Here is a 60,948-nt window from a genome sequence, read left to right on the forward strand (position 1 = left end):
GGTAGCCTAGTGGTTAGAGTGTAGAGGAGGCAGGTAGCCTAGTGGTTAGAGTGTAGGGGGGCAGGTAGCCTAGTGGTTAGAGTGTAGAGGAGGCAGGTAGCCTAGTGGTTAGAGTGTAGGGGCGGCAGGTAGCCTAGTGGTTAGAGTGTAGAGGAGGCAGGTAGACTAGTGGTTAGAGTGTAGAGGAGGCAGGTAGCCTAGTGGTTAGAGTGTAGGGGAGCAGGTAGCCTAGTGGTTAGAGTGTAGAGGCGGCAGGTAGCCTAGTGGTTAGAGTGTAGAGGAGGCAGGTAGACTAGTGGTTAGAGTGTAGAGGAGGCAGGTAGCCTAGTGGTTAGAGTGTAGAGGAGGCAGGTAGCCTAGTGGTTAGAGTGTAGGGGCGGCAGGTAGCCTAGTGGTTAGAGTGTAGAGGAGGCAGGTAGACTAGTGGTTAGAGTGTAGAGGAGGCAGGTAGCCTAGTGGTTAGAGTGTAGGGGCGGCAGGTAGCCTAGTGGTTAGAGTGTAGAGGTGGCAGGTAGCCTAGTGGTTAGAGTGTAGAGGAGGCAGGTAGCCTAGTGGTTAGAGTGTAGGGGGGCAGGTAGCCTAGTGGTTAGAGTGTAGAGGAGGCAGGTAGCCTAGTGGTTAGAGTGTAGGGGCGGCAGGTAGCCTAGTGGTTAGAGTGTAGAGGAGGCAGGTAGACTAGTGGTTAGAGTGTAGAGGAGGCAGGTAGCCTAGTGGTTAGAGTGTAGGGGCGGCAGGTAGCCTAGTGGTTAGAGTGTAGAGGAGGCAGGTAGACTAGTGGTTAGAGTGTAGAGGAGGCAGGTAGCCTAGTGGTTAGAGTGTAGGGGCGGCAGGTAGCCTAGTGGTTAGAGTGTAGAGGAGGCAGGTAGCCTAGTGGTTAGAGTGTAGGGGCAGTAGGTAGCCTAGTGGTTAGAGTGCTGAACTAGTAACCTGAAAGGTTGCAAGTTCAAACCCCCGAGCTGACAAGGTAAAAATCTGTCATTCTGCCCCTGAACAAGGCAACTGTTCCCTGGTAGGAAGTTATTGTTAATAAGAATGTGTTCTTAACTGACTAGCCTTGTTTAAATAAAGTTTAAATACAAAAAAAGATCCACGTGGTTGTTTATTCTGTGTGTCATCAGTATGCCAACTGGGATACGTTTGAAAAACAGGAAAGAAGAGTGTTTTGCTGGTGTAGCTTCGTGATCAATGAACTTCGTGATGAAATATTTGGTATGGGCATAAAGATAGATAGAGGACTCTAGTGCCCCACAAAAACTGTGTTCGCATGGGCAGCACAATTGAGGACTTTCACCATGTTGAAGTAGTCAACTGGGTGGGACTTCCTATGGTTTAAGGGAAGGGATCACATAATTCCATGCAGGTCATCAGGAGGGATCAGCCAATGAATTATGGTCGTGAGCAAACATTCCATAACTACAGATGGCAGAAAATCAACAACCTTGTCTTCATAGCTGTTCAAACAACACCCTCCAGGGGGCAGTATGCACCCTTTCAGTTTTGTTTACTAATTCATAGAAGTAGTAGAAGAAGAAGAATGACTACTTCAAAATGGAGATGGCCTCGATAGCCCTGCACCAGGCATCACAATGGGACAGACACAAAGACGAGTCCTCTATCATTTGTGTTTGTCTATTGTTGTGATTTAGATGAAGATCAGATCAAATTTGATCACCAATTTATGCAGAAATCCGGGTAATTCCGAAGGGGTTCACATACTTTTTCTTGCCACTGTACACATGAATCACGGCCAATTGGTTCACGTTTCAGTCGTGACTTTGATCACGTTCCCTTTGCGTCAAACAAATTACACCCTGATGCTTAGTTGACAATAGAAACGTCCCACAATGCAGGCGAAGGATACAGGATTAAATTGGTGAAGATCGACTACAGAAACTTGCAGTCAAAACTCTATGACCTTTTGATCACATGACCATTATCTATATATATATATTTTTTTTAAGTTCATGCAGTCACAAGTCGGACAATTTTTACAGCCAAAACCGTAACACACTTTGAAAAGTGGTGACCAATGATGGTCAACGATTTGACAAAAGTAACCCGTCGGGAACACGCCCAATGCTTAGTAGAATGATTTGCTCTCTTTTTGTTTTACAGTCTATGCACTGAAAACCCTCCTATTTGACTCTTCTGTGACTCACTGAAAACCCTCTAATTTGACTCTTCTGTGACTCACTGAAAACCCTCTAATTTGACTGGTCTGTGACTCACTGAAAACCCTCCAATTTGATTGGTCTGTGACTCACTGAAAACCCTCCTAATTGACTGGCCTGTGACTCACTGAAAACCCTCCAATTTGACTGGTCTTACTCACTGAAAACCCTCTAATTTGATTGGTCTGTGACTCACTGAAAACCCTCCAATTTGACTGGTCTGTGACTCACTGAAAACCCTCCAATTTGACTGGTCTTACTCACTGAAAACCCTCCAATTTGACTGGTCTGTGACTCACTGAAAACCCTCCAATTTGACTGGTCTTACTCACTGAAAACCCTCCAATTTGACTGGTCTTACTCACTGAAAACCCTCCAATTTGACTGGTCTGTGACTCACTGAAAACCCTCTAATTTGACTGGTCTGTGACTCACTGAAAACCCTCCAATTTGACTGGTCTTACTCACTGAAAACCCTCCAATTTGACTGGCCTGTGACTCACTGAAAACTCTCCTATTTGACTGGTCTGTGACTCACTGAAAACCCTCCAATTTGACTGGTCTGTGACTCACTGAAAACCCTCCAATTTGACTGGTCTGTGACTCACTGAAAACTCTCCTATTTGACTGGTCTGTGACTCACTGAAAACCCTCCAATTTGACTGGTCTTACTCACTGAAAACTCTCCCATTTGACTGGCCTGTGACTCACTGAAAACTCTCCCATTTGACTGGCCTGTGACTCACTGAAAACTCTCCAATTTGACTGGTCTTACTCACTGAAAACCCTCCAATTTGACTGGTCTTACTCACTGAAAACTCTCCAATTTGACTGGTCTGTGACTCACTGAAAACCCTCCAATTTGACTGGTCTGTGACTCACTGAAAACCCTCCAATTTGACTGGTCTTACTCACTGAAAACTCTCCAATTTGACTGGTCTTACTCACTGAAAACCCTCCAATTTGACTGGTCTTACTCACTGAAAACCCTCCAATTTGACTGGTCTGTGACTCACTGAAAACCCTCTAATTTGACTGGTCTGTGACTCACTGAAAACCCTCCAATTTGACTGGTCTGTGACTCACTGAAAACCCTCTAATTTGACTGGTCTGTGACTCACTGAAAACCCTCTAATTTGACTGGTCTGTGACTCACTGAAAACTCTCCTATTTGACTGGTCTGTGACTCACTGAAAACTCTCCTATTTGACTGGTCTGTGACTCACTGAAAACTCTCCTATTTGACTGGTCTGTGACTCACTGAAAACCCTCCAATTTGACTGGTCTGTGACTCCTTGAGAGTTTTATTGCCATGCAGGGGTAGGGACATGGAGTTGGTTTGTACCCATGTACATACTGCCATACATCCACCTCTGAGCTGCACTGGAACACAACCGTCATCAGCAATATATTGTATTTATAAGGATGCAAAAAGCATGCGTTGGGCCTGGCTAGCCAGTGCAGGACCAACTTGATGTCCTTAGCCAATCAGAGGGTGCATGATCAGCTCGTGTACAGAGTGTGGGGCAAGTGGGCACCAGTTAATGGTCTGAGATCACAGGCTAAACTGATCTCTATCTCCTCATGTGAGGAGAGGTAGATTCAGCACAGCCAGACAAACATTAACAGATGTGAAAATGTGAAAGTGCCCTGCACATGCCACGCCATTCGTAGGAGAAATTCTCTACACCCATATTTTCAAAATAGAGTTTCATCTGGTTTTGGTCACGGAGAAAAAAAGCACATGACTAGCTAGTTGGCTACAGTAGGTTCTACCATTTCACAATAGCCTGTAATCACTAGTTATTACTTCTAAAGCAACAACAAACAAAAAGGTGATTGTTTGGTTTAATGTTTGAACAGTTTGCTGAGATTATATTTGGTTATGAATGCAAAATATGCTACATTGGATGAAAAGTCTATTAGGATCATCAACTAGATTCAGCCAATTTTTTTATTGAGCGGATGGTCTGTCGGGTAAGCCGGAACATGATTACAAATCATTTGTAGACTGCAAAATAACTGCAAGAAGCCCAAACAGATATAATTTTTGACTACAAGCATTCCCACCATAGTCCCTGTGCCCAAGATAGCGAATGTAACCTGCCTAAATGACAACCTCTCCGTAGCACTCAAGTTGGTAGCCATGAAGTGCTTTGAAAGGCTGGTCATAGCTCATGCCAAAAACCCTATACCCACTCCAATTCGCATGCCGCCCCAACAGATCCACAGACGACACAATCTCAATCGCACTCCACACTGCCCTATCCCACCTGGACAATGCTGTTCATTGACTACAGCTCAGCGATCAACACCATAGTGCCCTCAAAGCTCATCACTAAGCTAAGGTTGCTGGGACTACACACCTCCCTCTGCAACTGGATTCTGGACTTCCTGACGGGCCGATCCCCAGGTGGTAAGGGTAGGCAACCACACAACTGTGACGCTGATCCTCAACACTGGGGCCCCTCAGGGGTGCATGCTTAATCCTGTACTTCCTGTTCACCCATGACTGCGTGGCCAGGCACGACTCCAGCCCCATCATTAAGTTTGCAAACGACACAACAGTGGTAGGCCTGATCACCGACAACGATGAGACAGTGCCAGGACAACAACCTCTCCCTCAATGTGTGCAAGACAAAGGAGCTGATCGTGGACTTTGTTTTAGACCGCTGCTACTCGCTGTTTATTATCTATGCATAGCCACTTTACAAATTACCTCGATTAACCTGTACACCCACATTGACTCTGTGCTGGTACCCCCTGTATATAGCCTCCACATTGACTCTGTACCGGTACCCCCTGTATATAGTCTCCACATTGACTCTGTACTGGTACCCCCTGTATATAGCCTCCGCATTGACTCAGTACCGGTACCCCCTGTATATAACCTCCACATTGACTCTGTACAGGTACCCCCTGTATATAGCCTCCACATTGACTCTGTACCAGTACCCTGTATATAGCCTCCACATTGACTCTGTACCGGTACCCCCTGTATATAGCCTCCACATTGACTCTGTTCCAGGTACACCCTGTATATAGCCTCCACATTGACTCTGTACCGTAATACCCTGTATATAGCCTCCACATTGACTCTGTACCGTAATACCCTGTATATAGCCTCCACATTGACTCTGTTCCAGGTACACCCTGTATATAGCCTCCACATTGACTCAGTACCGGTACCCCTGTATATAGCCTCCACATTGACTCTGTACCAGTACCCTGTATATAGCCTCCACATTGACTCTGTACCGTAATACCCTGTATATAGCCTCCACATTGACTCTGTACCGTAATACCCAGTATATAGCCTCCATAATTAACTCAGTACCGGTACCCCTGTATATAGCCTCCACATTGACTCTGTACCGGTACACCCTGTATATAGCCTCCACATTGACTCAGTACCGGTACCCCCTGTATATAGCCTCCACATTGACTCTGTACCGGTACCCCCTGTATATAGCCTCCACATTGACTCTGTACCGGTACCCCCTGTATATAGCCTCCACATTGACTCTGTACCGGTACCCCCTGTATATAGCCTCCACATTGACTCTGTACCGGTACCCCCTGTATATAGCCTCCACATTGACTCTGTACCGGTACCCCCTGTATATAGCCTCCACATTGACTCTGTACCAGTACCTCCTGTATATAGCCTCCACATTGACTCTGTACCGGTACCCCCTGTATATAGTCTCCACATTGACTCTGTACCGGTACCCCCTGTATATAGCCTCCACATTGACTCTGTACCGGTACCCCCTGTATATAGCCTCCACATTGACTCTGTACCAGTACCCTGTATATAGCCTCCACATTGACTCTGTACCGGTACCCCCTGTATATAGCCTCCACATTGACTCTGTACCGGTAGCCCCTGTATATAGCCTCCACATTGACTCTGTACCGGTACCCCCTGTATATAGCCTCCACATTGACTCTGTACCGGTACCCCCTGTATATAGCCTCCACATTGACTCTGTACCGGTACCCCCTGTATATAGCCTCCACATTGACTCTGTACCAGTACCCTGTATATAGCCTCCACATTGACTCTGTACCGGTACCCCCTGTATATAGCCTCCACATTGACTCTGTACCGGTAGCCCCTGTATATAGCCTCCACATTGACTCTGTACCGGTAGCCCCTGTATATAGCCTCCACATTGACTCTGTACCGGTACCCCATGTATATAGCCTCCACATTGACTCTGTACCGGTAGCCCCTGTATATAGCCTCCACATTGACTCTGTACCGGTACCCCCTGTATATAGCCTCCACATTGACTCTGTACCGGTACCCCCTGTATATAGCCTCCACATTGACTCTGTTCCAGGTTCCCCCTGTATATATCCCTGTTATTGTTATGTACATGTATTGTGTTAATTTTTAGATTGATTAGAATTATTTTATTTAGTAAATATTGTTTTAACTCTTATTTCTTGAAATGCATTGTTGGTTAAGGGCTTGTAAGTAAGCATGTGACAAATCAAATTTGATCTACTTTACTGAGCTATAACATTGGGTGTAATTGACCAGTTAAATTGTAACACTTCTTGAAGGTAAACCAAACTGTATTTTATGGTTTAAATGGGTTTTAAATCCCCGGTCGGTTGTTATACTTTTAGTCTCCACAGCTGCTGTCCCCACTCTCACCTCCTGGTTGTGTCTGTGTGTGTGTGTGTGTGTGTGTGTTGCTTGCATGCCTGCCATGCATGTGGACCTTGTATCTGAGTGGAAATGATTTAACAGAATTCTCCCCTTCAGCTACTTTTTTTTTTAATGGCCGTGGCTTCCTGTAAACTAAGCGACGTCCCAAATGTTACCCTGTTCGTTTTATAGTGCACTTATTTTGCCCAGGACCCATGACGTTGTTATTAAGCACATATTCCCATATTAGAGGATGTTGGACTATTCCGACATTATTCGATCCCCTCTGGAATGTTGACCGCGGACTACAAGCACTAGCAGCTGGTTTTAAAAACGTTGTTTTCTCCTTCTCTTAATGCCGTCGTAGGCCTGTAGTTTTTGTGGTATCGTTTTATATAATGGTACGGATTACAGACATAGCTCAATTATCTGAGGTGTATCCTACAAAACAAGCTAGATCTACTCTGGGTTTTATGAAGCTAGCCAGTTTAAGTTAGCTTCACGTTCCTGCTCAGGCTTCATCCGTAGCCGACTACGACGGTAGATATTTCTCATCCCCCTGCAGGCTGGGTAACCGCGTGTGAATGTTCCACATCAGCCTGGTATCACAGACTAGACGTAGCATAGTAAATGTAAATGCAAGGACATTCAAATTAGTATGATATGTTACGTTTGGTATGGTTAGATAAGACAGAAGGTAACTTAAGGCAAAAACGAAAGGAGGGTGGTATAACGCGAACGTCTAGCAACCCAAAGATTGCGTGTTCGACTCTCATCACTGACAAATTTAGCTAATTAGTAACTTTGGTAGGATACCCCTCAGGTAATTTAGCATATGTCTATAATCCGTACCGTTATATATTTAACTACTTACTACATTTTTAGCTACTTTGTAACTACTTAGCATGTTAGCTAACCCTTCCCCTAACCCAGTGTTTCCCAAACTCGGTCCTGGGGACCCCTTGCGTACACGTTTTGGTATTTGTCCTAGCAGTTCACAGCTGATTCAAATATATAACTAAATCATCACGCTTTGATTATTTGAATAAGTTGTGTAGTGCTAGGGCAAAAACCAAACTGTGCCCCCCCTTGGGGACCGAGTTTGGGAAACACTGCCTTAAACTTAACCTTTTAACCTAATTCCTAACCCTAAAAAAAAAAAAAATGACCCCTAGCCTAGCTAACGTTAGCCACAACAAATTGGAATTGGTAACATATCATACTAAATGGATGATGGACGGCCATAAATTAACACATACCATACGAAACGTAACATATCGTACGAAATGGATGATGGACAGCCATAAATTAACACATACCATACGAAACGTAACATATCGTACGAAATGGATGATGGACGGCCATAAATTAACACATACCATACGAAACGTAACATATCGTACGAAATGGATGATGGACAGCCATAAATTAACACATGCCATACGAAATGTAACATATCGTACGAAATGGATCATGGACAGCCATAAATTAACACATACCATACGAAACGTAACATATCATACTAAATGGAGTGTGTAGGGTTTACGTTTAGAATAATTCAAAATGTAAGTAAGCATTTCACTGTAAGGTTGTATTCAACGTATGTGACTAATAACATTTGATTTGATTTGATTCTAAAATGCTCTGAGACCAGGTTGCGCACATGGCTAGTCAAATGCAGAATTCTTTATTGTGAAGAATTTTTATTTATTTTTAATTTCACCTTTATTTAACCAGGGAGGCTAGTTGAGAACAAGTTCTCATTTACAACTGCGACCTGGGACAAGTTAAAGCATAGAGTTACACATGGAATAAACAAAACATACAGTCAATAATACAGTAGAAAAAAAGAAAACAACTTCTATATACAGTGAGTGCAAATGAGGTAGGATAAGGGAGTTAAAGGCAATAAATAGGCCATGGTGGCGAAGTAATTACAATATAGCAATTAAACACTGGAACGGTAGATGTGCAGAAGATGAATGTGCAAGTAGAGATATTGGGATGCAAAGGAGCAAGATAAATAAATACAGTATGGGGATGAGGTAGTTGGATGGGCAGTTTACAGATGGGCTATGTACAGGTGCAGTGATCTGTGAGCTGCTCTGACAGCTGGTGGTTAAAGCTAGTGAGAGAGATATGAGTCTCCAGCTTCAGTGATTTTTGCAGTTCGTTCCAGTCATTGGCAGCAGAGAACTGGAAGGAAAGGCGACCAAAGGAGGAATTGGCTTTGGGAGTGACCAGTGAGATATACCTGCTGGAGCGTGTGCTACGAGTGGGTGCTGCTATGGTGACCAGTGAGCTGAGATAAGGCGGGGCTTTACCTAGCAGAGACTTGTAGATGACCTGTAGCCAGTGGATTTGGCGACATGTATGAAGCAAGGACCAGCCAGCGAGAGCGTACAGGTCGCAGTGGTGGGTAGTATAAATGGCTTTGGTGACAAAACAGATGGCACTGTGATAGACTGCATCCAATTTGCTGAGTAGTGTTGGGGGCTATTTTGTAAATGACATCGCCGAAGTCAAGGATCGGTAGGATAGTCAGTTTAACAAGGGTATGTTTGGCAGCATGAGTGAAGGAGGCTTTGTTGCGAAATAGGAAGCCGATTCTAGATTTAACTTTGGATTGGAAATGCTTAATGTGAGTCTGGAAGGAGAGTTTACAGTCTAACCAGACACCTAAGTATTTGTAGTTGTCCACGTATTCTAAGTCAGAGCCGTCCAGAGTAGTAATGTTGGACAGGCGGGTAGGTACAGGTAGCGATCGGTTGAAGAGCATGCATTTAGTTTTACTTGTATTTAAGAGCAATTGGAGGCCACGGAAGGAGAGTTGTATGGCATTGAAGCTTGCCTGGAGGGTTGTTAACACAGTGTCCAAAGAAGGGCCAGAAGTATACAGAATGGTGTCGTCTGCGTAGAGGTGGATCAGAGACTCACCAGCAGCAAGAGCGACATCATTGATGTATACAGAGAAGAGAGTCGGCCCGAGAATTTAACCCTGTGGCACCCCCATAGAGACTGCCAGAGGTCCGGACAACAGACCTTCCGATTGGACACACTGAACTCTATCAGAGAAGTAGTTGGTGAACCAGGCGAGGCAATCATTTGAGAAACCAAGGCTGTTGAGTTTGCCGATAAGAATGCGGTGATTGACAGAGTCGAAAGCCTTGGCCAGATCAATGAATTACGGCTGCACAGTAATGTCTCTTATAAGAATACTGAAACATCAATCCACGGGTGGTTATCTTTTAAATTCGGCAGGCTAAGGTGTAAAATAGTATTTTAGAAGTGGCGTCTTTATTTGATTACTTATTAATGCCGTCTTTGTTGTGCTTATCAATGCATAACCATACATACAAAAGTGTTACATTGCAAGAAGTTTAAAATGCATTTTGCCATTACTAAATGTGTAATGTGATATATTTTAATATGACCATTTTTTAACACACAAAAAAAAACAAAAAATTAAGTCAGTCTTCTTCCTCTAATGAAGGGGATGATGATGCAATCATTGCAAGAGGGGGGAAATCTGATTTCATTGGTCCTCAACTCACAGCTGTCATTTCATTGGTCCTCAACTCACAGCTGTCATTTCATTGGTCCTCAACTCATGGATTCGTTGCCATAGAAATGTACCTGGCTAAAAGGTGAGCCACTTTTGTATGACCAGTTATCTTGAGTTGAACTCAAAGTTGACCAAAGCTACCACGCTAACTCCCCGACCCTACTTCTATAGCCCTCAGGTTTATACCTAAAATAATTCATGAATTAATTGTTTTGTTTCTTTGGAATCAATTCAAACAAGACTATAAGCTCCATTTGGTAATATTTTGCATACTTGATGAGTGAACATTGGTACAATGTCTCCCCTGCCTACTGTCCTGTTATATATTGTTACAATCTTTCCACTACAATGCTCTCCACACTACTGTTACAGTGGTCTTGTCCCAATACCCATACTTGCATCCTAATAGTAGGCCATTGGAGTATGCAAAAACAACAAAAATAATTTAATAGTATAGGACATTTTGAAAATCGAGTAGGCCTATACTTAGCGGTCTAAGGCACTGCATCACAGTGCTAGAGGCATCACTACAGACCCTGGTTTGATCCCGGGCTGTATCGGGAGTCCCATAGGACAGCGTACAATTGGCCCAGCGTTGCCCTGGTTAGGTTTTAACTGATGTAGACCGTCATTGTAAATAAGAATTTGTTCTTAAACTGACTTGCCTCGTTAAATTTAAAAAATATATATATATATATACTTTAAATGCCCGGGTGTCATACTCATTTTGGTTTTGACAGCAGCTGATCAGTTAGATATGGGAACGTGCTGCCGAAATTAACGAATGGAAGTAAAACAAAGAAATCGCACATGATACATTCTCACTATGCGAAAATAGAATGTTTCATAGTATGCGACTTTTTTTTCGAAAAAAACAAGTATGTGTCACGTTCTGACCATAGTTCTTGTGTGTTTTCCTTGTTTTAGTGTTGGTCAGGACGTGAGCCGGGTGGGCATTCTATGTTGTGTGTCTGGGTTTGTCTATTTCTATGTTTGGGCCTGATATGGTTTCTCAATCAGAGGCAGGTGTTAGTCGTTGTCTCTGATTGGGAACCATGTTTAGGTAGCCTGTTTTGTGGGTGGTTGTTTCTGTGTCTGTTTCACCACACAGGACTGTTTTGGTTTTCACATTTATTGTTTTGTATATTTGTAGTGTTTTTCCTGGTATTCGTCTTGATTAAAGATGTTTAACCCTAACCACGCTGCGTTTTGGTCCGCTTCTCCTTCCCAGGAGGAAAACCGTTACAGTATGACTTGAATACCAAGCTGTTATATAGATTCCACCTCTTCATCTAGTAGAATTCGGATGCATATTTTTCCACAATGCATTTTGGAAGAGGTGGGCTGCAAGTGATAGGCCCTAGTTCTCTTCAACAAGCCAAACAACATAACTAGGCTACTTGCAGTAATTGGGAAGATGCCCGTAGCTTCTGCGGTCGTGTTCAAATGTAGGCTAAGTACATAGCCGCTGAAAAATCCGATTTTATTTGATTAATAATAAAAAAATAAATAACTAATTATCTTTTCACAAAAGTAGTGCACCGGGCCTTTAATAGTCCTGTATTAGAGGACCGATATAGCCATCTGCAGAGACAACACTGGCAAAAAGATTCTCGGACCGATATAGCCGTGTGCAAAACCAGCACCGGCAAAAAAAGATTAAGACGCGGATGGTCGGGGGCTCGTTGTTGTTGTGCCGAACCCCCCCCCCCCCCCCCCCCCCCCCCCGCACTCAATTCTTCATTGCTGCGACTTGCTTGCTTGTTGAGTTTTCTGCTCTTCACTCCGTTGTCAGTTTAGCCTACATTTCACTGAGTTTCGTAACATAAATCATTTTTTATTTGTGTCCTTTAATCGCGGGGGGGGGGCACTAGTAATGTCTGCACTTTTCGGTTTGGCTATTTGTTTCAAGTGTATTAAGTCTATAAATAAATCTCTTTGCCAAAATTCGTTTATCTTTCCCATGTCTTATTCGACTAGTAGTTCTGAAATGTTTATTGCTTTCCTACATTTTACTCCCTCCTCTATATTTAATATAACACACATACATTAATTATTAATTTCGGTTGCCTATTCTGACCTGAAGTTTGTTCTAGAGAAAGTATTTGACTCTGATGTGTGCCACAGAAAGTATTTGACTCTAGCCACAAAATTAAGGAACTTTGAAGGGGGCCTGAGTAGTTCTATAACTCCATTCCTGTTCTATTCAGAGTCGAGAGGAATTAATCACAATGGAAATGAGCTATTGTCAGGCTGGTTGTCAGGCTGATTGTCAAGCTATTGTCAGGCTGGTTGTCAGGTTGGTTGCTAGGCTGGTTGCCAGGCTGGGTGCCAGGCTGGTTAATGTGAAGCATGTCTGTTAACCCACCCCACCTACCCAGCCAATCAGGAGCCGCTACTGCGTTGAGGCGGTTGCATACTGCATATGTTTAACTAAATCGTACCTGCTAAATAGTACGCGGTGATTAGCAAATAGTATGCAGTTTAAGTATGTAGTACGCTAGAATGGGTATTCGGACACCGCCAATGGTACAAAGTTTCATTTGACAGAAAGGTGCGTGACTACTCCCTCGTGTGGCGATAATAATGGCTTTAGTTTACAAGCGTCCTATTTTTTTGTAACTCTTCGGATGTCTCTCTCTCGGGGCTGTAGCCTACGCAGCTAAAACGATTTAACAAGGTTTCTAGTGTATGATCGTCATTCTTTGATTTCGTTTATAATTATCGTTTGATCGCTGAGGCTTGATTTTTTTTGATATTTTTTATTTCAACGGGAAATAGTTGAATGTTGATGACGTTCCATTTATTTTCTCGGTTGAACCGGTGAGCGGGGCAGGAGCCTCCTCTTTTGAGCTGTCAACCTGGCTTCCTGTTCTACAACATTATAAAACGAGGACATTTATTGTTTTTGACAAAGTAATTGTTGTTCGTCATATTGATTTCTGCGTAAACTGCAACGTTTTTTTGGATCGAATTCTGAGGATATTGGCTTTTTTCCCCACCAAGGACCGACATGGATTCCCATCGCTCGGTTCCAGGCTAACACGGGATATCAGTTGTCTTTCTCCTAAAAGCTAAAGCTATTCTTTGATTTATTTATCGGTGAGTAGGACATTATTATTTCCATATCATAACGGCTATAAAGACTATGAGTTGGTGTGTGGTTTCTGTCGTTGCGTTTCATTCGTCTGGTAATTGGAGAACCATGGCAACTTGGTGAGGCTTCACTGTTTACATTCTGTAGCTGTCTGGTGTGCTGATCCCGGCTGAGTTTCTGGATCCAGATACCGAAGGACCACCTGCTCTATTCATATGTTCTAGCTACGGTAGTTGTATTCCATTAGTAACCATGCAAATTGGTACATGTTACAATATACTGTCTTCAGAATACAGTATATTGTATTATCATGTGAGGCATGTTGTACATGTAACAGTAACATCTACTACTAGCCCATTTAACAGCTAAATGGGTTTTTCTCACGAAACTTCCTCTTGAGTAACTGAGAATAGGATCTGTACTTATCTATTTCACAATTATTCTTATGCTTTTCATCAGATATTATGCATTTTACCAACATTTTCACCAAAATCTTTTTACCATAACCGTTTTCAAAGTCCCCCAAAAGTTATAAACAAATCAATATTTCTTATATTTTTTTAAACATTGCTCCCCGAATCAAAAGGCCTGAGTTAAACACAACACTGAAAATAACAATATTTCAAATGAAATGATGCAATTATTATCAAATTAAATCAGACTTTTTCCCAATTTGAGCTGTTTACCCGTTTCTGTAAGGAGAAGGCCAAGTGGGGTAAAGGGGGGTGTTAGAGAATAAGAACCTAATTCTGAAGGCATCTAAATTAATTAACTTAACTTGTGCTCATCTAAGAACTACTCCTCTAGACTCATCATGGTTGACTAAAACTTTATTTAAAAAACACATCTAATATACAGGGGTAATCTACTATCATCTAATATACAGGGGTACTATACTATCATCTAATATACAGGGGTAATCTACTATCATCTAATATACAGGGGTAATCTACTATCATCTAATATACAGGGGTACTATACTATCATCTAATATACAGGGGTAATCTACTATCATCTAATATACAGGGGTAATATACTATCATCTAATATACAGGGGTAATCTACTATCATCTAATATACAGGGGTAATCTACTATCATCTAATATACAGGGGTACTATACTATCATCTAATATACAGGGGTACTATACTATCATCTAATATACAGGGGTAATCTACTATCATCTAATATACAGGGGTACTCTACTATCATCTAATATACAGGGGTAATATACTATCATCTAATATACAGGGGTACTACACTATCTATTATAGAGGGGTACTATACTATCATCTATTATACAGGGGTACTATACTATCATCTAATATACAGGGGTAATCTACTATCATCTAATATACAGGGGTACTCTACTATCATCTAATATACAGGGGTAATATACTATCATCTAATATACAGGGGTACTACACTATCTATTATAGAGGGGTACTATACTATCATCTATTATACAGGGGTACTATACTATCATCTATTATACAGGGGTATTATACTATCATCTAATATACAGGGGTACTATACTATCGTCTATTATACTGTGTGTACTCTACTATCATCTATTATACAGGGGTACTATACTATCTATTATACAGGGGTACTATACTATCATCTACTATACAGGGGTACTCTGCTACTATTTTAGAGGGTCCGGTCACACAAGGGTCCTGTTGGATATTGTCATTTAAAGGCAACAGTAACAAATCCCCACATGGCGAACCCAAACTGTTAACACACCTCTTGTCTGCGGAGAGAACGTTTGGCAATTTTAAAGCTAATTTCCTGTGTGTTCATCTGATACCTGAGTGACTCAACAAAATCAATGAGGGCCCCCTGGGGGGGGGGGGGGGGGGGGGGTCGAGTCGAGGCCCCTGGGCATGTAATCTGGCCATGGTATCTAAGATGTAGAAAGCTGGTAAGCCTAATTTACCCAGCTAGCTAATATGGCCAGTCGTTAATCAACTGGACATTCCTGACTGGTTATAAATAGCTCTCTAAGGTCTGTCAGCGAATGACATAATGGGACAAATGCCCGTTCAATACCCAATTAATTGCACTTTGTGCCGCCATTCTACTATTACAACTCATAACACAAGTAAGTTGAACTCTGAGCTGAGTTTAAGGGTGGATGGTATACCATATTTTATGATATACCGGTGTTGATGCAGGGACCGGTTTGGGTTTTAACTTTACCTTCTATAGCGCTTTCTCTCGGTGCCACTTTCCACACAGACCTAACCACGCCCCCTGTCAGCCAAGGAGCGCGCGCATTTGATGTTCCTCAACCACACACTTGCGTTCAGTCTCTGCCTGGTCAATGCAGCACATGCAACGATGCTGATGACAACAATGTTGATGACAACGATGCTGTTTTCACTTTGCTTCTTAGTATAAATCCTCCAGCGTTCTATAATGACACTATTAGTTTGTGTCATACATTAGCAAACAGCTAGTCTTGTCTTTTCTTAGCAAGTTGCCCTAAATCTTATGAGATGCTAATTGTTAGCCGCTAATAGCTAGCTAGCTAGCTAATAACTGTACTGAGTAAGAGCAAACATGCAATGTAGCCAAAGCTTATAGGGTCCCCTAGGAAACACTTATCAACACTTTAGTTCCTACCATCACAATAAATCCTCCCTGGCATTTTCCTTCGTGTTCATCTCAAACAACACTGTATTCAAAATGCCCACTATTATATTCTAACTATATAATTAGAATAGTAATTATATTTCCATGATTCCAACAGTTTTGCGCTAATTGGCAAAAATGTTACTGACCTGTAGTTGTGTGTTACTGACCTGTAGTTGTATGTTACTGACCTGACCTGTAGTTGTATATTACTGACCTGTAGTTGTGTGTTACTGACCTGTAGTTGTATATTACTGACCTGTAGTTGTATGTTACTGACCTGTAGTTGTATGTTACTGACCTGTAGTTGTATGTTACTGACTTGACCTGTAGTTGTATGTTACTGACCTGACCTGTAGTTGTATGTTACTGACCTGTAGTTGTGTGTTACTGACCTGTAGTTGTATATTACTGACCTGTAGTTGTATGTTACTGACCTGTAGTTGTGTGTTACTGACCTGACCTGTAGTTGTATGTTACTGACCTGTAGTTGTATGTTACTGACCTGACCTGTAGTTGTATGTTAGTGATCTGTAATGTTAGTGATCTGTAATTGTATGTTACTGACCTGTAGTTGTATATTACTGACCTGTATGTTACTGACCTGTAGTTGTATGTTACTGACCTGACCTGTAGTTGTATGTTAGTGATCTGTAATGTTAGTGATCTGTAATTGTATGTTACTGATCTGTAGTTGTATATTACTGACCTGTATGTTACTGACCTGACCTGTAGTTGTATGTTACTGACCGGTAGTTGTATGTTACTGATCTGTAGTTGTATGTTACTGATCTGTAGTTGTATGTTACTGACCTGTAGTTGTATATTACTGACCTGTAGTTGTATGTTACTGACCTGTAGTTGTATGTTACTGATCTGTAGTTGTATGTTACTGACCTGTAGTTGTATGTTACTGATCTGTAGTTGTATGTTACTGACCTGTAGTTGTATGTTACTGACCTGTAGTTGTATGTTACTGATCTGTAGTTGTATGTTACTGACCTGTAGTTGTATATTGCTGACCTGTAGTTGTATGTTACTGATCTGTAGTTGTATGTTACTGACCTGTAGTTGTATGTTACTAATCTGTAGTTGTATGTTACTGACCTGTAGTTGTATGTTACTGACTTGACCTGTAGTTGTATGTTACTGACCTGTAGTTGTATGTTACTGACCTGACCTGTAGTTGTATGTTACTGACCTGTAGTTGTGTGTTACTGACCTGTAGTTGTATATTACTGACCTGTAGTTGTATGTTACTGACCTGTAGTTGTGTGTTACTGACCTGACCTGTAGTTGAATGTTACTGACCTGTAGTTGTATGTTACTTACCTGACCTGTAGTTGTATGTTAGTGATCTGTAATGTTAGTGATCTGTAATTGTATGTTACTGACCTGTAGTTGTATATTACTGACCTGTATGTTACTGACCTGTAGTTGTATGTTACTGACCTGACCTGTAGTTGTATGTTAGTGATCTGTAATGTTAGTGATCTGTAATTGTATGTTACTGATCTGTAGTTGTATGTTACTGACCTGTAGTTGTATGTTACTGACCTGACCTGTAGTTGTATGTTACTGACCGGTAGTTGTATGTTACTGACCTGTAGTTGTATGTTACTGACCTGACCTGTAGTTGTATGTTAGTGATCTGTAATGTTAGTGATCTGTAATTGTATGTTACTGACCTGTAGTTGTATATTACTGACCTGACCTGTAGTTGTATGTTAGTGATCTGTAATGTTAGTGATCTGTAATTGTATGTTACTGATCTGTAGTTGTATGTTACTGACCTGTAGTTGTATGTTACTGACCTGACCTGTAGTTGTATGTTACTGACCTGTAGTTGTATATTACTGACCTGTAGTTGTATGTTACTGACCTGTAGTTGTATGTTACTGATCTGTAGTTGTATGTTACTGACCTTTAGTTGTATGTTACTGATCTGTAGTTGAATGTTACTGACCTGTAGTTGTATATTACTGACCTGTAGTTGTATGTTACTGACCTGTAGTTGTATGTTACTGATCTGTAGTTGTATGTTACTGACCTGTAGTTGTATGTTACTGATCTGTAGTTGTATGTTACTGACCTGTAGTTGTATATTACTGACCTGTAGTTGTATGTTACTGATCTGTAGTTGTATGTTACTGACCTGTAGTTGTATGTTACTGACCTGTAGTTGTATGTTACTGACCTGTAGTTGTATATTACTGACCTGTAGTTGTATGTTACTGACCTGTAGTTGTATGTTACTGACCTGACCTGTAGTTGTATGTTACTGACCTGTAGTTGTATGTTACTGATCTGTAGTTGTATGTTACTGACCTGTTGTTGTATATTACTGACCTGTAGTTGTATGTTACTGACCTGTAGTTGTATATTACTGACCTGTAGTTGTATGTTACTGACCTGTAGTTGTATGTTACTGACCTGTAGTTGTGTGTTACTGACCTGTAGTTGTGTGTTACTGACCTGTAGTTGTGTGTTACTGACCTGACCTGTAGTTGTATATTACTGACCTGTAGTTGTATATTACTGATCTGTAGTTGTATGTTACTGATCTGTAGTTGTATTTTACTGACCTGTAGTTGTATATTACTGATCTGTAGTTGTGTTTTACTGACCTGTAGTTGTATGTTACTGACCTGTAGTTGTGTGTTACTGACCTGACCTGTAGTTGTATGTTACTGACCTGTAGTTGTATGTTACTGACCTGTAGTTGTATGTTACTGACCTGACCTGTAGTTGTATGTTACTGATCTGTAGTTGTATGTTACTGACATGTAGTTGTATATTACTGACCTGTAGTTGTATGTTACTGACCTGTAGTTGTGTGTTACTGACCTGACCTGTAGTTGTATGTTAGTGATCTGTAATGTTAGTGATCTGTAATTGTATGTTACTGACCTGTAGTTGTATATTACTGACCTGTATGTTACTGACCTGTAGTTGTATGTTACTGACCTGACCTGTAGTTGTATGTTAGTGATCTGTAATGTTAGTGATCTGTAATTGTATGTTACTGATCTGTAGTTGTATATTACTGACCTGTATGTTACTGACCTGACCTGTAGTTGTATGTTACTGACCGGTAGTTGTATGTTACTGATCTGTAGTTGTATGTTACTGATCTGTAGTTGTATGTTACTGACCTGTAGTTGTATATTACTGACCTGTAGTTGTATGTTACTGACCTGTAGTTGTATGTTACTGATCTGTAGTTGTATGTTACTGACCTGTAGTTGTATGTTACTGATCTGTAGTTGTATGTTACTGACCTGTAGTTGTATGTTACTGACCTGTAGTTGTATGTTACTGATCTGTAGTTGTATGTTACTGACCTGTAGTTGTATATTGCTGACCTGTAGTTGTATGTTACTGATCTGTAGTTGTATGTTACTGACCTGTAGTTGTATGTTACTAATCTGTAGTTGTATGTTACTGACCTGTAGTTGTATGTTACTGACTTGACCTGTAGTTGTATGTTACTGACCTGTAGTTGTATGTTACTGACCTGACCTGTAGTTGTATGTTACTGACCTGTAGTTGTGTGTTACTGACCTGTAGTTGTATATTACTGACCTGTAGTTGTATGTTACTGACCTGTAGTTGTGTGTTACTGACCTGACCTGTAGTTGAATGTTACTGACCTGTAGTTGTATGTTACTTACCTGACCTGTAGTTGTATGTTAGTGATCTGTAATGTTAGTGATCTGTAATTGTATGTTACTGACCTGTAGTTGTATATTACTGACCTGTATGTTACTGACCTGTAGTTGTATGTTACTGACCTGACCTGTAGTTGTATGTTAGTGATCTGTAATGTTAGTGATCTGTAATTGTATGTTACTGATCTGTAGTTGTATGTTACTGACCTGTAGTTGTATGTTACTGACCTGACCTGTAGTTGTATGTTACTGACCGGTAGTTGTATGTTACTGACCTGTAGTTGTATGTTACTGACCTGACCTGTAGTTGTATGTTAGTGATCTGTAATGTTAGTGATCTGTAATTGTATGTTACTGACCTGTAGTTGTATATTACTGACCTGACCTGTAGTTGTATGTTAGTGATCTGTAATGTTAGTGATCTGTAATTGTATGTTACTGATCTGTAGTTGTATGTTACTGACCTGTAGTTGTATGTTACTGACCTGACCTGTAGTTGTATGTTACTGACCTGTAGTTGTATATTACTGACCTGTAGTTGTATGTTACTGACCTGTAGTTGTATGTTACTGATCTGTAGTTGTATGTTACTGACCTTTAGTTGTATGTTACTGATCTGTAGTTGAATGTTACTGACCTGTAGTTGTATATTACTGACCTGTAGTTGTATGTTACTGACCTGTAGTTGTATGTTACTGATCTGTAGTTGTATGTTACTGACCTGTAGTTGTATGTTACTGATCTGTAGTTGTATGTTACTGACCTGTAGTTGTATATTACTGACCTGTAGTTGTATGTTACTGATCTGTAGTTGTATGTTACTGACCTGTAGTTGTATGTTACTGACCTGTAGTTGTATGTTACTGACCTGTAGTTGTATATTACTGACCTGTAGTTGTATGTTACTGACCTGTAGTTGTATGTTACTGACCTGACCTGTAGTTGTATGTTACTGACCTGTAGTTGTATGTTACTGATCTGTAGTTGTATGTTACTGACCTGTTGTTGTATATTACTGACCTGTAGTTGTATGTTACTGACCTGTAGTTGTATATTACTGACCTGTAGTTGTATGTTACTGACCTGTAGTTGTATGTTACTGACCTGTAGTTGTGTGTTACTGACCTGTAGTTGTGTGTTACTGACCTGTAGTTGTGTGTTACTGACCTGACCTGTAGTTGTATATTACTGACCTGTAGTTGTATATTACTGATCTGTAGTTGTATGTTACTGATCTGTAGTTGTATTTTACTGACCTGTAGTTGTATATTACTGATCTGTAGTTGTGTTTTACTGACCTGTAGTTGTATGTTACTGACCTGTAGTTGTGTGTTACTGACCTGACCTGTAGTTGTATGTTACTGACCTGTAGTTGTATGTTACTGACCTGTAGTTGTATGTTACTGACCTGACCTGTAGTTGTATGTTACTGATCTGTAGTTGTATGTTACTGACATGTAGTTGTATATTACTGACCTGTAGTTGTATGTTACTGACCTGTAGTTGTGTGTTACTGACCTGACCTGTAGTTGTATGTTACTGACCTTTAGTTGTATGTTACTGACCTGTAGTTGTATGTTACTGATCTGTAGTTGTATATTACTGACCTGTAGTTGTATGTTACTGACCTATAGTTGTATATTACTGACCTGTAGTTGTATGTTACTGACCTGTAGTTGTGTGTTACTGACCTGACCTGTAGTTGTGTGTTACTGACCTGTAGTTGTATGTTACTGATCTGTAGTTGTATGTTACTGACCTGTAGTTGTATGTTACTGATCTGTAGTTGTATGTTACTGACCTGTAGTTGTTAATTACTGACCTGTAGTTGTATGTTACTGATCTGTAGTTGTATTTTACTGACCTGTAGTTGTATATTACTGATCTGTAGTTGTGTGTTACTGACCTGTAGTTGTATGTTACTGACCTTTAGTTGTGTGTTACTGACCTGACCTGTAGTTGTATGTTACTGACCTGTAGTTGTATGTTACTGACCTGTAGTTGTATATTACTGACCTGTAGTTGTATGTTACTGACCTGTAGTTGTGTGTTACTGACCTGACCTGTAGTTGTATGTTACTGACCTGTAGTTGTATGTTACTGACCTGTAGTTGTGTGTTACTGACCTGACCTGTAGTTGTATGTTACTGACCTTTAGTTGTATGTTACTGACCTGTAGTTGTATGTTACTGACCTGTAGTTGTGTGTTACTGACCTGACCTGTAGTTGTATGTTACTGACCTTTAGTTGTATGTTACTGATCTGTAGTTGTATATTACTGACCTGTAGTTGTATGTTACTGACCTGTAGCTGTATGTTACTGATTTGTAGTTGTATGTTACTGACCTGTAGTTGTATGTTACTGATCTGTAGTTGTATGTTACTGACCTGTAGTTGTTAATTACTGACCTGTAGTTGTATGTTACTGACCTGTAGTTGTATGTTACTGATCTGTAGTTGTATGTTACTGACATGTAGTTGTATATTACTGACCTGTAGTTGTATGTTACTGACCTGTAGTTGTGTGTTACTGACCTGACCTGTAGTTGTATGTTACTGACCTTTAGTTGTATGTTACTGACCTGTAGTTGTATGTTACTGACCTGTAGTTGTGTGTTACTGACCTGACCTGTAGTTGTATGTTACTGACCTGTAGTTGTGTGTTACTGACCTGACCTGTAGTTGTATGTTACTGACCTTTAGTTGTATGTTACTGACCTTTAGTTGTATGTTACTGATCTGTAGTTGTATATTACTGACCTGTAGTTGTATGTTACTGACCTGTAGTTGTATGTTACTGATTTGTAGTTGTATGTTACTGACCTGTAGTTGTATGTTACTGATCTGTAGTTGTATGTTACTGACCTGTAGTTGTTAATTACTGACCTGTAGTTGTATGTTACTGACCTGTAGTTGTATGTTACTGATCTGTAGTTGTATGTTACTAACCTGTAGTTGTGTGTTACTGACTTGACCTGTAGTTGTATATTACTGACCTGTAGTTGTATGTTACTGACCTGTAGTTGTGTGTTACTGACCTGTAGTTGTGTGTTACTGACCTGACCTGTAGTTGTATATTACTGACCTGTAGTTGTATATTACTGACCTGTAGTTGTATATTACTGATCTGTAGTTGTATTTTACTGACCTGTAGTTGTATGTTACTGACCTGTAGTTGTGTGTTACTGACCTGTAGTTGTATGTTAATGACCTGTAGTTGTATGTTACTGACCTGATCTGTAGTTGTATGTTACTGACCTGTAGTTGTGTGTTACTGACCTGTAGTTGTATGTTACTGACCTGTATGTTACTGACCTGACCTGTAGTTGTATATTACTGACCTGTAGTTGTGTGTTACTGACCTGTAGTTGTATGTTACTGATCTGTATATTACTGACCTGTAGTTGTATGTTACTGACCTGTAGTTGTATGTTACTGACCTGTATGTTACTGACCTGACCTGTAGTTGTATATTACCGACCTGTAGTTGTGTGTTACTGACCTGTAGTTGTATGTTACTGATCTGTAGTTGTATGTTACTGACCTGTAGTTGTATATTACTGACCTGTAGTTCTATGTTACTAATCTGTAGTTGTATATTACTGACCTGTAGTTGTATGTTACTGACCTGTAGTTGTGCGTTACTGACCTGACCTGTAGTTGTGTGTTACTGACCTGACCTGTAGTTGTGTGTTACTGACCTGTAGTTGTATGTTACTGACCTGTAGTTGTATATTACTGACCTGACCTGTAGTTGTATGTTACTGACCTGTAGTTGTATGTTACTGACCTGTAGTTGTATGTTACTGATCTGTAGTTGTATGTTACTGATATGTAGTTGTATATTACTGACCTGTAGTTGTATGTTACTGACCTGACCTTTAGTTGTATGTTACTGACCTGTAGTTGTATGTTACTGATCTCTAGTTGTATGTTACTGATCTGTAGTTGTATATTACTGACCTGACCTGTAGTTGTATGTTACTGACCTGTAGTTGTATATTACTGACCTGACCTGTAGTTGTATGTTACTGACCTGTAGTTGTATGTTACTGACCTGTAGTTGTATGTTACTGACCTGTAGTTGTATGTTACTGACCTGATCTGTAGTTGTATGTTACTGACCTGTAGTTGTATGTTACTGACCTGTATGTTACTGACCTGTAGTTGTGTGTTACTGACCTGTAGTTGTATGTTACTGACCTGTAGTTGTATGTTACTGACCTGACCTGTAGTTGTATGTTACTGACCTGTAGTTGTATGTTACTGATCTGTAGTTGTATATTACTGACCTGTAGTTGTATATTACTGACCTGTAGTTGTATGTTACTGACCTGTAGTTGTATGTTACTGATCTTTAGTTGTATGTTACTGACCTGATCTGTAGTTGTATGTTACTGACCTGTAGTTGTATGTTACTGACCTGTATGTTAATGACCTGTAGTTGTATGTTACTGACCTGATCTGTAGTTGTATGTTACTGACCTGTAGTTGTATGTTACTAACCTGTATGTTACTGACCTGTAGTTGTATGTTACTGATCTGTATGTTACTGATCTGTAGTTGTATATTACTGACCTGTAGTTGTATGTTACTGACCTTATCTGTAGTTGTGTGTTACTGACCTGTATATTACTGACCTGTAGTTGTATGTTACTGACTTGTATGTTACTGGCCTGTAGTTGTGTGTTACTGACCTGTAGTTGTATGTTACTGACCTGTAGTTGTATGTTACTGACCTGTAGTTGTATATTACTGACCTGTAGTTGTATGTTACTGACCTGTAGTTGTATGTGTTTCCAGTTTGGAGCCCCTCCTACCTGAGTCAGGGATAGAGGCGGACATCGAGGTCAAGAGCATCCTCTCTTCAGACTCTGATACCTTCTACCAGCTGTAAAGCCAGCCCATCACTCTGAGGTGAATACACACACACACACACACACGCACACGCACACACACACTGTTCTATGTGAGACCAGACACCACATTCATCTCTGTCCTTTCTCTCGTTTCTTTCCCCTCTGTCCATTTTGTAGAACTGTAGCGTGTCTGTGCATGCCTTGCTGGGCGAGAGGCTGAACTGTCTGTCTCTGTCTGTCTCTCCCCCCTCTCTCTGTCTGTCTGTCACTCTCTTTCTGTCTCTCCCCCCTCTCTCTCTCTCTGTCTGTCTGTCCCTCACTCTCCCCCTCTCTCTCTACATGTCTGTCTGTCTCTCACTGTCTCCCCCCCTCTCTCTCCCCCCTCTCGCTCTCTGTCTGTCTGTCTCTCGCTGTTTGTCTGTCTGTCTGTCTGTCTCTCCCCCCTCTCTCTCTCTCTGTCTGTCTGTCTCTCGCTGTATGTCTCTCATTGTCTCCCTCCCTCCCTCTCTCGCTCTCTGTCTGTCTGTCTGTCTGTCTGTCTGTCTGTCTGTCTGTCTGTCTGTCTGTCTGTCTGTCTCTTGCTGTCTGTCTCTTTCTCTCTCTCTTTCTCTCTGTGTTTGTGTGCATGTATGTGTGTGAAGCTGGGCATCAGGTTACTGCTGTGATTTCCAGTCTCAGTCAGTACCCTGGGAGTTTCCACAGTGTATTCACCAGTGACTCAGCATGAATGTGTGTATAGTATTAGAATCACGAACAGTATATAACCAAATATGAGATATCTTCACTTCCACTGGGGAGAGGTTGTGTTCGTTTGTTGAAGGTTACGGCAGTATCTTACTTTCACAACTTTAGATATTAATGTTGATCTTTAACTTAGACTCACACAAAACCTTTAGATAGTCATGGTATTTCAAGTGTGATCATGTTGTGGGAAATTCTGACTGGGAAATCCCTCCCTGTTGGGTAACGTGAATTTGTAATTCTGATCCCCTTGTCTCCTCTATCCAGGGGCTTCCCAGTGAGTGACTGGGCAGCATTTGGTACCGCCCTTAGGAAGATGATGTTTACTGGGGGGACGGGGGACGGGGGACGGGGGACGGGGGGGTTAGGATGTAGGGGAGACATATCCCCCTGTTGTTTGGTTTAGTTCAGAGCCGTCCCAGTGCTTTAAAGACTCACACAACCTTACATAGTAAATGTTTCCGCAAGGCCAAGCAGGATCTTGTGGGAATTTCTGACTGTTTAGTGGAGGAATGGGCAACTCCCCTTTTTGTAGTCCCTTGGATAAAATAAATAAATAATAATAATAATAATTAATATATATATTATTCGTAAAGTTTTCAGACCTCTTGACTGTTTCCACATTTTGTTACGTCACAGCCTTGTTCTAAAATGGATGAAATACTTTTATTTCCTCATCAATCTACACACAATACCCCACAATTGAAAGCGAAAACAGGTTTTCGAGAAATTGAGCTCCGGTGCATCCTGTTTCCATTCATCGTCCTTGATATGTTTCTACAACTTGATTTGGAGTCCACCTGTGGTAAATTCAACTGATTGGACGTGATTTGGAAAGGCACACACACCTGTCTATATAAGGTCTCACAGTTGACAGTGAATGTCAGAACAAAAACCAAGCCATGAGGTCGAAGGAATTGTCCGTTGAGCTCCGAGACAGGATTGTGTCGAGGCAAAATTCTGCATCATTGAAGATCCCCATGAACACAGTGGCCTCCATCATTCTTAAATGGAAGAAGTTTGAAATTACCAAGACTCTTCCTAGAGCTGGTCACCCGGCCAAACTGGGCCATCGGGGGAGAAGGGCCTTGGTCAGGGAGGTGACTAGTTTGATTAGCTTGCTAACTGATTATCATTCACACAACAGTTGCTATTTTCAGTAGCTAGTTAAACATGACAAACTGACAACGATTAGTATCGTATCATGCATGGTTTAGCACATTCACAATCAATATTAACAGCAGAATGCAACTGGCTAGCTAGCTGGCTATAACATTAACTGCATGCTACTGACTAGCTAGCTGGCTATAACATTAACTGCATGCTACTGACTAGCTAGCTGGCTATAACATTAACTGTATGCTACTGACTAGCTAGCTGGCTATAACATGAACTGCATGCTACTGACTAGCTAGCTGGCTATAACATGAACTGTATGCTACTGACTAGCTAGCTGGCTATAACATTAATTGTATGCTACTGACTAGCTAGCTGGCTATAACATTAACTGCATGCTACTGACTAGCTAGCTGGCTATAACATTAACTGCATGCTACTGGCTAGCTAGCTATAACATTAACTGCATGCTACTGACTAGCTAGCTAGCTATAACATGAACTGCATGCTACTGACTAGCTAGCTGGCTATAACATTAACTGCATGCTACTGACTAGCTAGCTAGCTATAACATTAACTGTATGCTACCGACTAGCTAGCTGGCTATAACATTAACTGCATGCTACTGACTAGCTAGCTGGCTATAACATTAACTGTATGCTACTGACTAGCTAGCTGCCTATAACATTAACTGCATGCTACTGACTAGCTAGCTGGTTACACTGTTGCGGCAGGGTAGCCTAGTGGTTAGAGCGTTGGACAAATTAACCAAAAGTTTGCTAGATCGAATCCCCCGAGGCTGACAAGGAAAAAAAACTGTTGTTCTGCCTCTGAACAAGGCAGTTAACCCACTGTTCCTAGGCCGTCATTGTAAATAAGAAATTGTTCTTAACTGACTTATTAAGATAATATATATTTTTTAAACAATTGAAAGCTGTAGCTACTCTTTCCATGACGAACATATGAGTTATGGATCTTTCAAATGTCTGCGTTAAGCAGAGAGCCGGATGTGCTATTGGACAGAGAAGCCTTGAGTGACAGAACGGACTTTCTCGTGAATGTCCCAGCCCCCCTTATTATCTCAACCAATCATGGCTAGCCGACATTCTGTATATTCTCTTGTGTCTAAACAGCTTTGTGATTTTCACGTTTGATTGTATATTTACAGATTGCGTACAGGTTTGTTATCAAGGCACATGAAAGTCCACATGCTCAAAAAGGCGTTTCTGCAAAGAAATACATTTAGATGACGAAAAAAAAAAAGTTGGAAAATTTGTCTTAGGCCCAGCTTCAAGAATCGGGGCACAAATGTGTATAATTGCAGGAAACGTGCTTTAAAACTGCAACATGTTATCTATGACCCATGGCAAAATGTGTAGATTACGGTACCAAATTAACAAAAATTCTCTCTGCTACCAAGAGGGGGAACCGCTTAAAATGTTTTGCTGACGAGGTGGCTAGTTCCGGTTCTGACTGCATTTGTGGGTATGGATGTGGGTTACACAGAATCACGGGCTACTGATGAGTTCAGAACCATGTGTTACTGATGACTTCAGAACCATGTGTTACTGATGACTTCAGAACCACGCGCCACTGATGAGTTCAGAACCACGGGCCACTGATGAGTTCAAAACCACGGGTTACTGATGAGTTCAGAACCACGGGTTACTGTTGACTTCAAAACCACGGGCCACTGATGAGTTCAGAACCACGGGCCACTGATGAGTTCAAAACCACGGGTTACTGATGAGTTCAGAACCACGGGTTACTGATGAGTTCAGAACCACGGGCCATTGATGAGTTCAGAACCACGGGCCACTGATGAGTTCAAAACCACGGGTTACTGATGAGTTCAGAACCACGGGTTACTGATGAGTTCAGAACCACGGGTTACTGATGAGTTCAGAACCACGGGCCACTGATGAGTTCAGAACCACGGGTCACTGATGAGTTCAGAACCACGGGCTACTGATGAGTTCAGAACCACGGGCCACTGATGAGTTCAGAACCACGGGCCACTGATGAGTTTATATTCTGCCATCTCCTTGTCTCGGTCCAGGGGCTTCCCAGTGACTGAATCAATCAAGGATCCACTTTGAGAAAGATGGTGTTTACAGAAGAGGGTTAGGGTGTAAGGTAGACAAATCCCCTGTGTGTTTAGTGTGTTGGATTTCTTTAGTTCAGATCCAGGTGCTTCCCAGTGAGTGAGTCATGAGCTGTTATTTCTCTCAATGGAAATGTATCTACATGTAACCACAGAGTCTTGTGAAACAGTCTTCTGTACTTTCAGTCGTCTCTGTCTTGTGTAAACGGACTTCTTCTATAATGTATCTGTTCTAATGTAACAAGAAGTCTGAACTGTGACCTCAACTTTGCTACATATTGTTGTAACTACATAATATCATCACTTCCATTTATCGCTGAGGTCTGCCTCTTTATCAAGGAGACTGACTGACAGGTCTTGTTTTTTTTTAATGAACTTGTATTTATTCAGGGGAACCCAATTGAGACCACTGCCCTAATTTACAATGGTGCCCTGAGAACAGAACAAATGACATCAATAAAACAAAAATATACAAACTACACGACAGCTATAAATACATTACAAACTACACAACAGCTATAAATACACCACAAACTACACGACAGCTATAAATACATTACCAACTACACGACAGCTATAAATACATTACAAACTACACAACAACTATAAATACACCACAAACTACACAACAACTATAAATACACCACAAACTACACGACAGCTATAAATACAGTACTTTCTGAATTGATTCAGACTTTTCATTCCTTTACACTTGTGTGTATAAGGTAGTAGTTTTGGAATTGTTAGCTAGATTACTTGTTGGTTATTACTGCATTGTCGGAACTAGAAGCACAAGCATTTCGCTTCACTCGCATTAACATCTGCTAACCATGTGTATGTGACCAATAACATCTGCTAACCAGGTGTATGTGACCAATAACATCTGCTAACCAGGTGTATGTGACCAATAACATCTGCTAACCAGGTGTATGTGACCATTAACATCTGCTAACCATGTGTACGTGACAAATACATTTGTTTTGACTTTTTCCACATTGTGTTATGTTGCAGCCTTATTCTAAAATGTATTACATTGTTTTTTGCCCCTCGTCCATCTATACACAATATCCCATAATGACAAAACAAAAACAGGTTTTTAGACATTTTCGCAAATGTATTCAAAATAAATTATTCAGACCCTTTACTCAGTACTTTGTTGAAGCACCTTTGGCAGCGATTACAGCCTTGTGTCTTCTTGGGTATGTTGCTAGAAGCTTGGCACACCTGTATTTGGGGAGTTTCTCCCATTCTTCTCTGCAGATCCTCTCAAGCTCTGTCAGGTTGGATGGGGAGCGTCGATGCACAGCTATTTTCAGGTCTCTTCAGAGATGTTTGATCGGGTTCAAGTCCGGGCTCTGGCTGGACCACTCAAGGACATTCAGAGACTTTTCCCCAAAGCCTGCGTTGTCTTGGCTGTGTGCTTATGGTCATTGTCTCATTGGAAGGTGAACCTTCACCCCAGTCTGAGGTCCTGAGCACTCTGGAGCAGGTTTTCATAAAAGATATCTCTGTACTTTGCTTCGTTCATCTTTCCCTCGATCCTGACTAGTCTCCCAGTCCCTGACGCTGAAAAACATCTCCACAGCATGATGCTGCCACCACCATGCTTCACCGTATGGACGGTGCCAGGTTTCCTCCAGATGTGACGCTTGGCATTCAGGCCAAAGAGTTCAATCTTGGTTTCATCAGACCAGATAATCTTGTTTCTTGCTGTCGTGCCTTTTTACAGAGGAGTGGCTTCCATCTGGTCACTCTACCAAAAGGCCTGATTGGTGGAGTGCTGCAGAGATGGTTGTTCTTCTGGAAGTTTCTCACATCGCCACAGAGGATCTCTGGAGCTCTGTCAGAATGACCATCGGGTTCTTGGTCACCTGCCTGACCAAGGCCCTTATCCCTCAATTGCTCAGTTTGGCCGGGTGGCCAGATCTAGGAAGAGTCTTGGTGGTTCCAAACTTCTTCCTTTTAAGAATGATGGAGGCGACTGTGTTCTTGGGGACTTTCAATTGAAGTTAGGTGGACTCAAAGTTGTCAAAACATCTCAAGGATGATCAATGGAAACAGGATGCACCTGAGCTTAATTTCAAGTCTCATAGCAAAGGGTCTGAATACTTTTTTAAGTAAGGTATTTCTGTTTTTTTTTTATTTTTTAAATTAGCAAACATTTCTAAAAACCTGTTTTTGCTTTATCATTATAATGTATTGTGTGTAGATTGATGAGCAAAACATTTTAGTTAATCCATTTCAGAATAAGGCTGTAACTTAACAAAATGTGGAGAAAGGGAAGGGGTCTGAATACTTTCCAAATGCACTGTATATGGTTTTAAACTGACCTGACTCCGTCCTTCATGGTCTGCCCCTGTAGCCTGTTTTAACATGTGTGTTTTTTAAGCTGACCTGACTCTGTCCCCCTTCTCTCCGCCTGCAGCCTGTCTTCACCCCCCACTGATACGGCGTGTCCTTCCACCAGCTCAGTGATGACGTCTCGGGTGTTGATGAGGCAGGAGCTGATGCGCCAGCAGGCCAGGGACCAGGAGAGGAGAGAGGCCCAGCAGCAGGTCTCCTCGGCCCAGTTACACACCACCGACTCCTCCCCAGCCATCTCCATGGCCCCAGAGCATACTGAAGCCCGACCACCCCCTGCCCAGGTTCCTGTGGAGGTCCTCAAGGTAAGGTCATATGACCACCCCCGGTTCAGGTTCCTGTGGAGGTCCTCAAGGTAAGGTCATATGACCACCCCCTGCCCAGGTTCCTGTGGAGGTCCTCAAGGTAAGGTCATATGACCACCCCCTGCCCAGGTTCCTGTGGAGGTCCTCAAGGTAAGGTCATATGACCACCCCCTGTTCAGGTTCCTGTGGAGGTCCTCAAGGTAAGGTCATATGACCACCCCCTGTTCAGGTTCCTGTGGAGGTCCTCAAGGTAAGGTCATATGACCACCCCCTGTTCAGGTTCCTGTGGAGGTCCTCGAGGTAAGGTCATGACTTTCCTGAAACTCTCGGAGGGCTGTTGGGTTTGCAATTCACTAGAAACGCCTGGTCTGTTTGTGTGTCAAAGAAATGACAGTTGGAGAGTTCCAGAATTGCGGACATGATAATGATAAGATACTATAGTGCAGGAGTCCTGCAGTCCCCCAAACACATAGACCATCAGCAACATGGGTATGAATCACAACCCTTTCACCCTGTTTCCCTACATCTACTGTCAATACATCATCTGGAGGGCTTGAGGAGGGCTGGTCTTGAGGAGGGCTGGTCTTGAGGAGGGCTGGTCTTGAGGAGGGCTGGACTTGAGGAGGGCTGGGTTGGTTTTGGGCAGGACTGGGTTGGTTTTGGAGAGGACTGGGTTGGGTTTTGGAGAGGACTGGGTTGGGTTTGGGGAGGACTGGGTTTGGGGAGGACTGAGTTTGGGGAGGACTGAGTTTGGGGAGGACTGAGTTTGGGGGGGACTGGGTTTGGGGGGGACTGGGTTTGGGGAGGACTGGGTTTGGGGAGGACTGAGTTTGGGGAGGACTGAGTTTGGGGAGGACTGAGTTTGGGGAGGACTGGGTTTGGGGAGGACTGAGTTTGGGGAGGACTGGGTTTGGGGAGGACTGGGTTTGGGGAGGACTGGGTTTGGGGGGACTGGGTTTGCTTTTGACCACAAACGTTTTAAATCGAAGTGGGAGATGTTGCAGATACTGTATTACATTGTCTCTCTAACTAACGCCAGTGTCTCTCTCTCACTCTCTCTCCAATAGGTTCAGACCTACCTGGAGAACCCCACTAAGTACCACCTCCAGGCCTCCCAGAGACAGCAGGTTAAACACTACCTCTCCTCCACCGTGGGGAACAAACTGACCAATCAGACGCTGGGCGCCTCCCCCTCACCTCACTCCGGATCCGCCCCCGAGCTCCAGCCTGCAGCCAGCAGCTCTCCTAGCAGCCCATTGGCTGTGCTCAGCCTGAGCTCCAACAAAGAGGAGGTACGGGCCAGATCTCTTATGAATATTACTAACAATAATAGATTAAACTAATTTTGGTCGAGGAATTCGTGAAATAGGTTGTATGGAGTGTAATGCAATACAATGTCATATTATGAATCTACAATGTATGTTCGTAACCCTAGGCAACATGGCCCTGGAGGCTCACTGGGATGTTGGTATCTACACGACTCCAACAATGATCCATTTCAACTCAATATGTGTATTCCCCATTTATTTAATTTTTTAAAAACATAAATGTACTGTAATTAAAACTGCTAAATGTTCTCTCTGCCTCATGACACAATGTGTAGACTTGCAGGATGTTAGATTTAAAGCTGCAACAACAACAACAACATCTCTCTGCCCCATTGACAAAATGTGTAGAAATGTGCTCCATTTTCTCTTCGATACCAAGAGGCTTTAAAGTGCTCCTTCCCAGGGCCTGAGACTCTGTTTGTCTGTCCATGCACAGTCAAAGTCCTAGGAAAAGTCCTTGTATTTTTGATTTGATTTTATTCCAGTTGTGTTCCTATTATGAGGGGGGGGGGGGGGGGGGTCCCTGATGAATTTTGCTATCGCATAAAGTGGTCCCTGGCCCCAAAACGTTTGAGAACCCCTGTTCTATTCTACATGAGAGAACCCCTGTTCTATTCTACATGAGAGAACCCCTGTTCTATTCTACATGAGAGAACCCCTGTTCTATTCTACATGAGAGAACCCCTGTTCTATTCTACAAGAGAGAACCCCTGTTCTATTCTACATGAGAGAACCCCTGTTCTATTCTACATGAGAGAACCCCTGTTCTATTCTACATGAGAGAACCCCTGTTCTATTCTACATGAGAGAACCCCTGTTCTATTCTACATGAGAGAACCCCTGTTCTATTCTACATGAGAGAACCCCTGTTCTATTCTACATGACAATCGCCTCTGTTTTATGCAATACATTTCTATAACGTTGTAAACTCGTCAACTGACACCACATCCTTTCAACACGCTTTGACCTAAATAACCAAACTTTATTCTATCAAACAAGACATACTGCAACTCTGTCTAGAATGTCCTCCATCTGTAAAATATTCATTTTAACCACATCTTGTGTGTTCCATGTATATATATATATATAATACACTGTCTTGGTCTTTCAGTTCCTTTAAAATTCAACAGTAGTTTGTTCCCCCTGTAATAACAATAGAATGTTGTCGTAGACAAGTTTCACGGGGTGTCTCTCTTTCTCACCTTTTCTCTGTGTGTTTGGTTCCACGTTATTCTGTCTGTCTGTCTGTCTGTCTGTCTGTCTGTCTGTCTGTCTGTCTGTCTGTCTGTCTGTCTGTCTGTCTGTCTGTCTGTCTAGCTGCCTGTGTGTGTCTGTCTGCCTGTCTGCCTGTCTGTCTGTTTAGCTGCCTGTGTGTGTGTCTGTCTAGCTGTCTGTCTGTCTGTCTGTCTGTCTGTGTCTGTCTGTCTGTCTAGCTGCCTGTGTGTCTGTCTGTCTGTCTGTATGTCTGTCTGTCTGTCTAGCTGCCTGTCTGTGTGTCTGTCTAGCTGCCTGTCTGTCTGTCTAGCTGCCTGTGTGTGTGTCTGTCTAGCTGCCTGTCTGTCTGTCTGTCTGTCTGTCTGTCTAGCTGCCTGTGTGTGTGTCTGTCTAGCTGCCTGTGTGTGTGTCTGTCTAGCTGCCTGTCTGTCTGTCTGTCTGTCTGTCTAGCTGCCTGTGTGTGTGTCTGTCTAGCTGCCTGTGTGTGTCTGTCTGTCTAGCTGCCTGTCTGTCTGTCTGTCTGTCTAGCTGCCTGTGTGTCTGTCTGTCTGACTGGGGCTGGTCTGTCTGTCTAGCTGCCTGTGTGTCTGTCTGTCTGACTGGGGCTGGTCTGTCTGTCTGTCTGTCTGCCTGTCTGTCTGTCTGTCTGCCTGTCTGCCTGTCTAGCTGCCTGTCTGTCTGTCTAGCTGCCTGTCTGTCTGCCTGTCTGTCTGACTGGGGCTGGTCTGTCTGTCTGTCTGTCTGTCTAGCTGCCTGTCTGCCTGTCTGTCTGTCTGTCTGTTTGTCTGTCTGTCTGTCTAGCTGCCTGTCTGCCTGTCTGTCTGCCTGTCTGTCTGTCTGTCTAGCTGCCTGTCTAGCTGCCTGCCTGTCTGTCTGCCTGTCTGTCTGACTGGGGCTGGTCTGTCTGTCTGTCTGTCTGTCTGTCTGCCTGTCTGCCTGTCTGCCTGTCTGTCTGACTGGGGCTGGTCTGTCTGCCTGTCTGCCTGTCTGTCTGACTGGGGCTGGTCTGTCTCCTGTCTCCTGTCTCCTGCACCTTGCTATGTGTATTCAGTACAAAATGGTTCTGTCAAATACAACAGTTCTAGGCTAATGACCTCTGCACACTTCACACCACAGAGACTTTAGTTAAAGGTGTACTCCGCTGTCTGTCGGTCTGTATTCGTCCTGAATTAACACATTACAGATTCAAGCTTTTGTTTTTGAACTTCTATAGTAAAATCACATGAATTTGCCCCTGAAGGGGGATGAAACAAGTTGTATTAAAATGTAATTTAACTGGATTTTCAATTCAGTTGGTCAAAAAAAGGTCTTACTCAGACATTAAGGAGGGGTTGAATTTCAGGAAGGAAGGAAAGAGCCTGAATAAGACACGTCGTACAATATTTGTGAATTTGTGCCTTAAAGTGCTGTGTGGAGTGTTTTACAGGTTAGAGGTTAGGTTGGGTTAGTTAGAGGTTAGGTTAGTTAGAGGTTAGGTTGGGTTAGTTAGAGGTTGGGTTAGGTTAGAGGTTAGGTTGGGTTAGTTAGAGGTTAGGTTAGGTTAGTTAGAGGTTAGGTTGGGTTAGTTAGAGGTTAGGTTAGTTAGAGGTTAGGTTGGGTTAGTTAGAGGTTAGGTTGGGTTAGTTAGAGGTTAGGTTAGGTTAGTTAGAGGTTGGGTTAGTTAGAGGTTAGGTTGGGTTAGTTAGAGGTTAGGTTAGTTAGAGGTTAGGTTAGATTAGTTAGAGGTTAGGTTAGTTAGGTTAGGTTAGAGGTTAGGTTAGTTAGAGGTTAGGTTAGGTTAGTTAGAGGTTAGGTTAGTTAGAGGTTAGGTTAGGTTAGAGGTTAGGTTAGGTTAGTTAGATGTTAGATTAGTTAGAGGTTAGGTTAGATTAGTTAGAGGTTAGGTTAGTTAGAGGTTTTCTATGTATGACTCACCCTTTCTCACCCTGACTAAACCGGTCTAACACGCTATCTCAGTCTGGCTGTATGTCTGACCCAAGGTGCTGGGGAGACCAGTTATCAGGGAGACCAGTTATCAGGGAGACCAGGGAGAAGGCCAGCATCCCGGAGTCGCCTCTTCACTGTTGACATTGAGACTGGTGTTTTGTGGGTACTATTTAATGAAGCTGCCAGTTGAGGACTTGTGAGGCGTCTGTTTCTCAAAACTAGACACTCTAATGTACTTGTCCTCTTGCTCAGTTGCGCACCGGGGCCTCCCACCCCTCTTTCTATTCTGGTTAGGGACAGTTTGCTCTGTTTTGTGAAGGGAGTAGTACACAGCGTTGTACGAGATCTTCAGTTTCTTGGCAATTTCTCGCATGGAATAGCCTTCTTTCTCAGAACAAGAATAGACTGACGAGTTTCAGAAGAAAGTTATTTGTTTCTGGACATTTTGAGCCTGTAATCGAACCCACAAATGCTGATGCTCCAGATACTCAACTAGTCTAAAGAAAGCCAGTTTTATTGATTCTTTAATCAGAACAACAGTTTTCAGCTGTGCTAACAGAATTGAAAAAGGGTTTTCTAATGATCAATTAGCCTTTTAAAATGATCAACTTGGATTAGCTAACACAACGTGCCATTGGAACACAGGAGTGATGGTTGCTGATAATGGGCCTCTGTACGCCTATGTAGATTACCATTAAAAATCAGCCGTTTCCAGCTACAATAGTCATTTACAACATTAACAATGTCTACACTGTATTTCTGATCAATTTGATGTGATTTTAATGGACAAAAAAAATGGCTTTTCTTTCAAAAACAAGGTAATTTCTCAGTGACTCCAAACTTTTGAACGGTAGTGTATATGTGTGTGTATATGTGTATATATATATATATATATATCCTCTACTGACCCCTGCGCTGTCTGTCTTTCAGATGGAAGATGTGATCGATGGCATCATCAGTTTTGAATCCGGTCTCAACGATGAGTTCTTTCAGTTGATGGACCCTGGTCTACAGCTAGCCAACACGGTAGGTATCCTTCTGTAAGTTGATGGACTCTGGTCTACAGCTAGCCAACACGGTAGGTATCCTTCTGTAAGTTGATGGACTCTGGTCTACAGCTAGCCAACACGGTAGGTATCCTTCTGTAAGTTGATGGACTCTGGTCTACAGCTAGCCAGCACGGTAGGTATCCTTCTGTAAGTTGATGGACTCTGGTCTACAGCTAGCCAACACGGTAGGTATCCTTCTGTAAGTTGATGGACTCTGGTCTACAGCTAGCCAACACGGTAGGTATCCTTCTGTAAGTTGATGGACTCTGGTCTACAGCTAGCCAACACGGTAGGTATCCTTCTGTAAGTTGATGGACTCTGGACTACAGCTAGCCAACACGGTACGTATCCTTCTGTAAGTTGATGGACTCTGGTCTACAGCTAGCCAACACGGTAGGTATCCTTCTGTAAGTTGATGGACTCTGGTCTACAGCTAGCCAACACGGTAGGTATCCTTCTGTAAGTTGATGGACTCTGGTCTACAGCTAGCCAACACGGTAGGTATCCTTCTGTAAGTTGATGGACTCTGGTCTACAGCTAGCCAACACGGTAGGTATCCTTCTGTAAGTTGATGGACTCTGGTCTACAGCTAGCCAACACGGTAGGTATCCTTCTGTAAGTTGATGGACTCTGGTCTACAGCTAGCCAACACGGTACGTATCCTTCTGTAAGTTGATGGACTCTGGTCTACAGCTAGCCAACACGGTAGGTATCCTTCTGTAAGTTGATGGACTCTGGTCTACAGCTAGCCAACACGGTAGGTATCCTTCTGTAAGTTGATGGACTCTGGTCTACAGCTAGCCAACACGGTAGGTAGCAAAATATCATACCAACAACATATGACAATGCATTCACTCCTGGAGATGAATGAATCATCTGTTGGCCCACTTCTTCAAGTGAAACACACATAGTAAGCCTTCTTGTAGATTGCTATCGCAGCAAGCAGTTAATAATGGAATCCTCTTCTCTCCTTCACTGAAAGTTGACCCTCGCTCTTATTGGCTTATCAACACATTGATAGCTGCATCTCTGTTTGTCTGTCATTGATTTGTTTTTTGTTTTTTTGGGGGGGGGCAGTTGAATGTCTATTCCGAGACAGTGGAATCCAGTCTCGCTGTGAGAGTAAACACACTTGTGACAGATGGCTAACAGTAGCCAGGACAGGGCTAGAGGAGCAGGCCAGGGTTACAGTAGGGCAGGGTGGGGTCAGCATGGTGCAGGAGGATAGGGAGGGGGGCTGCCTGGGTGTAGAATGCTGATAGCTTAACTGTGAAGAATGTGGAGAGAGTTGGCCAACTAAGAAGACTAAAGGTTAGCTAACAGTGGACTGGAGAGAAAGAGAGGAGAGGTGTTTTTTTTCTCCTCCTGAACATGTTTCCCCATTTCTCAACCGCCTGTTCTGAGAGAAAGGGGAAGCGACTGAGTGTGAGAGCAGTTTGGTTCGGCAGGAGAAAGATGAGGATACTGGTTGTTCTGCAGGAGCAGCAGCAGCATGATGATAACAAAATAAACAAGATGATTGAGGTAAACTAAAGTATTGTTGTTCTGTGGAATTTGTTTGTAGTTAGATGAGATAAGAGGTTTTTTTTTTAAAGTTTGTTTGGATTTGCTTAGGTTTTACATTCTCACTGAATTGATTTTGACATTGTAGCTGTCTAAAGGGTCTATCTTAACTTGAAACTGAGATATAGACATGCTAACAACGTGGTTATTACTGTATTCTGTTAATGAAACTGAGATATAGACATCCTAACAACGTGGTTATTACTGTATTCTGTTAATGAAACTGAGATATAGACATGCTAACAATGTGGTTATTACTGTATTCTGTTAATGAAACTGAGATATAGACATGCTAACAACGTGGTTATTACTGTATTCTGTTAATGAAACTGAGATATAGACATGCTAACAACGTGGTTATTACTGTATTCTGTTAATGAAACTGAGATATGGACATGCTAACAACGTGGTTATTACTGTATTCTGTTAATGAAACTGAGATATAGACATGCTAACAACGTGGTTATTACTGTATTATGTTAATGAAACTGAGATATAGACATGCTAACAACGTGGTTATTACTGTATTCTGTTAATGAAACTGAGATATGGACATGCTAACAACGTGGTTATTACTGTATTCTGTTAATGAAACTGAGATATAGACATGCTAACAACGTGGTTATTACTGTATTCTGTTAATGAAACTGAGATATAGTCATGCTAACAACGTGGTTATTACTGTATTCTGTTAATGAAACTGAGATATAGACATGCTAACAACGTGGTTATTACTGTATTCTGTTAATGAAACTGAGATATAGTCATGCTAGCAACGTGGTTATTACTGTATTCTGTTAATGAAACTGAGATATAGTCATGCTAACAACGTGGTTATTACTGTATTCTGTTAATGAAACTGAGATATAGACATGCTAACAACGTGGTTATTACTGTATTCTGTTAATGAAACTGAGATATAGTCATGCTAGCAACGTGGTTATTACTGTATTCTGTTAATGAAACTGAGATATAGACATGCTAACAACGTGGTTATTACTGTATTCTGTTAATGAAACTGAGATATAGACATGCTAACAACGTGGTTATTACTGTATTCTGTTAATGAAACTGATATAGACATGCTAACAACGTGGTTATTACTGTATTCTGTTAATGAAACTGAGATATAGACATGCTAGCAATGTGGTTATTACTGTATTCTGTTAATGAAACTGAGATATAGACATGCTAACAATGTGGTTATTACTGTATTTTGTTAATGAAACTGAGATATAGACATGCTAACAACGTGGTTATTACTGTATTCTGTTAATGAAACAGATATAGACATGCTAACAACGTGGTTATTACTGTATTCTGTTGATGAAACTGAGATATAGACATGCTAACAACGTGGTTATTACTGTATTATGTTAATGAAACTGAGATATAGACATGCTAACAACGTGGTTATTACTGTATTCTGTTAATGAAACCGAGATATAGACATGCTAACAACGAGGTTATTACTGTATTCTGTTAATGAAACTGAGATATAGACATGCTAACAACGTGGTTATTACTGTATTCTGTTAATGAAACTGAGATATAGACATGCTAACAACGTGGTTATTACTCTATTCTGTTAATGAAACTGAGATATAGACATGCTAGCAATGTGGTTATTACTGTATTCTGTTAATGAAACTGAGATATAGACATGCTAACAATGTGGTTGTTACTGTATTCTGTTAATGAAACTGAGATATAGACATGCTAACAACGTGGTTATTACTGTATTCTGTTAATGAAACTGAGATATAGACATGCTAACAACGTGGTTATTACTGTATTCTGTTAATGAAACTGAGATATAGACATGCTAACAATGTGGTTATTACTGTATTCTGTTAATGAAACTGAGATATAGACATGCTAACAACGTGGTTATTACTGTATTCTGATAATGAAACTGAGATATAGACATGCTAACAATGTGGTTATTACTGTATTCTGTTGATCCTGTTGTGAATAGTAAATAATGTTGGTCATATTGACAGGTGCCTGTTAAACAGTTAGCACACTCTGCACGGCGCCTGTTAAACTGTTAGCACACTCTGCATGGTGCCTGTTAAACTGTTAGCACACTCTGCACGGTGCCTGTTAAACTGTTAGCACTCTGCACAGTGCCTGTTAAACTGTTAGCACACTCTGCACGGTGCCTGTTAAACAGTTAGCACACTCTGCACGGTGCCTGTTAAACTGTTAGCACACTCTGCACGGTGCCTGTTAAACAGTTAGCACACTCTGCACGGTGCCTGTTAAACTGTTAGCACACTCTGCGTAGCGCCTGTTAAACAGTTAGCACACTCTGCACGGTGCCTGTTAAACTGTTAGCACACTCTGCACGGTGCCTGTTAAACTGTTAGCACACTCTGCACGGTGCCTGTTAAACTGTTAGCACTCTGCACGGTGCCTGTTAAACTGTTAGCACTCTGCACAGTGCCTGTTAAACTGTTAGCACACTCTGCACGGTGCCTGTTAAACTGTTAGCACACTCTGCGCGGAGCCTGTTAAACTGTTAGCACACTCTGCGCGGAGCCTGTTAAACTGTTAGCACTCTGCGCGGAGCCTGTTAAACTGTTAGCACACTCTGCGCGGAGCTGTTAGCACACTCTGCGCGGAGCCTGTTAAACTGTTAGCACACTCTGCGCGGAGCTGTTAGCACACTGCGCGGAGCCTGTTAAACTGTTAGCACACTCTGCGCGGAGCCTGTTAAACTGTTAGCACTCTGCGCGGAGCCTGTTAAACTGTTAGCACACTCTGCGCGGAGCTGTTAGCACACTCTGCGCGGAGCCTGTTAAACTGTTAGCACACTCTGCGCGGAGCTGTTAGCACACTGCGCGGAGCCTGTTAAACAGTTAGCACACTCTATTAAACACAGTATTAATTAAACACAGTATTTATTAAACACAGTATTTATTAAACACAGTATATATTAAACACAGTATTTATTAAACACAGTATTTATTAAACACAGTATTTATTAAACACAGTATTTATTAAACACAGTATTTATTAAACACAGTATTTATTAAACACAGTATATATTAAACACAGTATTTATTAAACACAGTATTTATTAAACATAGTATTTATTAAACACAGTATTTATTAAACACAGTATTTATTAAACACAGTATTTATTAACACACAGTATATATTAAACACAGTATTTATTAAACACAGTATTTATTAAAATGACGGCTTTCTATGTTTTCTACATTGATTTATTTGAATGTTTTTCCTATGGTATGTTAATACTCTGTAAGCATGGCCACAGTGGGGACAATGGGCAAAGAGGAAGGAGTTTTAAAGAAACATAGATAGATATATTTAAAGATTTGTGTCATGTCCATCCATGGAGTTCTGTTTTTTTCTATGACTCCCAAAGTATTGTTCACATTGTGAGTTGAGTTTTTAGTTTTTCCTTCTGTCTTTTCAGATTTACTGTTATTTTGTTTGTACATTTAGTGATTTATACCGGTCAGTGGTTGCTTTCTGGTTGTGCTGTTTTGGATGAATGAATGAGTATCTATTTGATTAGAGGTTGAAGCCTGTCCACTGGGCAGAGAGAGAGGTGAGAGATCATGACCGTGTTATACCTTGGCTAGGGTTGCAAAAAAAGTCCAGTAACTTTCCCCCCAAAATTCTTCTGTTTTTTATTTTCTTCCAGAAATCCTGGTTGGATGGTTCCAGATTTCCTCTTTATTCCCTCCTGATTCCAGGAATCTATTTTCCAACCAGGATTTCTGCAGAACCAGGGGAATTTGAGGAAAGATACCAGAATTTTGCGAATCCGAACCTCATCTGATATGTAGACATTAGACGGAGTCTGGAATTCACATGATCAACGTTCCAGGGAAGTTATCACTGGAGTTATGTTTTAATATGTTGAGACTCCGAGACTTCTGACATCAAAGCACATTCTGTTGTCACTGCTTTCTGCTTCTGCTTGGATGAGGGCGGAAGTAGACCGAGTACTACATTTGGGAAGTTGTTGATGACCTCGAAAAGCTGTTGTATCGTTGTTGTTGTTTACACCTTATGAGTGGTGTTGTTGTTGTTTACACCTTATGAGTTGTTGTTGTTGTTTACACCTTATGAGTTGCTGTTGTTGTTTACACCTTATGAGTTGCTGTTGTTGTTGTTTACACCTTATGAGTTGCTGTTGTTGTTTACACCTTATGAGTTGCTGTTGTTGTTGTTTACACCTTATGAGTGTTGTTGTTGTTGTTTACACCTTATGAGTGTTGTTTACACCTTATGAGTGTTGTTGTTGTTTACACCTGATGAGTTGCTGTTGTTGTTGTTGTTTACACCTTATGAGTTGCTGTTGTTGTTGTTGTTTACACCTTATGAGTTGCTGTTGTTGTTGTTTACACCTTATGAGTGTTTGTTGTTGTTGTTTACACCTTATGAGTGTTGTTGTTGTTTACACCTTATGAGTGTTTGTTGTTGTTGTTTACACCTTATGAGTGTTGTTGTTGTTTACACCTTATGAGTGTTGTTGTTTACACCTTATGAGTGTTGTTGTTGTTTACACCTTATGAGTGTTGTTGTTGTTTACACCTTATGAGTGTTGTTGTTGTTGTTGTTTACACCTTATGAGTGTTGTTGTTGTTTACACCTTATGAGTGTTGTTGTTGTTGTTTACACCTTATGAGTGTTGTTGTTTACACCTTATGAGTGTTGTTGTTGTTGTGTGTATGCAGCTGCCGGTGTCAGTGAACATGCTGGATGTGTTCAGCAGTGGAGGGATGGCTGCTCCTACCATCACCGTCTCCAACTCCTGTCCTGCTGACCTGCACACCATCAAGACTGAGTTAACTGGTACCGGTAAATAATTCCTCTCTCAGTCACCTTTATCCTTCAGTACCCCCTCTCGCTCATATCTCTATCTTTCTCTTGTCTGCCTGGTCTCTAAATCACACTCAATCCCTAGCTGTTTCTGAACTGTCTCTATCTCTCTATATTTCTCCCTGTGTCTCAACTTTCTGCCTTTCTCTTACGCTGTCTCTCTCTCTCTTACTCTCTCTTTCTGTCTCTGTCGCTCTCTTACGCTGTCTCTCTTACTCGGTCTGTCTTTCTCTTACTCGGTCTATCGCTCTCTTACTCTCTCTTTCTGTCTCTGTCGCTCTCTTACTCTGTCTTTCTCTCTATTTCTCTACTTCTCCCTGTCTCTCAACTTTCTGCCTGTCTATCTCTTACTCTGTCTATCTCTCTCTTACTCGGTCTATCTCTCTCTTATAGGGTCTGTCTTTCTCTCTAACTCGATCTCTCGCTCTGTATCTGTATCTCTCTCCCTCCCCCATCTTGCTCTCTCGCTCTCATTCTCTCTCTCTATTTTTCTCTCTCTTTAAAGTTCTTACTCAGCATTGCTCACCCAGACTTCCCCTGTCCAGTCAGTCAGTCACAACTAGAACTATCAGTCCTCGTCCATATGTTTCTCAATATAAACCTCTGCCTCAGCCTTAGAGCCATAGTCATGTTTCTCAATATAAACCTCTGCCTCAGCCTTAGAGCCATAGTCATGTTTCTCAATATAAACCTCTGCCTCAGCCTTAGAGCCATAGTAATGTTTCTCAATATAAACCTCTGCCTCAGCCTTAGAGCCATAGTCATGTTTCTCAATATAAAGCTCTGCCTCAGCCTTCCGCTCAGTCATTCCCTCTTCCTAGTTCATCTCTGGTAATATAGACTGAGTGTACGAAACAATAGGAACGAACACCTGCTCTTTCCATAACATCAAATCAAATCAAGCTTTATTTACACAGCACATTTCAGACAGGGAATGCTTTCAGACCATGTGCTTTACAGGGGAAAAAATAAAAATAAAAACAATGAAAATAAAAAATGAAATATTTACTACACAATAAACATAAGAGGATAAAAAAGGAAAAGTAGAGTTAAAAAGGTGTGTTTTAAGATCTCTTTTAAATATGTCCACAGTTTCAGCCCCCTCAGGTTCTCTGGCTGGGAGCATAATAACTAAAGGCTGGGGGCATAGTAACTAAAGGCTGGGGGTATAGTAACTAAAGGCTGGGGGCATAGTAACTAAAGGCTGGGGGCATAGTAACTAAAGGCTGGGGGCATAGTAACTAAAGGCTGTCTCTCCATGCCTCTTGGTCCCCCTCAGGTTCTCTAGCAGGCTATTCCAGAGGCTGGGGGTATAGTAACTAAAGACTGGGGTAATAGTAACTAAAGGCTGGGGGCATAGTAACTAAAGGCTGGGGGCATAGTAACTAAAGGCTGGGGGCATAGTAACTAAAGACTGGGGTAATAGTAACTAAAGGCTGGGAGCATAGTAACTAAAGGCTGGGAGCATAGTAACTACAGGCTGGGAGCATAGTAACTACAGGCTGGGGGCATAGTAACTAAAGACTGGGGTAATAGTAACTAAAGGCTGGGAGCATAGTAACTACAGGCTGGGAGCATAGTAACTACAGGCTGGGGGCATAGTAACTAAAGGCTGGGGACATAGTAACTAAAGGCTGGGGGCATAGTAACTAAAGGCTGGGGGCATAGTAACTAAAGGCTGGGGGCATAGTAACTAAAGGCTGGGGGCATAGTAACTAAAGGCTGGGGGCATAGTAACTAAAGGCTGGGGGCATAGTAACTAGAGGCTGGGAGCATAGTAACTAAAGGCTGGGGGCATAGTAACTAAAGGCTGGGAGCATAGTAACTACAGGCTGGGGGCATAGTAACTAAAGGCTGAGGTAATAGTAACTAAAGGCTGGGGGCATAGTAACTAAAGGCTGGGAGCATAGTAACTAAAGGCTGGGGGCATAGTAACTAAAGGCTGGGGGCATACTAAAGGCTGGGGACATAGGAACTAAAGGCTGGGAGCATAGTAACTAAAGGCTGGGGGCATAGTAACTAAAGGCTGGGGGCATAGTAACTAAAGGCTGGGGGCATAGTAACTAAAAGCTGGGAGCATAGTAACTAAAGGCTGGGGGCATAGTAACTAAAGGCTGGGGACATAGTAACTAAAGGCTGGGGGCATAGTAACTAAAGGCTGGGGGCATAGTAACTAAAGGCTGGGGGCATAGTAACTAAAGGCTGAGGTAATAGTAACTAAAGGCTGGGGGCATAGTAACTAAAGGCTGGGGGCATAGTAACTAAAGGCTGAGGTAATAGTAACTAAAGGCTGGGGGCATAGTAACTAAAGGCTGGGGGCATAGTAACTAAAGGCTGGGAGCATAGTAACTAAAGGCTGGGGGCATAGTAACTAAAGGCTGGGGACATAGTAACTAAAGGCTGGGGGCATAGTAACTAAAGGCTGGGGGCATAGTAACTAAAGGCTGGGGGCATAGTAACTAAAGGCTGAGGTAATAGTAACTAAAGGCTGGGGGCATAGTAACTAAAGGCTGTCTCTCCATGCCTCTTGGTCCTAGGCTTTGGGATAGTTAAAAGGCTGCCTCTCCATGCCTCTTGGTCCTAGGCTGTCTCTCCATGCCTCTTGGTCCTAGGCTGTCTCTCCATGCCTCTTGGTCCTAGGCTGTCTCTCCATGCCTCTTGGTCCTTGGCTTTGGGATAGTTAAAAGGCTGCCTCTCCATGCCTCTTGGTCCTGGGCTTTGGGATAGTTATAAGGCTGTCTCTCCATGCCTCTTGGTCCCAGGCTTTGGGATAGTTAAAAGGCTGTCTCTCCATGTCTATTGGTCCTAGGCTGTCTCTCCATGCCTCTTGGTCCTGGGCTTTGGGATAGGTAAAAGGCTGTCTCTCCATGCCTCTTGGTCCCGGGCTTTGGGATAGTTATAAGGCTGTCTCTCCATGCCTCCTGGTCCTAGGCTTTGGGAGAGTTAAAAGGCTGCCTCTCCATGCCTCTTGGTCCTGGGCTTTGGGATAGGAAAAAGGCTGTCTCTCCATGCCTCTTGGTCCTGGGCTTTGAGATTGTTAAAAGTCTGCCTCTCCATGCCTCTTGGTCCTGGGCTTTGGGATAGTTATAAGGCTGCCTCTCCATGCCTCTTGGTCCTAGGCTTTGGGAGAGTTAAAAGGCCAGAGAACCTGAGGGACCTACTGGGTACATAACTTAAAGCATGTCTGACGTGTTGGGGTGCACAATCAATTTAAAAACCAATAGAAGAATCTTTCAAATTAATGCTAAAACTCACAGGCAGGCAAGGCAGTGTAGAGAACTTAACACCAGTGTGATGTGTGCTCTCTGTCTGGTCTTGGGTCAGTACCCGTGCTGCAGCATTCTGTATGTTATGCAGTTGACCAATGGCTTTCTTGGGTAAACCAGACAAGAGAGCATTACAGTAGTCAAGCCTGCTTGTAATAAAAGCATGGATGAGTCTCTCTGTATCAGCCTGAGAGAGAAACCTTGGCACTGTTCCTCAGGTGGTAAAAAGCCTTTTCACATAATGAGAAAATGAAAAAAGTTTTTTAGAAATGATTGCAAATGTATTAAAAATAAAAACGAATACGGTATTTATGTAAGTATTCAGAGCTTTTGCTATGAGACTAGAAATTGAGCTCCGGTGCATCCTTTTTCCATAGATCATCTTTGAGATGTTTCTACAACTTGATTGGAGTCCACCTGTGGTAAATTCAATTGATTGGACATGATTTGGAAAGGCACACACCTGTCTATATAAGGTCCCACAATTGACAGTGAATGTCAGAGAAAAAAAACGAAGCCATGAGGTCGAAGTTATTGTCCGTAGAGCTCCGAGACAGGATTGTGTCGAGGCACAGATCTGGAGAAGGGTGCCAAAACATTTCCGCAGCATTGAAGGTCCCCAAGAATACAGTGGCCTCATCATTCTTTAATGGAAGAAGTTTGGAACCACCAAGACTCTTCCTAGAAACCTGGCACCAACCCTACGGTGAAGCATGGCGGTGGCAGCATCCTGCTGTGGGGATGTTTTTCAGCGGCAGGGACTGAGAGACTAGTCAGGATCGAGGAAAGGATGAATGGAGCAAAGTACAGAGAGATCCTTGATGAAAACCTGCTCTCACGACCTCAGACTGGGGTGAAGGTTCACCTTCCAACAGGACAACGACCCTAAGCACACAGCCAAGACAATGCAGGAGTGGCTTCAGGAAAAGTCTCTAAATGTCCATGAGTGTCCCAGCCAGAGCCCTGGACTTGAATCCGATCGAGCATCTCTGGAGGGACCTGAAAATAGCTGTGCAGCGACGCTCCCCATCCACCCTGACAGAGCTTGAGGGGATCTGCAGAGAAGAATGGGAGAAACTCTCCAAATACAGGTGTGCCAAGCTTCTAGCAACATACCCAAGAAGACATGAGGCTGTAATCGCTGCCAAAGGTGCTTCAACAAAGTACTGAGTAAAGGGTCTGAATACTTATGTAAATGTGATATTTTTTTTTTATTCTAAAAACCTGTTTTTACTTTGTCATTATGGGGTATTGTGTGTAGATAGATGAGGGGGGGAAAAACAATTTAATACATTTTAGAATAAGGTGGTAACGCAACAAAAAGTCAAAGGGTCTGACTACTTTCCGGGTTGCAGTGTATAGAAATGTAGTGTATAGAAGCTGAACAGAATCAAACCTTGTGGAATGTCCCGCGATATTTATCTTCTCTGAGTTAAAAAACTATTGACTGGTTCAATAGGTCCTAAATCGATTTAGAAATAGACCCGGAGAGGCCAACCCACCTCTCCAGTCTGTCCAGAAGGACATCATGGTCACCAGTGTCGAATGCAGCGCTTAAGAGTACAAGGACAGAGAGCTGTTTGGCATCTGTGTTGGCTCTAAAGCCATTTGCCACTTTAACTAAGGCTGTCTCTGTGCTGTGGTGGGCACAAAAACCTAATTAGAATTTTTCTTAAATACAGTAGGCTCTTCAAAAATAATTTACGTGTTTGAAAACCAATTTCTCCAGGATTTTGCTTAAAAGTGGAAGGTTGGAGATTGTCAGGAAAAAATCTGAAAATTGCTATGAGCTGAAGAATCGAAATGACTTTCCTTCAGAAGGGGTTTCTCCATAGCAGTTTTTAGTGATGTGGGGAAAGTGCCTGTGAACAGGAAGAGATTAACAATAGCTTGCACTTCTTCAGATATGCAATTAAAAACTGTTTTGAAGAAGGTGGTGGGGATAGGATGGAGAAGGCAGGTAGAAGGCTTAAGTTGTGATATCCCTTTCCTGAGCATGTCTGTGTCAACCAGGGAAAATACATCCATAGAGCCATTGTGTGGTAGGCCAGTGTAACAGTATAGCTTCCGTCCCTCTCCTCGCCCCTACCTGGGCTCAAACCAGGGACTCTCTGCATATATCAACAACTGACACCCACGAAGCATCGTTACCCATCGCTCCACAAAAGCCACGGCCCCTGCAGAGCAAGGGGAACCACTACTTCAAGGTCTCAGAGCAAGTGACGTCACCGATTGAATCTCTATTAGCGCGCACCACCGCTATCTAAGCTAGCCATTTCACATCGGCTACACCAGCACCACCGCTAACTAAGCTAGCCGTTTCACATCCGTTACACCAGCACCACCGCTATCTAAGCTAGCCGTTTCACATCCGTTACACCAGCACCACCGCTAACTAAGCTAGCCGTTTCACATCCGTTACACCAGCACCACCGCTAACTAAGCTAGCCGTTTCACATCCGTTACACCAGCACCACCGCTATCTAAGCTAGCCGTTTCACATCCGTTACACCAGCACCACCGCTATCTAAGCTAGCCGTTTCACATCCGTTACACCAGCACCACCGCTAACTAAGCTAGCCGTTTCACATCCGTTACACCAGCACCACCGCTAACTAAGCTAGCCGTTTCACATCCGTTACACCAGCACCACCGCTATCTAAGCTAGCCGTTTCACATCCGTTACACCAGCACCACCGCTAACTAAGCTAGCCGTTTCACATCCGTTACACCAGCACCACCGCTAACTAAGCTAGCCGTTTCACATCGGCTACACTGGGGCTCACATCATCAAGCTTCTCATCAGGTCTTGACTGATACCCAGCCTTGTGTTGTTTATCTTATCTCTGAAATATGCCACAAATTAACCACATGGGTTTGCGGGGGTAGGATCTACGGTGGAGAAGAGCACTCTCTAAAGACTCTGATCAATAGTGATCAAGTTAGTAAAAATTAGCCCGTCTGGCATTTCTAATGGCCTTGTCACATACGCCAAGTTGCTCTCTCAGAATATCATAATGGACCTGCAACTTTTGATCTTCCGCTCTCCCTTTTTCTGCAATTTCTCTTAAATATAAATGTTTTATTTAACTTTATTTTATTTTTTATTTTTTTATTTTTTTATATATATATTTAAAAAAAAACATTTTACCCCTTTTTCTCCCCAATTTCGTGGTATCCAATTGTTGTAGTAGCTACTATCTTGTCTCATCGCTACAACTCCCGTACGGGCTCGGGAGAGACGAAGGTTGAAAGTCATGCGTCCTCCGATACACAACCCAACCAGCCGTACTGCTTCTTAACACAGCGCTCATCCAACCTGGAGGCCAGCCGCACCAATGTGTCGGAGGAAACACCGTGCACCTGGCCACCTTGGTTAGCGCACACTGCGCCCAGCCCGCCACAGGAGTCGCTGGGCGGGAGCCCAATTGATTCGTTTCCTCACTCATCCAAGGGGCTCTTCATTTGGATGTGGCCTTTTTTCAACTTTACTGGCATTGACATAGACGGACCAGGTGTATCCGGAAAGAGGGGGGAGGGGGGGGTGTTCCTAATGTTTTGTACACTCAGTATATACAGTGCCTTGCGAAAATATTCGGCCCCCTTGAACTTTGCGACCTTTTGCCACATTTCAGGCTTCAAACATAAAGATATAAAACTGTATTTTTTTGTGAAGAATCAACAACAAGTGGGACACAATCATGAAGTGGAACGACATTTATTGGATATTTCAAATTTTTTTAACAAATCAAAAACTGAAAAATTGGGTGTGCAAAATTATTCAGCCCCCTTAAGTTAATACTTTGTAGCGCCACCTTTTGCTGCGATTACAGCTGTAAGTCGCTTGGGGTATGTCTCTATCAGTTTTGCACATCGAGAGACTGACATTTTTTCCCATTCCTCCTTGCAAAACAGCTCGAGCTCAGTGAGGTTGGATGGAGAGCATTTGTGAACAGCAGTTTTCAGTTCTTTCCACAGATTCTCGATTGGATTCAGGTCTGGACTTTGACTTGGCCATTCTAACACCTGGATATGTTTATTTTTGAACCATTCCATTGTAGATTTTGCTTTATGTTTTGGATCATTGTCTTGTTGGAAGACAAATCTCCGTCCCAGTCTCAGGTCTTTTGCAGACTGCATCAGGTTTTCTTCCAGAATGGTCCTGTATTTGGCTCCATCCATCTTCCCATCAATTTTAACCATCTTCCCTGTCCCTGCTGAAGAAAAGCAGGCCCAAACCATGATGCTGTCACCACCATGTTTGACAGTGGGGATGGTGTGTTCAGCTGTGTTGCTTTTATGCCAAACATAACGTTTTGCATTGTTGCCAAAAAGTTCAATTTTGGTTTCATCTGACCAGAGCACCTTCTTCCACATGTTTGGTGTGTCTCCCAGGTGGCTTGTGGCAAACTTTAAACAACACTTTTTATGGATATCTTTAAGAAATGGCTTTCTTCTTGCCACTCTTCCATAAAGGCCAGATTTGTGCAATATACGACTGATTGTTGTCCTATGGACAGAGTCTCCCACCTCAGCTGTAGATCTCTGCAGTTCATTCAGAGTGATCATGGGCCTCTTGGCTGCATCTCTGATCAGTCTTCTCCTTGTATGAGCTGAAAGTTTAGAGGGACGGCCAGGTCTTGGTAGATTTGCAGTGGTCTGATACTCCTTCCATTTCAATATTATCGCTTGCACAGTGCTCCTTGGGATGTTTAAAGCTTGGGAAATCTTTTTGTATCCAAATCCGTCTTTAAACTTCTTTACAACAGTATCTCGGACCTGCCTGGTGTGTTCCTTGTTCTTCATGATGCTCTCTGCGCTTTTAACGGACCTCTGAGATTATCACAGTGCAGGTGCATTTATACGGAGACTTGATTACACACAGGTGGATTGTATTTATCATCATTAGTCATTTAGGTCAACATTGGATCATTCAGAGATCCTCACTGAACTTCTGGAGAGAGTTTGCTGCACTGAAAGTAAAGGGGCTGAATAATTTTGCACGCCCAAGTTTTCAGTTTTTGATTTGTTAAAAAAGTTTGAAACATCCAATAAATGTCGTTCCACTTCATGATTGTGTCCCACTTGTTGTTGATTCTTCACAAAAAAATACAGTTTTATATCTTTATGTTTGAAGCCTGAAATGTGGCAAAAGGTCGCAAAGTTCAAGGGGGCCGAATACTTTCGCAAGGCACTGTATATAATATCACCAGTACTACACACACCGACGTGTCTATATGACTTGCATGTTTTTGTTATTTTAAAACATTCTAAACATGCATAAAGTAATGAATTAATGAATTTTTTTTATTTTTTTTTATTTCTCTTTGTATTTTATGCTTCAAGATGTCTTCCTCATTAACTTCCAATATGAAATGTATCTTCTAGTGGTGGAGGCTAAAGCTATGATGAAGGAGCGACAGAAAAAGGACAATCATAACCAGAGTGAGTATAGACTAATACTTTACTGCCAATGGGTATGTTAAATGTATTTTATTACTGTAACGGCTTTCATATAGTGAAGGAGAGTCGGACCAAACTGCAGCGTGTAGATTGCGATCCATGTTTATTTAAACACACGACTAAACACAAACACTACAAAACAATAAACGAAACGAAAACCGAAAACAGCCTAATACTCGTGCACATAAACACATACTTGTGTCAACTAACATCAAACAAGGACATCAAGACACTCAGGACAATCACCCACGACAAACTCAAAGAATATGGCTGCCTAAATATGGTTCCCAATCAGAGACAACGATAAACACCTGCCTCTGATTGAGAACCACTCCAGACAGCCATAGACTTTGCTAGATAACCCCACTAGCTACAATCCCAATACATACACACCAAAACCCCAGGACAAAACACACCACAATACAAAAAACCCGATGCCACACCCTGGCCTGACCCAATACATGAAGAAAAACACAAAATACTTAGACCAGGGCGTGACAATTACGTCTAACATTTTTAACAGCACCTTGGTGATAATGTTGACATGTTACGATTCTTCTCCTAGTTGAGAGACGGAGGAGGTTCAACATCAACGATCGCATCAAGGAACTGGGAGCTCTCATCCCCAAATCTAGTGACCCGTGAGTTCCTATGGACAGAAATTAACCCTATTCTTTAGTTACCCTAACCCAAATCTAGTGACCCCGTGAGTTCCTATGGACAGAAATGAACCCTAACCCTTAGTTACCCTAACCCAAATCTAGTGACCCGTGAGTTCCTATGGACAGAAATGAACCCTAACCCTTAGTTACCCTAACCCAAATCTAGTGACCCGTGAGTTCCTATGGACAGAAATTACCCCTGACCCTTAGTTATCCAAACCTAGTGACCTGTGAGTTCCTATGGACAGAAATTACTTATAGCAGATAACACATTTGCTGTTCTCAAGTGCATGATTATTCAATCATGACAGACTGTAGATTGAACAACCTATATAGATTACCTATAGGTGCTTAAACCGTTAACTGCAACGCCACTGTGCCATTCTCCTCAATGCCCCCCCCCCCCGCTACTATTCGTATTTAATCACCTCGCTGTTCCTTTCTCCTCACTGACCCCCCCTGCTACAACATAGTATCTAATCATGCCGCTGTTCCTTTCTCCTCACTGACCCCCCCCTGCTACAACATAGTATCTAATCATGCCGCTGTTCCTTTCTCCTCACTGACCCCCCCTGCTACAACATAGTATCTAATCATGCCGCTGTTCCTTTCTCCTCACTGACCCCCCCCTGCTACAACATAGTATCTAATCATGCCGCTGTTCCTTTCTCCTCACTGACCCCCCCTGCTACAATATAGTATCTAATCATGCCGCTGTTCCTTTCTCCTCACTGACCCCCCCCTGCTACAACATAGTATCTAATCATGCCGCTGTTCCTTTCTCCTCACTGACCCCCCTGCTACGGAGACAGGGAGACGCGTTGGAACAAGGGCACCATCCTGAAGGCGTCTGTGGACTACATTAGGAGGCTGCAGAAGGAGCAGCAGAGAGCCAAGGAGGTGGAGACCAGACAGAGGAAACTGGAGCACAGCAACCGCAGCCTACTGCTACGTATACAGGTAACACTGACAGTAACCTACTGCTACGTATACAGGTTAGGACAATAAAGTCAAACGGGCAATCAGTATGCTGCAAGGAAGGCTGGTAGTCAATCAGTATGCTACAAGGAAGGCTGGTAGTCAATCAGTATGCTGCAAGGAAGGCTGGTAGTCAATCAGTATGCTACAAGGAAGGCTGGTAGTCAATCAGTATGCTGCAAGGAAGGCTGGTAGTCAATCAGTATGCTGCAAGGAAGGCTGGTAGGCAATCAGTATGCTACAAGGAAGGCTGGTAGTCAATCAGTATGCTGCAAGGAAGGCTGGTAGTCAATCAGTATGCTGCAAGGAAGGCTGGTAGGCAATCAGTATGCTGCAAGGAAGGCTGGTAGTCAATCAGTATGCTACAAGGAAGGCTGGTAGTCAATCAGTATGCTGCAAGGAAGGCTGGTAGTCAATCAGTATGCTGCAAGGAAGGCTGGTAGGCAATCAGTATGCTGCAAGGAAGGATGGTAGTCAATCAGTATGCTGCAAGGAAGGCTGGTAATTACTTACGTGTGATGTTGGAATGATCTTGTTTCATTGGAAGTGCTAGAAGTAAATTGCCTCAGGCGAAATCAATAATCTGTGGCGTTCCCCAGGGCAGTGTGCTAGGGCCTCTACTATTTCTACTGTACATTAATTAAGCTAGCATCTCTCCTGGCCAATAATCTGCGGAAATGTGCAACGCCAAATGCTAATCGTACTCGATAAAACTCAAACTTCCATTAAAACACACATGCAGGGTACTCAATTAAAGCTACACTCGCTGTGAATCTAGCCAACATGTCAGATTTTTAAAATGCTTTTCGGCGAAAGCATGAGAAGCTGTTATCTGATAGCATGCACCCCCCCGCAATACCGGAAAAGACGTAAACAAAAGAATTAGCGTAGCCGGCGCTACACAAAACGCAGAAATAAAATATAAAACATTCATTACCTTTGACGAGCTTCTTTGTTGGCACTCCTATATGTCCCATAAACATCACAATTGGGTCTTTTTTTCGATTAAATCCGTCCATGTATACCCAAAATTTACATTTATATAGCCCGTCTGATCCAGGAAAAAACAGCTTTCCGAAACGCAACGTCATTTTTTTAAATTAAAAAAGTTGCCGATAAACTTTGACAAAACACTTCAAACTACTTTTGTAACCCAACTTTAGGTATTTGTAAACGTTAATAATCGATCAAATTGATCACGGGGCGATCTGTATTCAATAGCTGCTACTCTTGAAATCATGGTCCAAATTGTCTCTTCCAGAAACTTCCGGTGTGTACTGGATGACAGGAAGTGCCTATTACTCATCCCACCAAGGATTCACTTCAAAGTAAATGCCAGTACTGGCGACATCGTGTGGAATATGTAGGAACTGTAAACTGACCGCTATCTATTTTCCCTTGCCATAGACAATACAGAGACTGCTGGATGGATACTTTTATTTATTTTTTGTGAAGAGGTTTTTCTTGGAATTTTGCCTGTTATTCACGTTCTGTTATAGTCACAGACATGATTTAACCCGTTTTAGAAACTTCAGAGTGTTTTCTATCCACACATACTAATCATATGCATATACTATATTCCTGGCATGAGTAGCAGGACGTTGAAATTTTACGCGATTTTTAACAAAATATTGAAAAAATTCAGGGGAGCCTTAAGGCATGAGAATCTATGCATTATCATGAGTAATGCACAGCTAAGGGCTGTTCTTAGGCATGAAGCACATTGTTTTAAAAATGGTCTCATGGACTAAACTGAAGTGTCGACCGTTGTTGTATCTCTCTACAGGAGCTAGAGATGCAGGCCTGCCTCCACGGCCTCTCCACCCCCGCCTCCTCCTCCCAGGGCTCCTCCTCCTCACACCTCAGCCTATCACAATCCCTGGACCCCAGCACGGGCGACGCCCTCTCCAAGACCCTCTTCTCCCTGAGTGGTGGCCCAGGCCTTCAGGCCACCTCCCCCTCCTTTCTGTCTCCACCACCCTCGGCCTCACCGGTTGGCCTGATGAACATGGCTTCTCCTCTGGGCTTCTCTGAGCTGGACGACCCGTCTGCCGCAGCCTTCCACTCCTCCCTGCTACCGGACATGGGTCTTGGGGACATCTTGATGGACCATGGGGGGATAGGATTGTCCCCGGTGTGGGCCCGAGAGCCCCTGCTCTCCTCCATCTCCCCAGGAGTCTCCAAGACCTCCAGCCGCAGGAGCAGCTTCAGCATGGAGGAGGACTTGTGACTTGAGTTAAAGGACCCTACCCCTTACACTGCTAGGCAAGAGCAGCTTCATGCATGGAGGAAAGCCTGTGACTGTTCTCAGTCCAAAACCAACCCCTAGACCAGCATTTCCCACACTCGGTCCTCAGGATCCCAATGGGGTGCACGTTTTGGTTTGTGCCCTAACACTACACTGATTCAAATGATCAAAGCGTTATGGTTAAATTAGTATTTCATTCCACTGTGTAGTGCCAGGGCAAAAACCAAAACGTGCTTCCTTTAGGATCCTGAGGACCGAGTTTGGGAGACCCTTCCCTAGACCCTGGCTCCTAAACCCTGGCTCCTGGACCCTAGCTCCTAGACCCTAGCTCCTAGACCCTGGCTCCTAGACCCTGGCTACTAGACCCTAGCTCCCAGACCCTGGCTCCTAGACCCTGGCTCCTAGACCCTGGCTCCTAGACCCTGGCTCCTAGACCCTAACTCCTAGACCCTAACTCCTAGACCCTGGCTCCTAGACCCTAGACCCTGGCTCCTAGACCCTAGCTCCTAGACCCTGGCTCCTAGACCCTGGCTCCTAGACCCTGGCTCCTAGACCCTAGCTCCTAGACCCTAGCTCCTAGACCCTGGCTCCTAGACCCTGGCTCCCAGACCCTGGCTCCTAGACCCTAACTCCTAGACCCTAGCTCCTAGACCCTAGCTCCTAGACCCTGGCTCCTAGACCGTAGCTCCTAGACCCTAGCTCCTAGACCCTGGCTCCTAGACCCTAGCTTCTAGACCGTAGCTCCTAGACCCTGGCTCCTAGACCCTAGCTCCTAGACCCTGGCTCCTAGACCCTAACTCCTAGACCCTAGCTCCTAGACCCTGGCTCATAGACCGTAGCTCCTAGACCCTGGCTCCTAGACCCTAGCTCCTAGACCCTAGCTCCTAGACCCTGGCTCCTAGACCCTAGCTTCTAGACCGTAGCTCCTAGACCCTGGCTCCTAGACCCTAGCTCCTAGACCCTATCTCCTAGTAATTGTTTAAGACACAAGGTTATTTGTAGATAAGTCAGTCTGCAATGTAGTTCATCTGGAACACGACGTAAGGCCTATCAGAGGACTGGGGTGAAGCATCCACATACTATGCATGGCCCCGTCCATCAATCACAGAGTCGTGGTCAAAGGTCTTAGTTTAGTCTAGGATTTGCAAAATTCCAGTCCCCAGGTTTTCCAAAAATCCTGGCAGTAAGGTTCCAGAATTCCTGGCAGTAAGGTTCCAGAAATCCTGGCAGAAAGATTCCAGAAATCCTGGCAGGAAGGTTCCAGAATTCCTGGCAGTAAGGTTCCAGAAATCCTGGCAGAAAGGTTCCAGAAATCCTGGCAGTAAGGTTCCAGAATTCCTGGCAGGAAGGTTCCAGAAATCCTGGCAGGAAGGTTCCAGAAATCCTGGCAGTAAGGTTCCAGAAATCCTGGCAGGAAGGTTCCAGAAATCCTGGCAGGAAGGTTCCAGAAATCCTGGCAGAAAGGTTCCAGAAATCCTGGCAGTAAGGTTCCAGAATTCCTGGCAGGAAGGTTCCAGAAATCCTGGCAGTAAGGTTCCAGAAATCCTGGCAGTAAGATTCCAAAAATCCTTAAAAAAGGGGTCAAAATGAATTGCAGACTATGTGAGAGTAGATGAAACACGTTAAAATAGACATTAACCTATTTTTATGTCTGTTATTTTCAGGAGTTGTCCATCCCTGGTCTTTATCATAGAAAAGGAAACAGGAGTTGGGGAATATTGTTTCAATGAAACAACAGATGGTGTGTTCAGAAAGCCACAAATATTAAATTAAAAACCATTATTTGTATGTATGTATGATGAGACCTCAGCATTTGTGAAACTCTGCAACAAAAAAAAGGGATGGCATTATATTCTGTGTTGAAACAGCAAGATGAACTGTCTGTGTATCCCGAATAGCAACCTATTCCCTACACGGTGCACATCGGGATACTACTGGAGTGCAGTATACAGGAAATACGGTGCCATTTGGGATACATGATAGTGCAGCACTTTTCATTGGTAGACATGTTGCATGAGTGTTGTGTATGCTTCTAAAGAGTCCCACAGGAAAACCAGTCTGAGCAGCCAGCCATATAGTAGACTAAACAGTTACTGTGTTTGTAGACCCAATGTTCTGTTGTCTTCAACAACAAGACAGTTAAGAGTAGACTAACCCTGAACTTCATCACTTCCTGTTCCTGGCCTGGCTGGGGTCAATTCAGTTCAGGGGTTTAAAAAAAAAACAGAACAGAATGTAATGAGAATGTTTTTTATTTTTTTATTAATGAATTACATTTTTTTCATTCTCTTCTTAGATTTTACAGATTGAAAATGGAATTGACCCCTAACCCTACTGTCAGTCACTAAACTGCAGTAGTTTAGTTGTTATAAGCACTTATAAAGGTGTTATGAGTGCTTATACGCCCCATGTATCTACACTACCAGTCAACAGTTTTAGAACACCGACTCATTCCAGGTTTTTTTTAATTTTATTTTTTACAATTTTCCACATTGTAGAATAATAGTGAAGACATCAAAACTATGAAATAACACATATGTGAATCATGTAGTAATACTACCCCCCCCCCCTCCCTAAAAAAAAAAAACGTGTTAAACAAATCAAAATATATTTTTATATTTGAGATTCTTCAAAGTAGCCACTGGTTTGCCTTGATGACAGCGTTGCTGTGTCCAAACCCTTTTGACTGGTACTGTAAACGGTGTACACATGGGACTCGACAATAATGGAATAAGAACCAGGTCTGTTATGTTGAGATTTTTTTTTGTTGAGGGCTGACATTCTATAGCCTGGTTCCAGGTCTGTTTGTACTGTGTAAAGTAGCAAAAACAGCACAAAACCAATCTGGGACCAGGCTAGATGTTTTAAATTTGATGTAAGGTATTTGGTATTGGTATTTATTAGCCGTTGCGAAAGCAGCAGCTCGTTTTCCTGGGATCCAGAGCTTTTTTTAATTTCCAGGGACGAGGTGATAGGATCATTTAACCTGCTAGAATGATGCATCTCACAATAACAAAAAGGGTTTCTTTCAGCTGCGACGACTGACTGCCATTCATATTATAACAGATGCTTAACACTGGTTTCAGGTTGGAATCCAGGCTAATAGCTTGTATAATGTATAATAATATGCCACGTTTCTTTGTCACCTGTGTGTGTGTGTATATATATATATTTTACGTATGGGTGGTCCCAGACATTGAACCAACTGCCCTGGCGTTACAAGAGCCATGCTCAACCAACCTGAGCTACAAATACACCACAGGTTTGAACACTGGCCGTGTATGGCCACGCTGACGACTTCTACATAACATGATGAGTCTGCTTTGATTTTGTGGAGGAAACAAGTTGTTTTACAAGTTGTAGATTACAATTTTTATACACCTGTAATCTGTCTCCTGTTGTAGCTGTACCTACCGATATCTGATCTAATCTGTCTCCTGTTGTAGCTGTACCTACCGATATCTGATCTAATCTGTCTCCTGTTGTAGCTGTACCTACCGATATCTGATCTAATCTGTCTCCTGTTGTAGCTGTACCTACCGATATCTGATCTAATCTGTCTCCTGTTGTAGCTGTACCTACCGATATCTGATCTAATCTGTCTCCTGTTGTAGCTGTACCTACCGATATCTGATCTAATCTGTCTCCTGTTGTAGCTGTACCTACCGATATCTGATCTAATCTGTCTCCTGTTGTAGCTGTACCTACCGATATCTGATCTAATCTGTCTCCTGTTGTAGCTGTACCTACCGATATCTGATCTAATCTGTCTCCTGTTGTAGCTGTACCTACCGATATCTGATCTAATCTGTCTCCTGTTGTAGCTGTACCTACCGATATCTGATCTAATCTGTCTCCTGTTGTAGCTGTACCTACCGATATCTGATCTAATCTGTCTCCTGTTGTAGCTGTACCTACCGATATCTGATCTAATCTGTCTCCTGTTGTAGCTGTACCTACCGATATCTGATCTAATCTGTCTCCTGTTGTAGCTGTACCTACCGATATCTGATCTAATCTGTCTCCTGTTGTAGCTGTACCTACCGATATCTGATCTAATCTGTCTCCTGTTGTAGCTGTGCCTACCGATATCTGATCTAATCTGTCTCCTGTTGTAGCTGTACCTACCGATATCTGATCTAATCTGTCTCCTGTTGTAGCTGTACCTACCGATATCTGATCTAATCTGTCTCCTGTTGTAGCTGTACCTACCGATATCTGATCTAATCTGTCTCCTGTTGTAGCTGTACCTACCGATATCTGATCTAATCTGTCTCCTGTTGTAGCTGTACCTACCGATATCTGATCTAATCTGTCTCCTGTTGTAGCTGTACCTACCGATATCTGATCTAATCTGTCTCCTGTTGTAGCTGTACCTACCGATATCTGATCTAATCTGTCTCCACTTGTAGCTGTACCTACCGATATCTGATCTAATCTGTCTCCTGTTGTAGCTGTGCCTACCGATATCTGATCTAATCTGTCTCCTGTTGTAGCTGTACCTACCGATATCTGATCTAATCTGTCTCCTGTTGTAGCTGTACCTACCGATATCTGATCTAATCTGTCTCCTGTTGTAGCTGTACCTACCGATATCTGATCTAATCTGTCTCCTGTTGTAGCTGTACCTACCGATATCTGATCTAATCTGTCTCCTGTTGTAGCTGTACCTACCGATATCTGATCTAATCTGTCTCCTGTTGTAGCTGTACCTACCGATATCTGATCTAATCTGTCTCCTGTTGTAGCTGTACCTACCGATATCTGATCTAATCTGTCTCCTGTTGTAGCTGTACCTACCGATATCTGATCTAATCTGTCTCCTGTTGTAGCTGTACCTACCGATATCTGATCTAATCTGTCTCCTGTTGTAGCTGTACCTACCGATATCTGATCTAATCTGTCTCCTGTTGTAGCTGTACCTACCGATATCTGATCTAATCTGTCTCCTGTTGTAGCTGTACCTACCGATATCTGATCTAATCTGTCTCCTGTTGTAGCTGTACCTACCGATATCTGATCTAATCTGTCTCCTGTTGTAGCTGTACCTACCGATATCTGATCTAATCTGTCTCCTGTTGTAGCTGTACCTACC

At 42.5% G+C, this 60,948-nt stretch overlaps 1 protein-coding gene across 5 annotated transcripts; it reads left to right on the forward strand.

Moving 5' to 3' along the window:
* The first annotated feature begins 12,806 nt into the window (after positions 1–12,806).
* LOC110531290 (transcription factor E3) lies at positions 12,807–58,077 on the forward strand. 5 transcript variants are annotated; one of them, XR_005053397.1, is made up of 11 exons: positions 12,813–13,501; positions 24,610–24,723; positions 31,052–31,292; positions 32,360–32,584; positions 36,692–36,787; positions 43,092–43,215; positions 51,891–51,947; positions 52,531–52,606; positions 53,419–53,587; positions 55,392–57,041; positions 57,111–58,077. XR_005053397.1 is itself a non-coding variant. In XM_036989084.1 (10 exons), the coding sequence occupies exons 3-10, from the start codon at positions 31,101–31,103 to the stop codon at positions 55,833–55,835; spliced, it is 1,356 nt and encodes a 451-aa protein (XP_036844979.1). In that variant the 5' UTR covers positions 12,807–13,501; positions 24,610–24,723; positions 31,052–31,100; the 3' UTR covers positions 55,836–58,077. The 5 variants fall into 5 exon arrangements, 4 of the variants coding, with proteins under 4 accessions (XP_036844979.1, XP_036844978.1, XP_036844977.1 ...); XM_036989084.1 differs by having other exon boundaries at positions 12,807–13,501; positions 43,092–43,209; positions 53,440–53,587; positions 55,392–58,077; XM_036989083.1 differs by having other exon boundaries at positions 12,810–13,501; positions 53,440–53,587; positions 55,392–58,077.
* The last annotated feature ends 2,871 nt before the right edge of the window (positions 58,078–60,948 follow it).

The sequence above is a fragment of the Oncorhynchus mykiss genome, chromosome 9 (assembly GCF_013265735.2).
Source record: "Oncorhynchus mykiss isolate Arlee chromosome 9, USDA_OmykA_1.1, whole genome shotgun sequence".
NCBI classification, from domain to species: domain Eukaryota; kingdom Metazoa; phylum Chordata; class Actinopteri; order Salmoniformes; family Salmonidae; genus Oncorhynchus; species Oncorhynchus mykiss.

Coding starts and splice junctions, on each gene's coding strand:
- LOC110531290 (XM_036989081.1), top strand. CDS start 31,101: ATGACGTCTCGGGTGTTGATGAGGCAGGAGCTGATGCGCCAGCAGGCC. Junction 32,585..36,691: donor TGAGCTCCAACAAAGAGGAG/GTACGGGCCAGA, acceptor TCTGTCTTTCAG/ATGGAAGATGTGATCGATGG. Junction 51,948..52,530: donor AAAGGACAATCATAACCAGA/GTGAGTATAGAC, acceptor TTCTTCTCCTAG/TTGAGAGACGGAGGAGGTTC.